This window comes from Martes martes (assembly GCF_963455335.1).
Source record: "Martes martes genome assembly, chromosome: 12".
Classification (NCBI taxonomy): domain Eukaryota; kingdom Metazoa; phylum Chordata; class Mammalia; order Carnivora; family Mustelidae; genus Martes; species Martes martes.
The window spans coordinates 95,441,584-95,505,844 of NC_137900.1; the positions used below are offsets into that span (position 1 = coordinate 95,441,584).

At 67.8% G+C, this 64,261-nt stretch overlaps 7 protein-coding genes across 14 annotated transcripts in view; 2 read left to right on the top strand and 5 right to left on the bottom strand.

Moving 5' to 3' along the window:
* Positions 1 to 8,841: 8,841 nt before the first annotated feature.
* On the top strand, positions 8,842 to 12,209 carry PTGDS (prostaglandin D2 synthase). Its single transcript, XM_080820492.1, has 7 exons — positions 8,842 to 9,025; positions 9,854 to 9,993; positions 10,088 to 10,164; positions 10,836 to 10,952; positions 11,085 to 11,186; positions 11,738 to 11,763; positions 12,054 to 12,209. The coding sequence occupies exons 1-6, from the start codon at positions 8,912 to 8,914 to the stop codon at positions 11,761 to 11,763; spliced, it is 576 nt and encodes a 191-aa protein (XP_080676618.1). The 5' UTR covers positions 8,842 to 8,911; the 3' UTR covers positions 12,054 to 12,209.
* Positions 12,210 to 19,570: 7,361 nt separating this feature from the next.
* PAXX (PAXX non-homologous end joining factor) lies at positions 19,571 to 21,522 on the top strand. 7 transcript variants are annotated; one of them, XM_080820645.1, is made up of 6 exons: positions 19,571 to 20,134; positions 20,212 to 20,326; positions 20,525 to 20,574; positions 20,654 to 20,982; positions 21,127 to 21,211; positions 21,322 to 21,522. In XM_080820645.1, exons 1-6 carry the CDS (start codon positions 20,007 to 20,009, stop codon positions 21,359 to 21,361), a joined length of 747 nt encoding a protein of 248 aa, XP_080676771.1. In that variant the 5' UTR covers positions 19,571 to 20,006; the 3' UTR covers positions 21,362 to 21,522. The 7 variants fall into 7 exon arrangements, with proteins under 7 accessions (XP_080676771.1, XP_080676766.1, XP_080676765.1 ...); XM_080820640.1 differs by having other exon boundaries at positions 19,876 to 20,134; positions 20,212 to 20,272; XM_080820639.1 differs by having other exon boundaries at positions 19,876 to 20,134; positions 21,326 to 21,521.
* Positions 21,523 to 22,206: 684 nt separating this feature from the next.
* On the bottom strand, positions 22,207 to 24,537 carry CLIC3 (chloride intracellular channel 3). The gene is made up of 6 exons (XM_080820685.1): positions 24,088 to 24,537; positions 23,219 to 23,328; positions 23,009 to 23,134; positions 22,767 to 22,873; positions 22,513 to 22,688; positions 22,207 to 22,434 (listed from the first exon to the last, which is right to left on the bottom strand). Exons 1-6 carry the CDS (start codon positions 24,232 to 24,234, stop codon positions 22,276 to 22,278), a joined length of 825 nt encoding a protein of 274 aa, XP_080676811.1. The 5' UTR covers positions 24,235 to 24,537; the 3' UTR covers positions 22,207 to 22,275.
* Positions 24,538 to 27,140: 2,603 nt separating this feature from the next.
* ABCA2 (ATP binding cassette subfamily A member 2) lies at positions 27,141 to 47,323 on the bottom strand (the record flags this gene model as incomplete). Its single annotated transcript, XM_080819914.1, is given in 49 exon segments — positions 27,141 to 27,943; positions 28,370 to 28,576; positions 28,665 to 28,802; positions 28,870 to 28,972; positions 29,103 to 29,195; positions 29,278 to 29,381; positions 29,497 to 29,631; positions 29,701 to 29,842; positions 29,914 to 30,092; positions 30,313 to 30,430; positions 30,513 to 30,645; positions 30,755 to 30,878; positions 30,997 to 31,144; positions 31,227 to 31,342; positions 31,534 to 31,708; positions 31,787 to 31,847; positions 31,936 to 32,047; positions 32,143 to 32,248; positions 32,343 to 32,556; positions 32,640 to 32,959; positions 33,062 to 33,164; positions 33,435 to 33,641; positions 33,725 to 33,964; positions 34,239 to 34,359; positions 34,520 to 34,704; positions 34,940 to 35,122; positions 35,209 to 35,405; positions 35,505 to 35,717; positions 35,807 to 35,987; positions 36,075 to 36,239; positions 36,350 to 36,554; positions 36,634 to 36,784; positions 36,970 to 37,160; positions 37,383 to 37,497; positions 37,571 to 37,673; positions 37,753 to 37,926; positions 38,316 to 38,412; positions 38,482 to 38,649; positions 38,727 to 38,855; positions 39,652 to 39,811; positions 40,105 to 40,472; positions 40,829 to 41,047; positions 41,387 to 41,497; positions 41,662 to 41,789; positions 42,077 to 42,240; positions 42,317 to 42,428; positions 43,465 to 43,558; positions 47,170 to 47,271; positions 47,273 to 47,323. Coding segments are annotated over 49 exon segments (7,401 nt in total). The 3' UTR covers positions 27,141 to 27,907.
* A 1,726-nt stretch (positions 47,324 to 49,049) lies between these two features.
* Positions 49,050 to 50,875, bottom strand: FUT7 (fucosyltransferase 7). The gene is made up of 2 exons (XM_080820796.1): positions 50,737 to 50,875; positions 49,050 to 50,643 (listed from the first exon to the last, which is right to left on the bottom strand). The coding sequence occupies exons 1-2, from the start codon at positions 50,747 to 50,749 to the stop codon at positions 49,628 to 49,630; spliced, it is 1,029 nt and encodes a 342-aa protein (XP_080676922.1). The 5' UTR covers positions 50,750 to 50,875; the 3' UTR covers positions 49,050 to 49,627.
* A 5,113-nt stretch (positions 50,876 to 55,988) lies between these two features.
* On the bottom strand, positions 55,989 to 61,720 carry NPDC1 (neural proliferation, differentiation and control 1). 2 transcript variants are annotated; one of them, XM_080820494.1, is made up of 9 exons: positions 61,439 to 61,720; positions 58,725 to 58,871; positions 57,495 to 57,629; positions 57,227 to 57,400; positions 57,073 to 57,139; positions 56,903 to 56,987; positions 56,745 to 56,824; positions 56,498 to 56,553; positions 55,989 to 56,364 (listed from the first exon to the last, which is right to left on the bottom strand). In XM_080820494.1, exons 1-8 carry the CDS (start codon positions 61,548 to 61,550, stop codon positions 56,532 to 56,534), a joined length of 822 nt encoding a protein of 273 aa, XP_080676620.1. In that variant the 5' UTR covers positions 61,551 to 61,720; the 3' UTR covers positions 55,989 to 56,364; positions 56,498 to 56,531. The 2 variants fall into 2 exon arrangements, with proteins under 2 accessions (XP_080676620.1, XP_080676619.1); XM_080820493.1 differs by having other exon boundaries at positions 56,498 to 56,594; positions 61,439 to 61,716.
* A 1,583-nt stretch (positions 61,721 to 63,303) lies between these two features.
* The window catches only part of ENTPD2 (ectonucleoside triphosphate diphosphohydrolase 2), a 5,312-nt gene continuing 4,354 nt past the window's right edge, over positions 63,304 to 64,261 (bottom strand). Inside the window, exons 8-9 of the mRNA XM_080820495.1 lie at positions 63,961 to 64,095; positions 63,304 to 63,876 (exon numbers count right to left, since the gene is read on the bottom strand). Of these exons, the coding sequence (XP_080676621.1) occupies positions 63,673 to 63,876; positions 63,961 to 64,095 (339 nt within the window). The 3' untranslated portion in view covers positions 63,304 to 63,672. The remainder of the gene's footprint in view (positions 63,877 to 63,960; positions 64,096 to 64,261) is intronic.

Below are 64,261 nucleotides of genomic sequence, written 5' to 3' on the forward strand. Positions count from 1 at the left end.
GATGTCCCCCCGGCAGACTGGAAACGGGAGTGGGGCTTGGGGAAGGGAAGCTGTTGGTTCTGCCACCATGGGACCATCCTGGGTACAGACAGGCCTGGGCACCGGGACCCGAGGAACATAAGGGGGGGTCTGACCGCACACCCCCCTTCCCTGGTGAGCTAACTAAGGTTCCTAGGCTATGGGGGGGCACTGAAACACCGTCTCTACCGCATGTAGGCACACATGCACACGTGCACACATGGGCACACACATGCACACACACAAGCACACGGGCACATACACAATCATACACAGGCACACGGGCACCCACATGCACATGTGCGTACACACGCAACGCATCTATACATGTTACACACGTGTGCACATGCACATGGATACACACATGCATACACACGTGCACATAGGCCCACACAGGCGCCTTATACAGGCACACACACAGGCACACATGAGCACACACAGGCACGCACATGCAGAGTTGCACAGGCACACATGTACACATGGGCACATATACACATAAGCATATACAGGCACACATGTACACAGGGCACCCACACGCACACATGCACGCACACACAGGGAGGCGCACATGCACGCGCGGGCACACGCACGTGCACACGGGCACACACATGCACACACGCACAGGTGCACATTCCATCCCTCTGTTCTGAAACGTCTCTTCGGTGTCTCCTCGGAAAGCTCTCCCCGTGGGCCGGACAGCCTGTATCAAGCAGGAACGCTCTGGCAGGAAGCTGTTTTGTTTTGAAGGAAGTTATTTTATTTCTTGGGTTTGTGTGGATTAACTGGGAGTTGGGTTTTTTCCACTCTCTCAGCTGCCAGCCCTCTGAGACCCTGGGCAGCAGATGTCCCTGGAGCATCTGTGCACGTCAGCAGGGTCCCCTGGCTCTGTCCCCACTGGAGAGGGCCATAAGCTGCTCCTGGGGCCCGTGGCTGGGGAACTGGGGGGAGGCCCGGGGCTGTTCCTGGGAGCGGACCGCACTCCTGGGGTTCAGTGTGGAGGACGCGGCGCCCCGCCCTCTCGTCTCCCACAAATACAGCTTGGCCCGCATCTCTGGGGCCTGCTTTGGGCCTCACCTCCCAGAAAGCCCTCTGGGACTGAGAGGCAGCTCGTGAATGGGGCCCTCGAGCACGGCGTCCACCACTCCCTGGTCCCCACTGGCCTGGCGGGGCCAGCCCCAGGCAGACTCGGCAGGGCTGCCCTGGGTGCTGGGAGCTGCCCTACTGTGGGGCCGCGGGCGCCCAGGAGGCCCCCACCTGGAGCCATCTGGGGATGGCCGAGTCTGTGCGCTCTCAGGGCCGCAGGGAGGGGCGGAGAGGGGCCAGGACAGAGCATGGGCAGGGGCACGGGAGGGGAGGGTGCAGCCGTCTCCCTCACCCCGGGTGCTGGTTTGCAGGGCTCAGAGCCCTGACCCCGCAGACCTCTTTACTTCCGGGGGTGGGGTGTGCGCCCAGTGAGGCAGGGGAACGGCACCCCCCACACCTACGTAGAGGCTGGGGACTGAGCCCGGGAGGAGGGAAGGAGGGACCCTGTCCAGGCAGAGATGAAGGTCTCCCTCCACCTGGGCTGGGAGAGATGCCAGCCCTGCCGTCCTCATACGGGGACCGTGACCTTGAAGCCACGGTCCGCGGTCGCCCCCCAAGTGCTGGACATCGCGGCCTTCCCGCTTGCCTTCCCATGGGTGCTGGGGGTGGGCAGAGCCCACCCTGCCCTGGGAAGCCTGGGCCCGGGAGCCCCTCCCCCAGCAGCACTGACGACCCAGCGAGAGCTGGAGGCTGGGGAGGTTGCCCTGGGCCCGACACTGACAGGCGACCTTGGCTGTGGCTGGCCTCTTTCCGTAGCATCCACCCTGGACTGCAGAAACAGTGGGAGACCGTTCAAGGGCTTGGCACGAGCCCCGGCCTGGGCCTGCAGAGCCTCACCCGCAAGGCACCCATCCCCCGGCCTGCGGGGGCACGTGAGTCTGCCGCCTTCCAGAACCCTCGCCTTAGGAGCCCCTCAGCAGCTGCCCACCCAGCGTGATGTGATTCGCCCCTTCCCAAATCCAAGGAGAAGCCCAATGTCTCCCCCTCCTCCCCACCCGGCAAAGCTCTTCCCCTGCGTCTGGCCAGGCTCGGGCAGGACGGCTGCCCCACACGAGCCCCCCCAGGGTGTCCACACCCCTCTTCCCAGATCCTTCCAGCCCGAAACCCCAACAGTCAGTGGCCTGACAAAGCACGGCACTGCCCGAGGCCTAGGGGACCTGGGAGCAGAGCCCGCAGGCCCAGATCTCAGCCCCGCAAACCGAGCCCCGCGTGGGGTCCCGGGCCCAGTCCGGGCAGGTCGGCCCCTACTCCCACTTGCCTCCCAGCCTCACCCCTCCCAACCCATCCCAACCGCTCTTCTGGCTCTGGGCTCATCTAAGGCTGAACCTCCCTGCCCCGTGGCCAGGCGAAGTCCCAGGCACAGCTGTCCCGGCCACTCTGGGACAGCTGGGCTCCGTGACTGGTGCTCCCACACAGGAAATGACAAGCCTCTGTCTGGGAGTGGGCACAGCATGTACCCTCCTAGTCCAGAAGCCAGACTCCAGGCCATGGCACCTGTGACCTCCCTTGGCCTCTGTCCCCAGTGGCCAGCCTCCCCTGGGCCCCACCATGGTCCCAGTCGCCCCTTCCCTGTCCTCATTTTTTCACCAACTGTGACCTCAGCCCTCCTGGCTCCAGGCCCAGGGGGCACAGCCACCCGTGGGGCCCCGCCCCGTGCAGCCACAGCCCCGCTGCCTCCTTTCCACCTCGCGCTCCCTTCCTGCGTCTGCTCAGCCAAGACAGCGGACATTCCCAGCCTCCGGACCCCCAGCCCCTGCAGACCCACTACCGGCCCTCTCTAACTCTGGGGGTGGGGGGCCCCCCAGTGTCCCTTCTCTTTGCTACTAGAGCAGGCCCGACCTGGGTCCCTTGGGCCCACGGTCACCCCTTCCCACGTGCCCTCCAGGAGAGCCAGTCCTAGCCCCAGGCCCACCTCTGCCCCGGGGTGGGAGCCCAGCTGGCCCCTGGACAGGGTGGGGGTGTGCAGACGCGAGATCTCCAGCAGGACCTGGCCAGAGGCCGGGGCACCCCCTTGGGAGGGCAGGTGCGTGGAAGGGGAGGCAGGGTCATCCCTGGCGAAGGCCGGGCCCCACTCGCCCGCCGGAGACCGCGGCCAGAGTAACTTCCAGGCCCGAGACCGGCGGCTGTCGGACTGGGCTGCTGCTTTCCCTCTAGCGAGACCGTTCCCACTGCCCATCAAGGCCTTGCTGTGCCCTGTCCCCCGAGGCGCTTCTGTCCACCACACTCCTCCCCCAACAGAAATGAACACTTGGTGCCAGGAGGAGCTAGCACGACCGCCCGATGACCCGCGGGGTGGGTGAGGGCAGCAGGCCAGGCTGCAGCCGGCTCCCAGGGCACAGGTTCTAGCGCAGGTGGGAGTGGGGCGTCCTCTCCCCTCACTTAACCCCGAGGCCCCTCACCAGAGGGCCGGCCGCGGTCCTGGGCTCTCAGGACCAACAGAGCCACCGTGGACGGCATCTAGCAGAGGCCAGCCAGGAGCCCGGGGAGCAGGGTCATGCAGGCCCCTGGAGGGCCTCCCCGGGTGCCATGATGGGGGCCCGTGCCAGGGTGCCCGCTGCCCGGCCCCACAGGGCCCAGAGCCCCCCGGCCCTTCCAGGTGACCACCCTGTTGCTGGGCCTGCTCGGAACTGTGGTCCCCTCCCCTTGGAGTCACCTTGGGCCCCCAGGGAAAGGCAGGAGCACCCACCTCAGGGGCAGGCTTGAGCCAAGGACCAAGGACTCGGACCCTGGGCCCCAGTAGCAGCCTTGCTTTCCTCTGTTGGGACCAGGAACTCCTGTGGACGCCTGGACCAGCCTGATGTGGCCCCGTCATAGAGTCAAGAAATCTTCCAGAATCAGGAGACTCCACTGGGGCCCTGAGTAAGCAAGGCTCTGCCCAAAACTGTCCTTCAGGCTTCCGGGCCTCTGGGACGAGGGATGCCCAGGTGAGCTGATGGGGACCCAGGAGGGCCGATCTGTTAACCTGCCCAAAGCCCTCTCCCCCAGCCCTCAAGCAGGTGACGGGCAGGCTCTGGCACCCACCACCACTGCCTGGCTGGACCCTTCTGGAAGCCATCTGCCCTGGTCACCCTGAGTGTCACAGCTATGGGGGGAGGGGGGTGTGCGGGAGCACGGTGGGGGCCGGACCCCTTCCCGGGGCAGCCCCCAGCCCTGGCTTCCTGCTGGCCAGGAGTGGCCTCGGCTTACCCTGACCATCTTTTGGCGGGGTCTGGAAACGAGGCACAGCCTCACCCAGGGCCCCCACGGGAAAGCCGCCCTTCCACGTAAGGTCTCGACGGGACTCAGGGGCCCCCGCATGAGGTCGACTCTGGATTTCTGCCCAGACCATGCAGGCCGCACTTCCCCTGCACGGCTCCTGTCTCTGTCCTCTCTCTGCGGACACCTGGCAACCTGGCAGCTCTCTCTCCCAGCGTGGCCGTGGAGGCTGGGCTGGCCTGGGAGTCAGGGAGAGGAGGGACAGAGAGCATTCCTGGCCGGGGCGGAGCTCTGAGCTCTGAGCTGGACCTGGCACCCCCCCTTCCTCTTTGGGTCCCAGTGCCCGACCCAGAGGCACTAACCACGCTACCCCCAGCTCTCTGCTTTAGGCAAGTGCTGGCTCCTGGCCACCTGCCCAAGGCGGCCTTTGGTCCCAGTACAGCCCAGAGATGCTACTGACCGCGTCTGGGGAGGGCTCGGGGGAAGGGGATAAGGCCTTCAGGGATTTTCTCTAGCAGCTTCTCCTTGAGCCAGGGCACGGCCTCTTCCAGACTTAAATCCTCTGAGGACTCACCAGCCAGCCTCCTCGACACTTCCCAAAGCAAGAGCATCCAGGCGGGGGTGAGCCCCGGGGCAGTGTGGCAGGGTGGGTCCAGCTGTCCGGGGGCCACCCCTGCCCAGCAGCTCAGGGCCCCCTCAAGGTCCCTTCTCACAGACTGGGGGGAGCTGACTGCCAAGAAGGTGGGTGGGGTCCACAGGTCCCTGTGAGTCCCTCGTTTGAGGCCAGAGGACACTGTCAGCAGCAGGTCAGTGAGAAGTCATCAGGGCACCTGGACAGCCTCAGCCCTGGAGAGCCATCTGCGGGGGACGCTGCCGTCCCGCCTCCCCCCCCCCACCGCTCTGCCATCAGAGCGCCCTCCTGCCCCAGCTGTCCTCAGGCCAGGTGCCCGTCCTCAGCCCCGCGCCTGGGCTGCAGGGCCCTGGGGCGCTCAGCCTCCTCTCTGTGGCCTGAGCGAGCTGGGTGCTGCGGGAGAGGCCGGCCCCCGTGCCACGGGCTCACGGGTCAGGAACGCGCACCGTCAGCCACCCCCACCCTGTCCCTGAGACCTGCCAAGCCACACACGGTCTCCAGGAGGGGCCTCCCCAGCGCCAGCATCCGGCACGGACGAACCCCCCATCCCCCAGCCGCACGTCAGCTGAGCAGGGGCCCCCGTGCAGCAGAGACGGCCCAGCTCGGAGCTGCTGACCGCACAGGGCTCAGCTCGGAGCACAGTGACTGGGGGCAGGGGGACGCAGAGTGCAGGGGGAGTCCCGTGACTGGAGGAGGCACGGAGGGCCGGCTCAGCGGGCTCCGGGCGCCCCTCCCGCCTCCCAGGTCTCCGTCACACGCCCGGACCCTGCAGCCCAGGAGTCACGCTCCCGCTGCCCCCTCTACCTGCCAGCCCCACAGACCCTGTGGCACCTGTTCCCTGAGCCCCGAAACTGTCCCTCAGGCCCTCGGGCTGGGCCAGGCCCAGGCCTCTACCGTCCCCGCTCTGCTCAGGGTCCCCTTGAGGAAAGAACGGGTGAGGGCCCGGAGGGGCCCCTGGGGGAGCGCCTGAGAGGGTCCGGAGCAGAGGGGAGGGAGGGGCCTGAGGCCCTCCGCACAGATGGGGAAGCTGAGGCTCAGGAAGGCGGCCACAAGCCAGGCTCCCCCCGTCCCTGCCCAACCAGGTCAGCCGGGTCAGAGGGAGCTGCTCCTTTAGCCGTCGGCTGGGCTGCCCCAGCAGGAGCTGCTGGGTGGCCTGGAGGGTCTCCTGGGGGAGACCAGTCCCTCCCGGAGTCCTGACCCCACTCTCAGAGGCCCCAGACGAGAGCGGCCACCCTGCCCTGCCCCGGGGGCCTCCATGAGAGGGGGTGTGAGGTCAGGCCCCGTACCCCACCGTATTTACAGAAGGCCACCTGGGCCATAGGGGGACCGAGCAGCCGAGTCCCAGACTCTGGCCTCTGGACCACCCCCACCACCGCAGCATTCCCCGCCCCACTGCTCACGGCCACCTGGGGGAGAAGGGACATGGGGGGGACAGCAGGCCTGGGCTAACCACCAGGGAAATGGCGGAGGAGGGCGCGGTCCCTGACGCTAGGTCTGAGGACGGGACACTGGGGCTCCCGGGAGCCACTCTGTCCTCAGGAAAACCTCATCCCACCAGGATGTGTGGGACCCCCGGGGGTCTGGTCACAAGGGCCCCTCCCGGCAGGCTAGCCCAGCCTTCCCAGATGAGAGCCGCTCAGGGCCATAGCTCCAGGATCCTGCTGTCCTGGGTCGCCTCTTCCCCCTGACTCTGGGTCCCACCACCCTGGGTCAACTTACTGCCTCACCCCAGGCGTATGCTCACCACTGGCGGAGGTGTCCTTGTCTCAGGGCAGCCTGGGCTGCTAAGGGACCTGCGGCCCGGCCACACAGAGAGCCACGGAGCCTCCCTAAGGCCAAAGGGCTGCCAGCCCAGTGCCCACCTGGGGGTGCAGCCTTGTCCCCCAGGTCTTCCTCGGCGTTCCTCTTCCTGCCCCTGTCCCATCCTGGAGGGAACTCCCAGACCGATTCCCAGGACAGCCCAGGGGCACTGCAGAGTCTTGGGGTCAGCACCCCAAATCCTGCCTGTTCTGACGGACTGTTGTCCCACAGCCCAGGCCATGGATGGCACCCAAGGAGCCAGGGTGGAGGTGGGAGTCTCAGGCCAGCCTCCGCCCCCTCCCCTGCACCGCCGCCCCCCTCCCCTGCACCGCCGCCCCCCCCACTCCCATTTCCCTCTCAGGTGTCTCCTGTCTCTCCACCCCACCCCCTCCCACTGACCTCTGCCTGAGAGGCCAAGAGCCCCCTGCCAGCTCAGGAACCCACTTGGCTGTCCCCCCAGGCCGCCCAGCTGAGGGGCCCAGGGTGTTCCCGTCTGCACTCCCCTACCCCCCCCCCCGGGCCACTGGAGGGAGGGTGCTTCATGTCCCTGTCCCTGGCCTGGATGTCAGGGCTGCAGCGCGAAGGTGCAGGGAGGGGGGAGGAAGAAGCTCCAGACCCGCGGCTGCGCGGCCCCCTCCACCCGGCAGCCCACTCTCCACACTTCCACAGAACCGCCACGCTTGTTTTCCCAGGATTTCTGAGATCCCAGCTTCCCAAGGGGAGACTAGGCCAGTCCCACCAGGACAGGCTCAGCGCCCCCCGCCTCCCCCCGGGCAATGGCCCCAGGGCAAGGGGCTAGCCAGGGCCAGGAAGTGGGGGGGGACTGCGGTGCAGATGTCCCCACCCTGCCGGGACCCCTGGGCCTGGTACCTGCCCTCCTGCCCTCACAAGGTGGGTGGCCATGCTCACGCTGGTCCCATTCAGGGAGCTGACCTGACCCCACGCCTCCCCCTTGATCATTTCTGAACAGCCTTGGGGCCTGTCCAAAGCCAGAGGCCAGGGCTGCCAAGAATCCAGCTTCTGGGCAGAAGCCGCAGAGGGGGGTCTGCACCCCCCGAATGGGCTAGGCCTGTGTCTGCAGATGACCAGCCCCTGTCCCCGCACTAACCACAGCTACCACCCCTCTGTGTCTGCGCCCCACACACAGGAACTCTTTCCCCTGCCCCCCTTCCCCTCCCAGGGCCAGGGCCCAGCCTCCTCGCCTCCCCCAAGACCCTCACACCTCTCCTGCTCACAGTGGTCAGAGCTGCCCTGCGCTGAGCCCCCGCCGGCCTGGGACGACCTGGGGCTGAAGCAGAAGGACAGGGTCACCTGCGAGGGCTCAACAGGGCGCAGGACCTCAGAGACAGCCTGTCCACCCAAGGAGGCCTCTGCGGGCAGGGAGACACCATCTCTGTGTGCAGCCGCTAACGGCCCGAGTCCCCCATGGCGCTCCCGGGCCAGACTGCCGGGCAGGGGCAGGACCAGTGTAACTGAAAGCTCACACAAAGGGTGGGCTTGTGCCCAAGGCTGGGGTGCCCCAGGCTGAGAAGGGTACCCAGGGGGACTCCAACCACAGCTCCAGCAGCTGGCTTGGGGGAAGCTGTGCCCAGCACGCCTGGCCTTCGGGCCCCGCTTGGTTACCTTGGTTACTGCGGCCCAACTGGGCTGTCACCATCCAGCCCACTGGGCCTTTCAGAACCAAACTCATACAATGCAAGTCCGCACCCCCCAGGGTCCCTGGGCAGTGAGAGAGAATGATGGGAGGGCTTGTGGGAGGGGGTCCCAGCCCCAGATGAGACATGCTCAGAGGTCCCAGGCAAGGCAGTGCCAAGACACGTGCTCCCTACCCCCATCCGGGCCGCTGGGCGGCATCTCTGGGACTGGAGAGAGGACCAGCCTCGCAGGAGCCTCTGCCCTCACTCAGCGGCAGGTGGCAGGGCCCAGGCCGTGGTCAGAGCCTCTTACATAAGCAGCCCTGCGGGGGGCGAGGCTACAGCTGGCCTCCAGCGCCCTGTCCTCCCCCAGCATCACGGCATCAGGCATCACGAGCCTCCAGTGGGCTGTCCTTGGGCTCTGGGTGGAGGCCAAGCCAGGCCCATATATAGGGTCTCTCCAGTGGCCTCTGCTCGTCCTGCCGCCTCCCCTCCCTCTGCCTGCGCCGCTGGCATCACAGGCCCTGGTCACACACTCAGCTCCAGGACGATGGCCGCTCTGCACACGCTGCGGATGGGACTGGTCCTGCTGGGGGTCCTGGGGGTTCTGCAGACGCGGGCTCAGCCCCAGGTCTCTCTGCAGCCCAACTTCCAACAGGACAAGGTGAGGGGCACCCCTGCCCAGACCCCAGGCGGCACAGGGCCCTGTCAGGGGACGGGGGCGCTCTCTGGAGCCGAGCCGTCTTCCTGGGAAGGGAGCTGAGTAGAAGGAGGCTGACCAGAAGGGCCCCGGTCCCCCCGCCTGCGGCCACCCGCCAACCCAGAGAGCAGAGCCGCGACTCCCCGGCCGGCAGGGAAGCACGCGCGTCCGTGAGCGCGCACACGCCACGTGCGGACACGCGCGCCCGCACCATCCCGGCGCGTCCCCCTCTCCGCCAAGCTCACGACGCCCGAGGGAACGGGCGCACGTTCCACACCCGGGTCCCGGGTCACACGGTGCGAGCGCGCGACGGGGACGGCCACCCGGACGGCCGCGCAAACCCGAGCGTCGCGCGCGCCCCGCGGCCGGCCCCGGGCAGCACGGCCCGCCCCAGTCCCTCTAGGGACGCCCCGGCGGCCTCTGTCGCCCCCTCCCGCCCCGCTACCAGCCCGGCCGGACCCGGGGCGGGCCGGGGCGGGGCCGGGGGCGGGGCCCGGCTGGAGGCCGACGGGGAGGGGACGGGAGGGGAGGGGCGGGGGCGGGGCGGGGCCGGGGCGGGGGGGGGGGGCAGGCCCGACTGGAGGCCGTCGGGGAGGAGAGGGGAGGGGACGGGAGGGGGGCGGGGGCGGGGCGGGGCCGGGGGGCAGGGCCCGACTGGAGGGGCGGGGCGGGGCGGGGGCGGGGGCGGGCTCCCCCACGCCCCACGCCCCACGCCCCACGCCCCACTCCCCGCCGCCCGCCAGGCCCGCCCGCGAGGGTCCTGGCCGACCCGGGCGGGTCCGTTCGCCGCAGTTCCTGGGGCGCTGGTTCACCTCGGGCCTCGCCTCCAACTCGAGCTGGTTCCGGGAGAAGAAGAGCGCGCTGTCCATGTGCATGTCCGTGGTGGCCCCGACTGCAGATGGAGGCCTCAACCTCACCTCCACCTTCCTCAGGTGGGGCGGCGGGCCGGGCGCTCCCCGCCCCGGGGCCACGGTCTAGGGACAGCCCCTGGCCTGACCCCTGACCCCTTCGGTGGCCTGCCCCCAGGAAAGAGCAGTGTGAGACGAGGACCCTACTGCTGCGGCCGGCAGGAGCCCCGGGCTGCTACAGCTACACCAGCCCCCGTGAGTGGGGCTCCCTCTAGGGCCCCCTGGGTCCAGCTCAGGCCGGGAGACCCGCCGGCGCCAGCAGTACAGGGGGCGGGCTCGTGGCCCCTCCACAGGGGTCTGCTAGCCCACGGTCTGGCCTGGACCCGCCCAGGCTCGGGCGGGGGGTCCACGAACCCTCTCTCCGCACTGGCACTGCGTCCTCCTTGGGGCTGACCTCCAGGCCCCTCCCTGCCCCCATAATGGTATTTCCTCAGGTGAAGCACACACAAGTAGCCCCCAACCCTCCCACTCCTCGCCACGGTCTCCCAGCCCAGGAGCGGGGCCAGGGGCCTCTTCACTCCCCAGCCCACCATTTACCCCTTCCTTGGGGATGGCTCCCCCCTGGGAAATCTTTCCTCTTCTTCCCAGTTCTGGCCGAGGGGTTTGTGGGTGCACCGTGACCCCTAATGTTCTGATCCTGTGTGTCTGCTGACCCCCTGGATTTCTGGCTGGAGGGCCCTGGACCTGCAGAGTTCAGGGTTGTCTGGGCAGGAAGCTGGGGGCTGGCCACCTGTCTCTCTCGGAGGGGGGTCCTCCCCGGCTCCTTCCCACGGCCGGCCCAGGGAGAGAGCACCCCTTCCCGGACAGAGGTGGGCTGGAGGTCTGCGATCAGGGTTCCCAACCCGGCTTCCCTCCCGGCTTCCCAGACTGGGGCAGCACCCACGACGTGTGGGTGGTGACGACAGACTATGACGAGTTTGCGCTTCTCTACACCGCGGGCACCAAAGGCCTTGGCCGGGACTTCCACATGGCCACCCTCTACAGTACGCACCCCACATGGGGACTCACAGTCCGGCCTGAGATGGCTGCCTGCAGGGGGGCTCCCCAGGCCGAGGGGGTGGGGCCGCCTGGGTCCTCCCCCACCAGAGGCCAGCGGCTTCTCCTTCCCACCGCAGGCCGCACCCAGACCCCAAGGGCCGAGATAAAGGAGAAATTTAGCACCTTTGCCAAGACCCAGGGCTTCACAGAGGACACCATTGTCTTCCTGCCGCAGACCGGTGAGGGGGGTTGCTAATCTGATGGGGAGGGGATTAAGGTCAGATCTGAGGCAGACAGTGTCCTGATCCTGGGGGTGTGGTGCATCCGGCCAGACCGCCCACGGACCGTGATCTCACACTGTGGCCTCTGGACTGGGGGCAGCCTGTCCTCACCCCAGACCTTGGCCTGCAGCCCCTGGGCGGGACACGGGAAGGTACTCCTTCTGCAGGAAAACTCCCCTCCCACCTCCCCAGTTTCACCAAGCAGCTGGCGTTCCAGGCCCCTGGACAGCCCTCGGGACACAGGGTCCCCAGCATGGTGGGAGGCGGGCACTAGAATCAGAACCGGTGGAGGGGGGGATGTTGCAGGAGCACACGGGGGCTCAGGGCCCAGGGCTTCCCTGAGGCAGGCAGCCTGCTCCGGCCCAGGTGGGGGCAGGACTCCTCCCACCTTGGAGGAGTGTGATGGACTCAGGACTTCTGGACCAGCTCTCCAGGGCTGCCAGAGGGGGCGGGGAAAGTGGCCCTGACCTGGGGCACTGACCACAGTCCCGGGGGGTCTTTCTTGGCAGATAAATGCATGGGGGAGCACGAGTAGGTGAGTGTGGCCGGCTGGGGGCCGGCTTCACCCCGCAGTCCCCGCTCACACCTGCCAGCGCACGCGCCCCCACCGACCCCCATGCAAGGGTGGCCCCAGGCACATGGGGCTGCCCAAGGGGGGGGGCTCCACCGGGTTCACGAGATTCCTGGGGGTTAGAGGAGCTGGAGGCTGGGATAGGAACTGGCAGGGTCGGCGGGAAGGGGGTTCCTGGAGAGGGTTGCTCCCCTGTGGCCCGGGAGGGGGGCGGTATTGCCTGCCCCACCCACTGGTCCCCCTCTCTCTGCCAGGTGACCCCGGCCCTCAGGACCTGGCCATCCTGCCCTGCTCTGCTCTTTCCTCCAAGACCCCCAAGCTCCCAGCCCTGGCTCCTCCCTGCCCCCACCTCTGCCCCCTCAGGCTTTCTCCTGGCTCTGAGAATAAACTCCCGAAGCAAATCAGCATCGAGTTCTTGCCCATCTGTCTTGCGGTCCTCGCTGCCCACGGCCTGGCTCTGGCCCTCTCTCTGCGGCCTGACCACACCCCACTCACTTTGGGTCTCAGTTTCCCTCCCACCCCCGAAAGTCTCTGAGGTTGTCTCTTCATGACGCCCCCGAGCGGTGGGCAAGGGGCCGCTAGTGTTTGTTCCCGGTGGGCCGGGTCCGAAGCCGGGAGCAGCCCCATCGAGGCCCTCCCCCAATTTACCGCGGCTCTGACCTCGCCACAGCCCCTCCAGCCAGCTGCTTCTGGGCTGGGGCCCATCACCTCCTACACCCTGGACAGCTGCCCCCTCACTCCGAGTCTGGAGAGGCCCGAGGCCATGGGGAGCTTGCGTTCGCTGGGTTTTTGAAGGCGTGGGGTCAGTACCTCAGACTGGGCGGAGGTCAGGGACCCAGAGGACAGAGAGGAAGGTGGCCACCCTGTCCGCACCTCCCACACTGGGACAGACTGACTGAGCAGGCTGATGACTGGACACCCTCACATCCCCTCCAGCCACATGGTGCCTCCGTCCTCTGTTCTCCAGCCCTGCACTTTCACCAGACCCCTGGCCCAAAGCCACCCCTGCGCCCTCAAGCACGGCCTCCCTGACCAGCCCTGCCCTGCCCTGCGCCCTCCTGGTTCACAGTGGGCAGCACCCCCCGCATCCCGCCCCCAGCGCCCCCCACCCCACCAGACTTCAGCCAGGCCCTACAGAGGCGCCAAGAGTTGTGAAGCCCAGAGATGAGAGTGAGAGCTTCTTGGCAGGCTTCCTGGAGGAGGGGGGCTGGGGTGTGTGTCTGAGTGGAGAGCGGGGGGCAGACATCTCAGAAAACCTGTCTGAAGATCTCCCCCGGCCTGGCCGGCTCTGAAGTCTCAGCAGGAAAGGCCACCGGGGGTGGGCGGGGCTCTGAGCGCCCCACTGGGCCAGGGCGCTGCGGGGGACAACCAGATCCCAGCCTAATCTCAGTGGGCTTGGTCCTGGGCCAGCAGGCCGGCCCCCCAGGGCATTCAGGGCTCATAAAGCCTGGGCTGGAAAGGCCACCTCAGCTGTCCCGCTAAGAACCATCGTCCACGATGCTGCACCTGCTGGTGGCCGGCTGGGTCTTCGCCCTGCTCGGGGTGTCACCAGGCCAGGCCGAGGTCCCCATCCAGCCCAACTTTGACGCCAGCCAGGTGGGCCCAGGCACCCCCATGCCAGACCCACCCCCTTTTCCTCAGGGTTGGCCACCCAGGCTTCTCCATCCAGGTCCAGGGGCCGGCATTTTCCCCAGAGAGGCTGGAGGCCTGAGGAGCCCAAGCCTGCCCCCCACTCTCTGGCCCAGGCTCAGCTCAAACTGGGGGGGGGCAGGGGAGGAAGCCCCACCCAACGGCCCCATCAGCTGGGGGTGGGCCGGGCAGGGGAGGACAGCAGCCCCTCAGGCCGGTCTGTGGTTCGGTCTGTGGCTCGTGCCCACCGCCACTCCCGAGGCCTCACATGCTGGGTCAGAGTTGAGGTGGGCGCAGGCCCTGTCCCCCAGCTCTCCCTGCGCCCTCCCTGTAGTTCCAGGGCACCTGGTATGTGGTCGGGGTGGCATCAGATGACCAGGGCTTCCTAGACTCCAAGGACAACCTGAAGATGCCCGTGGTCTTGGTGACCCCCTTGGCGAACGGTGACCTGGCCCTCAAGTTTGGGTACTCTACGTAAGTGACCCCATGAGCCCCACCTCAGCCTGGGCCTTAGACCTGGCCACTGTGAGGCCAGAGGTGAGCCGCCTGGGACCAGACGCGTCCCCGACACCACAGAACTCGGACCCGGCCCCCCCCCCGCTGCGCAGTCCGGCAGCTCAGAGTCCTGTGCCCGTGTCCCAGCCATGGAGGTGTCCCGTCCCTGCGTCTGCGCGCGGGAGTCTTCTGGGGAGACCCCACGTCTCCTGGCAGTCTGTCCGGCCCCCAGCCCCTGAGAGGGTCTCTCACCTCGGAGCACAGGGTGAGGGGGGCCTCGGGGTGCCGGGCGGCCTGAGCAGCGGCTTACCCTGCGTGGTCAGCAGTGCCCGAGGTGTGGCCCTTCGCGATGCCTTCGGGGAGCATCTTCAGGACGCTCAGGTGCCGTGGCTCCTCCCCCCGCAGGCCTGATGGCGGGTGCCAGAAGGTGGACACGACCTTCACTAAGGGTGCTGTGGATGGGCAGTTCAGCAACAAGGGTGAGAGGGGGTGAGGCCCGGGAGGGCTCGGGGGCCAGGGCATGGGGGCGGGAACCCCCCCCAGGCGGCAGGCTCAGCCGGCTCTTGCCCTCCAGCCTTGGCGCAGACGGACATCCGCGTGGTGTCCACCGACTACGAGCATTTCGCGGTGCTGTACGTGGAGACGCAGAAGGACGGCGTCAGGAGTGTCTGGCTGCAGCTCTACGGTGGGCGGCCCAGCCCGGGGGTGCTCCCAGCACCCCTCGCCCCCACTGGTCCCCAGGCACAGGCCTCTCCTCTAGGAGCCCTACACCCAAGGCTGGTCGGGACTGTTGTCCACATTCCAGCAAGTTCCAACTCCACGCAGGGGGACCTGCTGTCCTCCAGTGTCTCCTTGGGCCCGGACCCCTCCCCACCCAGCCCCTCCTCCCTGCCACCCCCACCCCCGCCCATCCTCCTCCAGACCAGCCCCCACCCCCGCCTGACCCCTCTGCTCACTGATGCTCTCTGCCCTCAGCCCGCGCCCCGGAGCTGTTTCCCGAGGGTGCCCAGAAGATGCAGCAGCTGGCACCCCAAGTAGGCCTGAACCCCAGCCAGGGCGCCCTGCTGCCCTCATCAGGTGAGAGCCACCCCCAGGCCGGCTCAGGGCTGCGGGAGACCCCAGACTCCGACGGGGAGGGCCAGATGGCGCCCTCCAGACGGTGCTCTCGCACAGGCTGCGAGGCTTGGTCATTCAGGGAGGGTTGGGGGCCTCCTCCCCGGGGCAGGGGCCCTGGCTGGTTCCTCAGGCCCCACTCTCTCCCACAGACCAGTGTGCTGGCGCCTTCTCCTAGGTGAGTACCCAGGGCCAGGCCTGGACACCCCTCCCCAGACCGTGCAGTGCCCTGCACCCCATGCCCCAGGGTCCCTCCTGGCCAAAAGGCTGCACAGTGGGGGTCCTCATCCTGGGAACAAGGTGGAGACCGTCCCATGGAATCAAGGGGGGACAGCAGGCAGCAGTGGGGAGGAACAGAGTGGGGCCCTCGGCCTGGGCCCAGGCAGGGCAGGAGGAGGCAAGAAGGTGGTGCTCACCCCACTCTGCCTGCTCTCTTGTTTGCAAGGAAGGATCCGGCCCGGGAGTGCCCACCGTGGGGGGCCCACGCTCCGCACGCTAGGCCTTCCCCAGAGCGCGCACACCACCTCTCTCTGCCATCCCTTCCCCAGCACAATAAATCATCTCAAGCCCACGGCTGTGCATTTCTTCCACGGGGTTCTGGGACCAGGGAGGGACGCCCTGCTCCGCCGGCGTGGGCTGGCGCTTAGCCCCGGGAGGAGCTTGGGCTCTGCCGTGAGGAAAGCTTACGCGGACGCACAGGGACGCCGCGGGGCCTTCCCTGCCACTCGCCAACCCCCGACCCTGGACTGGGGTGTGGCCCTTGCTCAGCGGCCCAGAGCTCCCACGGGCGCAGTCGTTAAGGATCTGCCTCTGGCTCAGGTCAGGATCCCAGGGTGCTGGGATCGGGCCCCGCGTCGGGCTCCCTGCACCGCAGGAAGCCTGCTCCTCCTTCTCCGGCGCCCCTGCTTGTGTTCCTGCTTTCACTGTCTCTTTCTCTGACAAATACATAAATAACATCTTAAAAAAAATAAAATAAAACCTCAGCCCTGTCCTGCCAGATTTGTTGCCTTAATTGGGGTCCTTCTGGGCTAGGATGTCACAGGCATAAAGAGCCCCCACACCCTGAGAGCCCCTAACAGCCTCCTCCACGCCTGCACCCGGCACCTGGCCCCGGCCCGTGCCTTTGCTGCCCTGACCCACGCGCCAGCCTCTGACCCCCTGTGGACGCTTCGAGGCAGGGGCCTGCCCCCATCTCCTCCCGACCCAGCTTGACCCCAGTCTGTCTGAAGCCCTGGGGGTCAGGAGGAGTGTGCGGAGGGTCCAGAGACGCAGCCCCCGCCCACACGTGTGACCTGTGAGCTCACCCACCCACCCACCCCTCCTCCCGACTCTTGGGCAAGGTGCCATCTGGCCACCTAGAGGAACATCTGCTGGGAGATGCTGTCGGAGCTCCAGGCGGCCCATCAGCGGGTCGGTGGGCCGGTCAGTTGTCATTCGGCTTCCATGGGGACAGGAGAAGAAGGGCTGGTGGACGCTAGGGCAGCGACACAAGGGTTTGAAGCGGAGAGGCGGGGGTGCTCCTCCCCTGGGGAGTAGTGTGGGACATCTCACCCCCAGCCTGTGCACTCCCAGAGGCTCTGGCCCCCTCTCCTCCCCCACTGATCCCTCCTGGGAAGGATCTGGAGTGGGGAGAGGCAAATTGCCCCTCATGGCCCTTCTGGACACCCTTTCCTCGGAGAGAGGCTCCGCTCTGGGGTGGGGAGCCCCACGGGGCCTCTGGATCCCAGGAGGGCTGTCCCCTCCAGGCACCTGCAGACCCGCCTGGGGCTCATGGTCGCGTCCTGCACCACCCCGCTCACACCGCACGGGGGCAGCCCTCAGCCGGTTCTCTGCCCAGAAGCCAGGGATCTCACCGATAGGAAAGGCCTTAGAAAGTCCTTAGCTGGCCAAGAAGGCCACCCCAGACCGGCCCTCCTCTGACCCCACCACCCACCCTCTTTCCTTCAGCCCTGCTGGTCAGCTTGTGTCCCTTGAACAAGTTGGCCCCGAGTGGGCCACAGAGCCGAGATGCATGTGGCTCCTGCCTGGGGCGTCTCCTCCCAGCTCTCTGCTTGGTCGGCTCGCTCTGCTCTGTGGAAATCTTTTGTTCAAATGCCACCCTGTGCGCCCCTCCTTAGGCCTCTGGGACCCCAAGCCCTGGCTGCCCTGCCCGCGGCACTGTGGCTGGAGCCTTCCTTAGCCTCGTCCCTTGCCCGCCTACCTTGGGCCCACACCCACGGTCAGTCAGCCCTGCAGGAGGGCTGAGGGGCTGAAGACCCCGCTATCCGGCACGTTGTCCAGATAGTTGTGTAATTTTTTAAACTTGGATTTTTCGGTTTTCTTTTCACGTTTTGCAACGAATCCCTGCTTCCGGTCTTAAACGAGTTCCCTGGGGCTCCTGTGACAAATTATCACAAACTTGGTGGCTTAAAACCGAGCATTTACCTTCTCGTACTTCTGGAGGCCAGAATCAGGTTTCCTAGGCCGAGGTCGCAGGGCACCCCACTAAGGCTGGTGCGGGGGGTGCGGGTGGGGGGAGCGTTCTTGCCTGTTCTACCTCTAGGTGGCGGCCACCGGCCCCGACGGGTAGCTGCGTCCCCCGGGCCTCTGGCCCCCTGACCACACTGCCTTCTCCTCTTCTTGGTGAAACCTCCCTGGGCCTCTCTCTTAAGGACACCTGGGACGGCATTCAGATGCGCCGGGAAACCCTCCCATCTCACGATCCCTACCCACAACTGCACAAGCCCCATCGCCATACAAGCTGATGCCGACGGGTCGTCATTCAGCCTGCCCCGTTCTTCCTGGAAACATCGTCCAGGCCCCAAGCACTGTGCCTGGAGGGGCTGATGTTTCAAGCGGTCCTCGGGGCTGGGGACTCCACGCTCACATCCCTGGGGAGGGTCCCCCGCTAGAGGCTGGGCACACAGCAGCCTCCGCCATCTCCAACCCAGCTCATATAGCAAAGCAGCGGTCCCTCCCCAAAACTGCCCCCGCCCAGCGGTCTCAGGGAACGCTGTTTCCACACTCACCACCTGCAGCTTTCAGCCGTGATCCCTCCTTCCCTCGCCCCGGGCTCTCTCCCCCTGCTCTCTGAGCCCCTGGCCCCGCGCCCATCAGCTCTGCCCAGTTTTTCCTGTCCCCCCAGCCTCCTCCCCTACAGCCCTCAGCGGCCTCTCATGGCGCTCAACGCAGGCTCTGTGCACGTAAATCCATTGTAGCACTCCCCACCCCACCCCTGCGTACACCCTCCTGCAGCTCCCCACTCTGCACTCCTTCCTCCACAATATTTACTGAATATCTCTGTGCCAAGCCGTGTCTGAGCTCTGGTAATGCTGTGGCAAGTGAAACAGACAGAAAGGCCTGCCCTGTGGACCTCTGGGGGAACTGGCCAATAGACAGGAGAGATAAATGCATTCGTGGCCTACTGCTGAATAACAAATTGCCCCCAAATTCAGTGGCCTAAAAAACACAAGCATATATCATCCCCCCAGTTTCTGAGGGTCGGGAACCTGGTCCTGGTGTTCTGGGGCCTCTGGCCCACGATTTCGCGGGATGCTGCTGTCCAGCCATCGGCGGGGGCTGCGTGCCCCTCGGAAGGCTCCCCTGGGAGGGGGTCTGCGTGGCAGCTCCTTCACGAACCCTGGCCAGGCCTTGGTCCTTTGCCACGTGGGCGTGTCCCCAGAGCCGCCGCACGTCGTGGTGAGCAACGCAGAGACGGACAGCCCACCACTTCTGGCGCATTCTACTGGCTGGAAGCAAGTTACTGAACGCAGCCCACACTCAGGGGCCGATCGGTGAAAGCTGGAACATGGGAGGGGGGATGGTTGGGGCCGCCTTAGAGGCCGCCGCACAGCGCGGAAACCAGAATAGACTGTATATGGGGCCAAGTCTGGAAAACGAGCACATAAAACAGGAGAGAGCACAGGAGACGCTGGGCGGGCTGTGGACCTCGATGTAAGGGGACTAGGGAAGGCCTCTGAGAAGGCGACCTTGGCTGAAGACCCGAAGGAAGCACGTAGTCTGGGGGAGGGTGTGCCAGGCAAAGGTCCTGAAGCAGGAGCCGGAGCGTGTCAGCCAGGGCAAGGTCAGGGCGGGCCCAGGCTGGGCTGCAGGCGGGCGGGGGACGCACCGGCATGGCCTGAACACCCCCCAGCCGCCTCCCAGTGGCCACCAGGGTGCGCCCTCGCCCTCGCCCTCTTGCAGAGCCTGGAGCAGCCCTGTGCGGTGCCAGCTCCGGGCCTCCCTCCATGCGGGCTCCCTCCGCCGCGATCCCCTCTCCTGGCGCGCACGGCCCGCTCTCGTCCAGGTCACAGGTCAAACGGCTCAAACGGCTACCGAGAGCTTCGCGTTTCCTGTGTTTATTTTTGTCGTCCCGTTAGATCTCACAAGCCCCAGGCGACCGGAGACCTTGTCCCCGGGTGAAGGTGTGCCCGAGGCCGAGGACGCCGGGCACAAGAGAGGGGCCGGGCGAAGGCGGGGAACGGACGGGTCGCGTACTTCATTCCCTTTGCACCGGGCCGGGGTGCGGCTTGGCGGATCTGAAGGCGACGTGAGAAACATCTCGCGGACGGCGGGGGCCGGTGTGGACGGCGGGAGGAGGCCGCTGGCACCGCCGGGGGCGAAGCGCAAAACCGGGGAACCCCGGACTCGGCGGGGCGGCGGGCGCGCAGCTGCGGGGGGCGGGGAGGCGGGGAGGCGGGCAGAGACCCCCACGCGGGCCTGGGGACCCCGCCCCGCCCGTAGAGCCCCGCCCCAGGCTCGCAGGGCCCGCCCCGCGCCCTACGCTCGGTCGGCCGCGCGCTTCGGCCGCGCGCTCCGGCCCCGCGCGGTTCCGGGGCTCGGGGCGGGGACGCGGCCGTCAGCCCCGCCCCGCGCAGGCCCCGTGGGCCCGGCTCGCGCCCCGCCCCCCGTTCCGGAGCTGGGCTCCCGCGCCGCGCCCTAGGCCTGCAGGCGCGCGGGCCGGCGGGTGGCCCTCCGCTCGCCGTGGTGCCATGATGCCGCCGCCGCCGCCGCTGTCACCGCCTCTTTGCACGCTGCCGCCGGGCCCCGGGCCCCCGCGCTTCGTGTGCTTTTGCGAGGGGGAGGGAGAGGACGGAGGCCCCGGCGGCTTCAACCTCTAGTGAGTGGCGGCGCGCGGGACGCTGGGGGCGCGGACAGCTCCGGGGCGGGCCGGTCTGACAGCCGCTCTCCCCGCAGTGTGACGGACGCCGCGGAGCTATGGAGCACCTGCTTCACGGCGGACAGCCTGGCGGCCCTCGTGGGTAGCGGGGCTCCCGGGCGGGCCCGGAAGCCCGCAGCACCCCCGACTGCAGTGCGGACCACCTATGAGATGGAGGGGGCGGTCTGGGATCCCCCCGGGGTGGGGGGAGGCGGGTCTGGACACCCTTCCCCGGGCTTTGGAGCTGTAGGCCCAAGATTGGCCCGGCGTCCCGGGGTAGCTCTGGGTCAGGCAGCTTTGGGGTGGTTCCAGGGTCTCGGGCAGCTGGTGACCAGCCCCTGTGCCCTGTAGAAAGCCCGTTTTGGCCTGAGCGCGGCTGAGGATATCACTTCCCGGTTCAGGTGAGCCCCCGCGCAGGGAGGAAGGGCGGGTGTGGGGCAAGGGGTCTGGACTCAGCACTCAGCACCGCTCCTTTCCTAGGGCAGCGTGCGAGCAGCGAGCTCTGACTTTCGTCCTGCAGGAGGACCGAGCATCCCTCACCCTTTCAGGGGGGCCCTCAGCACTGGACTTTGACCTCTGCAAGGTGCCGGGCCCAGAGGCAGCCCCCAGGTTGCAAGCGCTGACACTGAGGCTGGCCGACCAAGTGTGCACCTTGACCAGCCTGCAGGCAGGTGCGGTGCGGGGCTGTGCCCAGAGTCTTCACCGCGCCCCGCCCCCGCCCTCTTGGCTTTCTTCCCCAGCTGCCGAGGTGACAGCTGCCAGCCCCAGAAAGAGCCCTTGTCTGGTGGGGCCTCAGCTCTTCTTACCAGGTAAGGCCTGTCACCCGTGACTTTGGCTGGGGCTGTGTCTTCCCCAGAACAAGAGTCCCGCTCCAGAGAATGTGTGTGGTGAAGGGGTTGTTGCCCTGGAACTGGACCACACTCAGGACCCCCCTCCTGTCCTGTTTCCCTCAGACCCAGATCCTCAGAGAGGCGGCCCTGGGCTCGGGGTCAGGAGGCGGTGTCCAGGAGAGTCCCTCATCAACCCCGGCTTCAAGAGGTACTCAGCCACTCGGCCACCTGTCCCTCCCTCCTGTGCCGGGGGTGCTGCTGTACCCCCCCGCACCCCCACTCCACAACACCACAGCGTCACTTCCCCTTCTCTCCTAGTAAGAAACCAGCCGGTGGTGTAGACTTTGAGAGCCCCTGAGGGAGCAGCCGAGTGTGATCCTGCGAGCAATCTGCCTGTGAGGTGGGGACAGCCTCTGAGAGCCGTCTGCGCGCGCCCGTCCCGCCGGAGGGTGGGCACACCTGCTCCTCACACCCCTTCTCCGTCGAATAAATGCTTCCTCGCAGGGAGGAACCGGCCACACTCCGGCTCCTGGGGGCTGGCAGGGGGAGAGGGGTCAGAGATCCCCCTGGGACCTGGGACCTGGGACCTGGCACGTGGCGGGGCAGCAGTAAGCTGTAAGCTGTTGCAGCAGCCTTCACACTCCCTGGGGCAGGGGAGGGGCGGGGGTCCCTAGCTCTCCAGGCTCACCCGCTGCCCCCTGCCTGGTCTGCATAGGAGCCAAGGGCCTGGAAGGCAGGGCAGGGCTCCTCAAGGCTGGAACCCGGTTGCCAATACTCCAGGCACACACTTCTCCCAGACCCCACCCGATAGGACCCGGCCTCGGGTATCCCACACTGCATGCACACTAGGCCCTATGGAAGTTGGGGGGTGGGGTGGGGGCGGCCTGCTCCCTGGGGCAGGGCTGAGGAATGTGGGCTGGCCCCACCCACTGGCCTGGAGCCCCTAGGTGCCCAGGCTGGGCTCCTGGTCCCCACCCTCCTTGGCCATCCTGCTGCCCCACCCTGGCCTGACTGGTTTGGGAGCCCAATCCAGTCCCCCGCCACCCCTGATAGGGTGAGTGGAGGGCTGGGCAGAACCACCCACTGGGTTCTCTGCCCCTGTCCTTCTGGGCTATCAGGTGGAGCTGTGGGGTCGTGGTGGGGGTTTGGGGGTGGCAGAAATCGAGGGCCCTCTGGTCCCTCGGAGGTCAGGACACGTTCCCTGGGGCACAGGTGCCTTTATGGGGCTGTAGGAGAGGGGGCGGGTGGTGGCCGGAGACGGCGGGGGAGGGGTTAGCGGGGGCGCACGGCCGTCCGGTAGGCCGCCAGGATCTCAGCACTGGATGGGCACGTGTACTTGAACTCCTTCACTTGCCGCGCGCTGTCCAGGTAGCGGCGGACGCCGCGCAGCTCGGCCGGTATGGGCGCTCGGCGGAAGTGCGTGCACACCGTCTGCGGGCGAGGGGCACAGCGAGGTCGGGGCCTTGTGGAGCGCGCCCCCCGTGCCCCGCGCCCCGCGTGGCCACTCACGTCCACGATGTGCAGCTTGGGCAGCAGGCTGCAGTCAGCCAGCGTGAGCTCGTCGCCGTCCAGGAAGCGGCGGCGCGACTCGCGGAGCTGGGGTTCCCGCGCGCGCTCGTGCCCCAGGGGCGTGCGCAGGTAGCCGTCCAGCCTGGTGAGCGCTCGCAGCAGCATCTGGTACAGGGCTGGGGGGGTGCGGCGCAGTGAGGCCCCGGCCTGAGCCAGCTCCCCCCACCCTCGCCGGGCCTCCAGAGCCGCCTCACCATCGTCCTGCGTGGGCACCGGGTTCTTGATGAAGGCCGAGAACCTGTGAAAGACGTCGTTGCCCGCCGTGGACGACTCTCCGTAGCGGGGCGCCAGGCTGGGGAATCTACGGGGAAGTAGGGGGTCTCTGGTCAGACCCTCGTGCTGCACCCCCTTCCCCGCGAGGCCCGGGACCCGCGGCGTTCTTCCTGGGCTTCTCCTTGGGGGGACCCGTACCCCCCCCCAGGCCCGGAGCCCTCACTCAGGGGGCCCCAACGTCTCCTCCAGAAACTCCTCGATCTGCAGTGTGTCTGTTTTGGCGTCGCCGTTGTAGAGAAGGATGGGCAGCTGCGAGCCAGGGGCAAAGTCCTTAAGCACATCCAGGGACCTGTGGGCATGAGGCAGCGGGAGAAGCGGGTGGTCAGGAGGGCCAGAGACCAGGGAGCGGACCCCGTGGAGGCGGGGGGCTCACCTGCGAGTGTCCACAGTGGTCAGGGTGAAGGGCACGCCCTTGAGAAGCAGGAGCATGAAGAGCCGCTGGCAGGAAGGACAGGGTCCCACACTCTCGCCGTCTTCGCTGGCCTGGGGTGTGGGCAGTAGAGGAGCAGGGCAGAGAGCAGACCTAAGAATTCCGCCAGAGAGGGCCCTACCTCCCACCGCCAAGAGCCTGAAATGATCCGGGGCTCCAGCTTGGTTGGGCACAGCCTGGACAAGTGGTGGCTGAGAGCCCTTGACTGGGTCCCTGGGAGGTGGCAAGGGGCACGGGGACCCGGGGGTGGGACCCAAGCTCTGGAGCTCGGCCCCTCCGCCCTTATCTTCAGCACCTGGGGCTCTGGCCCTGCAGGCGGCTCACAGGGGTGGGGTGGGCCGAGTGAGCTGTTTTCTGAGTGATTCACCTGCCAAACTGGACACTGGCTGTAGGCCGGTAGGCCTGTCCTCTACCCCGACGGTGGGGAGGAGGCCAGGCTCTGGCAGCCCCTGTACAGGGATCCACAGATCTGGGCAGTGATGTGAGCATCCGGGGCTCAGCTGGCCCAGACCCCTCCCGCTGCGCTGGCCTCCAGTGGCCTGATGGGCCCGATCGTTACCTCCCCACCGAGGAGCTTTTTCTCCAGAAGGGTTGGGCTGGGTCCAGGAGCTAAAGCTGGGAGTTGGCGCCCCCATGCCCTTGGGGACAGCTCACTGGGCTCTCCCCCCGTCCTGGTCCCTCTTTCTAAGTCTCTGTAGAGCTACGCGAGCCCACTCCCAGGGAGAGGGTGCAGGCCCTCTGCCTGCCCCAGAAAGCAGAGCCCCCCACAGAGCACACTCATCCCAGAGGCCGCCCTCCCAGCCCAGGGGCACCTTGACAAACAGCTGGAGCTTGGCAGTCTCCGCCATGGCTGGGAGCAGCGCCGGCAGCAGGGGCAGGGGTGGGGGCCTGGAGAATCCTTTAAGACTCGGGGTGCCCCGCCCTCCCCTGTCCAGGGCCCGCCCTGACGAGTCACCCATGCAGGTGGTTGGTGCTCGTGTCCAAGCATGAGGGTGTGACTGTGGGGTGCTGAGTGCGCAGGGCTGTGTGGGATGGAGGCGGAGGCCACGGCCTCGGAGGCAGGGAGAGAAGGTGCCAGTCTGGGAGGAGGGCGGCTCGGGATCAGGCTCACTCCTGCCGTGAACTCCGCAGCCCTCCTGGTGTCTGCCGGGCTTCCCTCCAGAAAGGTGGGGAGCGCGTCGGAGAAACAAATGAACAGCCGGGCCCCAGCCTCAGTTTCCCAGTCTGCCTACCTCCCGGAAAGGGACGCCCCTCCCATCACTGGGTTGGGTCTGGCAGGGCCCCGCCCCCCAGGCCAGCCCACATTCCCGGAGAGCTGCGGGCCTGCTCAGGTGTCCCAGGTCAGCCAACCCCACACCTCCTGCCCTCCCAGTGGGGTTCCAGGCAGGCTTTCCCCTTCCCCCTCCCCTTCCTCCTCCTTTCTTCTTCAAGATTTTATTTGACAGAGAGCGCGCGAGCACAAGCAGGGGGAGCAGCAGGGGGAGAGGGAGAAGCAGGCTCCCCGCTGAGCAGGGAGCCCTACCCGGGGCTCGATCCCAGGACCCGGGGTCCACGACTGGAGCCAAAGGCAGAGCCAAGCGACTGAGCCACCCCGGCGCCCCAGCTCGTCCCTTTCTTGACTTCTCAACGGAAGCGCCAGGAGGTTTAGAAGCCACAACCTCCCGACTGCCCCCGCCGTTGGCTGGAAGGAACCCACGAGGACACGTTGTGTGCGCACACCCCGACCCCGCTCCGCCGGAGTCGCGCCCCCCCGCCCCCGCCGCAGCCTGGGGTGGGGCGCGTCCCGAGGGAGGGGCCTGAGAAGGCTCCGCCCCCAGGTGGCGGCGCTGGGGATCTGCCCGCCCCTTTGGCTCCTCCCCCAGGGCCTCTCCGGGACCCCGCGGGGTTCGGGGCTCCCAGACGCAGCCTGGTGCTGACCCCGCGGACGAGCTGGGCACTGGCTCCCTTCGGGGCACCAGCATGTCTGCTGTCGGCCTGCTCATCGGCTTCCCCGGGGCACGCGCCACAGCCCCAGGGAAGGGCCCAAGACCCCCCACGGCCGCAGGTGCTCCCCCGCCGCCCCCGGCCGCGGGGGCTCACCGGCCTTCCCATGGGTATTTCTGTGTGTATAAAAATACCCTTAGGCGTCTGTAGAAACAGTCGTGGAACGGACCAGTGACCAGGTGGTTCAGAGAAAAGATCTGCCAACACAGGATGTGTGGGAGCGCGTCTCACTTCACACTTATTTCGAGAGACAAAGTAGGACAAGCCTGGGTTCGGGCCTGCAGTGGGCAGGTGCGCGGAGCGAGGGTGTGAGCGCGCATCGCTCAGGCCGCCGTTGGCTGGCAAAACTGTCCAGACGGCACAGCCCCCCGGGGAATCAGCCCATAAGTGTCCCTGTAAATGCACTCGGGACATATAAACAGATCCAAGCGGGGTGCCTGGGTGGCTCAGTGGGTTAAGCCTCTGCCTTCGGCTCAGGTCATGATCCCGGGGTCCTGGGTTGGAGCCCCGCCTCACGTCGGGCTCCCTGCTCCGCAGGGGGTCTGCTTCTCCCTCTCCCTCTGCCCCTCACTCGTGCTCTAACACAAACAAGTAAATAAAATCCTAAAAGAAAAATCTTTAAGATGACAGCAATGAATGGCATGTTGATTTTTTAAAAACCGGTGAATCCACAGTGATATATTTCTAAAAGGGGAGATGTTTGAACAAAATGTCAGCTAACGAGCACGGAAAGGATGAAATAATCAGAAAACTACCATTTGGGGGGTACCTGCGAGCTCAGTGGGCTAAGCTTCAGGCTCTGGGTTTCCGCTCGGGTGCTCAGGTCACGATCTCAGGGTGGTGGAATCAAGTCCCAATTAGGGCTCCGTGCTCAGTGGGGAGTTCGCCTAGAAATTCTCTCCCTCTGCCCCTCCCCCCATTCACTCTCTGAAAATAAATAAATCTTTTTTTAAAAAGATTTTATTTATTTATTTGACAGAGATCACAAGTAGGCCGGGGGTGGGGGGAAGCAGGCTGAGCAGAGAGCCCGATGCGGGGCTTGATCCCAGGACCCTGGGATCGTGACCTGAGCCAAAAGCAAAGGCTTTAACCCACTGAGCCACCCAGGTGCCCCTCAAATAAATAAATCTTAAAAAAAAAAAAAACAAAAACAAAACACCAAGAAAGAAAAAAAGGGAACTCGCCAGCACCACCCACCCCAACCAGGGTGAAAGGGTTTTGAGAAACATGACCCTTCATCTTCCTGGGATGTCTTGTGTCCCTTCCAGTCCCCTGGAAGGGGTCTCTTCTGGGACACTGACCATGGCCAAGCTCAAGGAACACAGATTCTGGGACCCTTCCTTGTGGCCGGTCTCCAGGCTCCACTGGTGCCGGGCCCGAGCCCCCTACCCCCACCCTGTTCCTGGGAGCCTCCACACTGCCTCCAACCTTCGCACATGTTCCCTCCTGGACTCCCAGCCTAGAAGTCACCTCCTGCAAGCCCCCCGTCCCGGATGAGATTGACACAGCCCAGCCAACGCTGCCGGCCTATGGGCCCTACGTGGGCCCTGGGCCCTGGGCTCCAGGGCGGGGAGAAGGTGGCACGGAGAGCACGCCCGACCAGTTGGCGACAAGGCACAAAGAAGCCCACTCAGGACCCGGCTCCTGGCAGGGGGTCTAGGCTGTATGTGTGCGGCAGGGGAGGGGAGTGGTGGCAGCCGCGCCTCCGAAGTCTCCGGGCTCCAGCCGCTGTTCAGAGGGGGGCGGCCCCTTGTCCTCCCCCCGGCTGACCCAGCCGCCTTCCCGCTACCCCGGCCTCAGTGCTCGGGGACATGGCATCCGTGCCTGTGAGGATGAGCTCGCGCCACGGGGGCCATCTTCACCCCAACACCCGGCTCCACACGAGTAGGCCTGCACGGGCATTTTTATTTATTTATTTTAAAACAAACATCTGTGCGCTATGTACAGGTCCGGCTCCCGGGTGGGTGGGTGTGCAGGGGGCCAAGCTGGGTGGGAGAGCAGTGGCGGCTGGAGGGGATGGGGAGGGGATCTGGCCCTTGTCGGCCAGTGGGGCCAGCTTCTCCACTCCTGCCGCCCGGCCCGCCGCCCGGAGGCGTCCCCTCCCAGGCCCAGGCCCACGGCTTCCCTCAGGTGGGGGCTGCCGTGCAGGACGGCAAGAGGAGGAAGGCCTCTTCCTAAAGCAAAAATAAATAAGGGCCTGGGGACGGGACCAACCCAGTCCTGGCCTCAGCCCCCGACCAGCCCATCAGTCCTGGGGTCAGAGCAAAGCCCGTTCAGGACATCAGGCCGGGCCAGCAGAGTCTGCTGGCACCCGGTGGCCTGTGTCACCCCAGTGGCCCGAGGGGTGGCAGACAGAGCCGGACAGGGGCAGAGACTAGGGGCCGGCCCGACCCCAAGGCTTTAAGGCAGAGCAGGGTGAGGGTGTGCGCAGCCCAGGGCCAGGCCGACCTTTGGCACAATCAGGGGAGGGCAGCGCAGTGGCCTCAGGCAGGGCTGAGGACAGGTGAGGGGCTGGAGAGGGCAGGAAGCCCTTGGTCCAGGACCTCCCGTTCCAGGGCCTTGTGGGCGGGCACTGGGGGCATGGGGTGGGGCCTCGGCCACCGCCTGACTTCTGTCCCCACAGCACGTCCTTGAGCCAGCACCTGGCGGTCAGCAGAGTGTGTCCGTGTTGAAGGAGAGCTGGGCCTGGTGGACAGAGAGCAGGCAGGCCGGGCTTGGGGAGGCGTCCACAAACCCCCACACCCCCCGCCGGGCCTGGGACGGGGCACCCCTCCTCCATCTCCCTGGAGTCCTCCCTCAGTGGTGAAGCCTCCTGTGGTCTCTGTCCGCAGAGCCTGGGGGCGGCCACGTTTCCCGCTCTCTCGTGGCCCTGGCTCTGCTCCGTTACCCGGCTCTGCCCATCCCTGAAATCCCGCAAGGTTCCCAGGCAGCCACGGGGTCTGCGGTGAGTCTGTATCTGCCCGTGCGGGGGTCTCCCGTGTCCGCCCCTAGCCCTCAGTCTCAGACAGCTCCCTCTATGCCCTGGAGCTCAGGACCCCAAACGTCCCCAGGTGACCCCTCCCTCACACCACTCCTCAGGCCGAGCCCGAGCCCTCCGGCCACGTGGCTCACCCGCTCCTCCTCGAAGCTGATGAGGCCCTCGTCCTCCGTGTCCAGGTCCTCGGGCTCATCAGCCACCAGGGCCCTTAACTCCGTGGGGGCGGGCCGCGGCCGGAAGAGGCTGAGCAGGCGGCCCAGGGGCGACCGCAGGGCGGAGGGCGGCTCAGTCTCCTGCTGCTCCAGGTTGTCACTCTGCTTCTTGGCAAAGTTCACGAACACCTGGCGGGTGGGGGCGGTGGTGAGCCCGCAGCCGGCCCTGGCCGCCCCCTCCCCCGCGCGCCCCCCCCCCCGCCCCGGGCCCGCTCACGTTGTCCAGCGTGGTCTGGCTGACGGAGTAGTCCTCGATGCCCAGCGCGCCCGCCACCTGCTCCACCTTGCTGAACACCTGAGCCAGCGAGATGTGCTCCGACTGGAGCTGGTACTGCACCTTCGTGTGGTGACGCTCCTGGGGGGATGTGGGGTCAGAGGCCGCTCAACAGGCCCCCGAGCCCCACCCCCGGGGCCACGCCCACCTTGAGCACCGCCTCTGGAAAGTTCCGGTTGAAGAAGCGCACCACGTCCTTCACGTTCTGGCTGCTCTTGGTCCTCACGGTGATCATGTAGCCGTCCCCAAACCTGCGGGACAGGCCTGTGGCCCCGAGCGCCCGGCCCGCGCAGCCGCCCCCCCCCCCGCGGCCACGGGTCGTGTCCCCGCCGCCCGCCACACACGCCACGGCCTGCCACCCCCACGGCGGGCGCGGCTCACCTGTTCTTCAGGTGCTGGATGCTGCCCAGACAGCGCAGGCGCCCGTTCACCATGATGGCCAGACGCGTGCACAGCGCCTCGCACTCCTCCATGCTGCGGGCAGAGGCACAGGCTGGCGGGGGGGCGCGGCACCGGGGGCGGGGCAGCGGGCGGGGCGGCGAGGGTGGGGACACACCTGTGCGACGTCAGCACCACCGAGCGCCCCGTCTTGATGAGGTCCAGAATGAGGTTCCAGAGGAAGCGCCGGGCCTTGGGGTCCATGCCCGTGGTGGGCTCGTCCTGCGGGGCCGCCAGGCTCAGCCGCTGCGGCCGGCCGCGCGCGCTGCCTCCCCACCCCCGCCCCGCGCCCCGCTCACCAGAGGGCTGCGGGCGCGCCGACCCCGCCCCGGCTCACCAGGAAGATGAAGGCGGGGTACCCGATGAGGGCGATGGCCGTGGACAGCTTGCGCTTGTTGCCGCCGCTGTAGGTGCCCGCGGGCTTGTCCGCGTACTTGCTCAGCTCCAGCTTCTCCAGGGCCCACTTCACCACCTGGGGGCGAGAACCCGCATCAGGGCCCGCCCCTCCCGTGGGCCCCTCCCCTGCGCGCGCGCCCCTCACCCGCGCCTCGTCCTTCCAGGGGATGCCGCGGAGCCGCGTGTACAGCTGCAGGTGCTCCCGGGCCGTGAGCTCGTCGAACAGCGCGTCGAACTGCGGGCAGTACCCCAGACTCTGCTGCACCTGGAGCAGCTCCTTGAGCACGCTGGGGACACCGAGCCGTCAGCACCGGCGGCCGCAGCCGCCCCACCCGCCCAGGCGCGCGCCCGCCTGCACCTGTGCCCGTTGACAAAGGCCTCGCCGCCCGTTGTGCTCTCGTCACCCGTCAGCATCTTGAAGGTGCTGGTCTTGCCGGCGCCGTTCACGCCCAGGAGGCCAAAGCACTCGCCAGGACGCACGCCCAGGCACAGGCGATCCACGGCCAGGATGCGGCCGGTCTTCCGCGACTTGTACACCTGGCGCCCGGGAGCGGTCGGCCGGCTCAGCAGGGGCGCAACCTGGCTAGCCCGCCTCGAGCCGCACCCCCACCTGGGCCCCGCCCCTGCCCGGAAACACGCCCCCACCGAGGCTCCACCCCCACCTGGGCCCGTCCCCACCAGGAAACACGCCTCCGCCTGGGCCCCGCCCCCACTGGGGCTGGCCCGACCCAGCCCCTCTCACAAGCCCAGGGCCCACCTTGGTCAGGTTCTCGATCTTGACCATGTCATTGTCAGCATCCCCCCGCAGCACTCGCTGCCGCTCGCTGGCCACGTCCACATCGTCCTCCACGGGCTTGGTGGACACTGGCATACGCCTGCGGGGACAGCATGGGCAGTGCCATCGCCCAGTGCTCCCCAACTTGCTATGGCCCCATCCCCCGGCACTCCCCGACTCACTGTGGCTGCCGCAGGAAGTTGTACTGGCACATGATGGTGAGGAAGAAGCCGACGAAGCCTTCGACCGTCATGGCCACCAGCCCCCTGGTGACAATGTCCCACTCGAACGGGGACTTCATCTTGTCAAACTGGCCTGTGGGGCAGCCGGCTCAGGGCCTGTGCCTGGGGGCTCCACCCACGCCTGCAAGTCCCCATCTCCGGGCCAGGCGTGACCCGGCCGGCAGCCCGCCCACCCTGCTCACCGATCTTGGCGTAGTACTCGTTGATGTACTCGTTGTAGGCCATCTCCATGAGCCCGTGGCCCAGGTTGTAGTTGGGAAAGATGAGGAAGCAACTTTTCAGGTAACTACTGACCACCTTCAAGTCCTGGAGAGTCACAGGGGGTCACAGGCACAGCCTAGGCCCTGCCGCCCACTGTGCCCAGCCGCCCGCTGTGGCCCCCTCCCCGCCCCACCGCCCGCTGTGCACCCCCCCACTGCCCCACCTTGTCATGCTCAAAGAGCTGCAGCAGGAAGGTGGCCACCGTGGCCGTGATGCCAATGAAGAGATTGATGACAATGAGAAACACGTACGCTGAGCTGGGTACCTCGAACCAGAAGGAGGCTGGGTACATGATAGGGGTGATAGACCACCTGTGGGCGGGCGGGTGCAGGGGGTCAAACCAGATGGTCCGCCCCCGCCCCCAGTCCCACGCCCCCACCTGCTCCCCCTTACCCGTAGAGCAGGAAGAGAGACAGCACGGCAGGGAAGTTGGTGGGTGACGTGTACGCTGGCAAGTCAAACACGAACAGGATGATGACGCAGCAGGTGGCCGGGACCAGGTAGTTAAGCTACCAGAGCAAGAGTGGCAGGTGAGGGGTCCAGGAGCAGGGGGAGGGGTTCCAGGGCAGGGGTGAGGGCGCTGGGGACAGGGCTGGGGGTCTGGGGCCAGAACTGGCAGGCCTGGCAGGAGACAGGGTCATGGGATAGCAGGGGTCTAGGGGTGACGGGAAACCCCTTGGCCACGCGGGGAGGGGCACACCATGTCCCACACGTAGTTGGCGAGCCAGTAGATGACGGGGTTACAGCCGCTGACAAACTGCAGGTGCTTGGCCTTGGTGGACTTCTCGGCCACCAGAAAGACCACAAAGCTGGCTGGCACAAAGGACATGGCCACGATGATGAAGATGGCAATGACTACGTCCGTGCCCTGCAGCCTGGGGGCAAGGCAGCCATCAGCCCCTGCCTGGCCCCCCGTCCCACAGCTGCAACCCCATGCCCCGTCCCATACACACAGGTAATCCAGGGAGAGGCTGGCGCTCGTCTTGTTCATGGGGTGGTTGGTGACAGTGATGCCTGTGGCATAGGGGAAGGCAGCCTCAGGGACCTGCTCCGCCCCGCCCCGCCCGCCCCCGCCCCGCCCTGCTCCGGCCCACAGGCTCACCGTAGGCCGCCGGGTTGCCCTTGCTCTTGGGCAGGTTGGCCCGCAGGATAGCGTTGTTGAGGCTGTTGAGGTAGGTGGGCATGCTGTGGTAACCCTTGTTGTTGTAGAAAACCTGGGGGGACCCGGAAGTGCCCTAAGAGCGCTGCGGGCTCCGGCCCACCTCTCGCCGGAGCTGGGCGCCGCAGGGCCTGGGGCTGCGTTGCTCACCTGGGCTGCCCGGCGCACCGCGATCTTCCGCACCATGGCTGGGGCCCGGGCGCCAAACGACGCCGGGACGGACTTCTGGACGTTGCCAAAGGTGATGGCCCCGTACCTGGGCGGGCCGGTTGAGGGGCAGTGAGGCCCGACGCGCAGCGGGTGGGCCGCCCCCTCGCCCACAACCGGCCGGCGGCTCCCACACCACTCACCGGTGCAGCCGGAAGCGGTCAGAGGTGAAGAGCAGGTACTCGGAGACATTGTGGCCGGTGACGTCGGTCAGGATGTCTCCGGTGACCACCCGCATCTGGGGTGGATGCCCACCCACACCTCCCGGGCAGGAGAAGCCAGTGCCCTGTGCAGAACAGGTGCAGCGGACGGGCTCCCGCACCAGGCGTGGCAAGGAGGGCGCCGACGTCCAGTTGTCTGTGGGCACAGCGGGTAGCGTCAGCTCAGGCCTGTGCCGAGCCCCGCCCCCCCAGCCCCCGGCAGCCCGGGGGGACCGATACCTGGCCCAGAGGTGGGGGGCAGCGAAGCATTCCAGGCCTGCAGCGGGTCCTCCTCTGGGGACACAGGGGAGTCAGACGGAGCGGGGGAGGGCGGGGGAGGCACGAAGTTGGACAGCGGCAGCCCCTGTGAGAAGGACTCCAGGCACATGCTGTCAAAGAACTCGGCGGCCAGCAGGCGGGACTCGCCGCTGCTCAGGTTCAGCACGGGCCCCAGGGAGCCGTTGGCCGGAGACTTGAGCACACAGGTGGCACCCACACCTGACGGCAGCCGGAACGTGCTCACGAGCTGCTGGGGGCTGGCGTCCGGCGACAGTCGCAATCTGGGGGAACCCGTGGTGTGAGTCTGGGTGGGGAGAGGCCCGCCCGTCTCCGCGCCCTCAGCCAGCCCTTGCCCGCCACAGCTGCCCGGCGGGTCGCCTCACCGGTCCTCCTGGCGCTCCTCGTTGGCGTAGGGGATGAAGTTGCCTCGGGGCTGGGTATAGTTGTGGTACTGGGAGGGTGACAGGACCAGCGGGGGCAGGTCACCTGGAGGGGTGCACGTGCAAGCCTGAGCACGCTCCGACTGCCTACCAGCGGCCCCCGGGCCTAGGTTTCTCCTTCCCAAAACCCGTATTGTCCAAGCTTGGGGTCTGGGTCCCAAGGAGGCACGAGTCCCAGACAAAGCCCACAGAGGGCCTGCGGGCTCGGATATAGGGCCCAGGCCCAGCACGGGTGGTCAGGAGTGGGGAAGAATCACAGTCCCGCTAGAGAGGGACGCTGGCCCCCCAGTCCCCCTGCCTGGCCCAGCAGCCCTACCGATCTCAGGGACGGAGAGGGCCACGGTCATGGCCACGCAGACGAAGAAAGCGGGGAGCAGGATCTGGGAGGACAGCGCCTTGGAGTTGCGGCGGGCGCAGTGGAAGCGCTTCACCAGCAGCCCGTGGAACTGACGCACCTTCAGCCACCAGCCCTCCAGCTTGCGGCAGCCCTGGCCGGCCTGCGCGAGGGCCTCGGCCTCCGCTCCTGCATGGGCAGCAGGGGCTGAGCGGGCGGCCCCCAGCCTCCCCACCCGAGGACCCCGCCCGCCCCACCCAGCCGCCCCCCACCTTGCAGGCTGACGTCGTCGGGGTCCTGTAGGTTGTCAAGGAGCGGGCGGTAGTCGCCATAGACATCCGCGTAGGGGGCTCCCTCGTCGCCGCGGGCAGAGCCCACGGAGGACGCAGATTGCAGGGATACCTGGGACTGCGCCAGCTCTGCGCACCGGGCCAGGCCGCCCGCGCGCGCCTCCCCCAGCGAGGCCGGACCCTCTGCCCCGGGGAGAGCGTCTTTCCTGGACTCCTTCATGTCTGCCGCCGCAGAGGGGCCAGGGCGGGGAGAAGCGGGGCTCAGTCCCCATGCGCACCCACCTGCCCCGGGGAGCCCGTGGTCCCGTGGCCGCCTCCCTGCCCGGGCTCCTCGGCCCCAGCCAGCCCGGCAGAGACTGCTGGCAGCTTGTTCCCACCCAGGGCCCTTGGACCCCAGAGCCAGGGGAAGAGTGAGCCACCCCGGCCCAAGGTCAGGCCCCCGGGGGTGGGGGTGTGTGTGTGTGCAGGACTGCGGAGCCGCTCCGGGACTGCTCACCGGCCTCGCTGTTCTCCAGAGACTGGTCCTCCTCCGACACCTTGAGGAACACCTCCTCCAACGTGGTGTCCGTCAGCCCGAAGCTGCTCAGGTGCAACGCGTCCAGACTCTGCTCCAGGTGCTGCGAGGGGCTGCGTGTGACCCAGCGCGGCCCGGGACCCAGCGGGGACGCCCCCGGCCCGGAGCCTGCTGCAGCCCACAGCTGGAAGGGACCCCGGCCCTGACCCGCTGCACCCCACAGCTGGAAGGGGCCCCGCCCCTGAGCCCGCTGCAGCCCACACCTGGAAGAGACGCTCGAAGGCCCCCTTCCTGGCGGCCTCGCTAGGCAGCATGTAGGAGAGCTCTGTGCTCGTGTCGGAGACCAGAAGACAGGAGGCCACGTGCTTGCGGATGAACTGGGAGACCCGGGGCTCCGAGCAGCTGCTCAGCTGGGTGCGGCCGGGGGGGCTGGCTGGCAGTCCTGGCTCTGGGAAGAGAAGAAATACAGAGGAGCCGCACTCGGGGGCTGGTGGAGGACGATTCTCTACGGGGGCACAGCCAGGTCAAGAGCGGACGTGAGAAGAGGGAGCCCCAGGCCGAACCAGGCATGCTAGGCTCATCGGGGCAACGGCAGGGGCCCAGCCCTGAAGCTCACGGGGCTGGGAGAAGGGGTCCTGGGGTAGGCGGGGCCCCAAGCCGGCTCAGGCCGCCTCTGCACAGACCTTGGGGGTCCCCGGGCTCAGCAGGTCGCTTGACCAGAGTGAGACGGTAGCCGTCCCCGTAGGCGCCCTTGAGGAAGAGCGGGGAGCCACAGCACTTGAGCTTCCCGTGGGAGATGATGGCGATGCGGTCCCCGAGCAGGTCGGCCTCGTCCATGTGGTGGGTGGACAGCAGGATGGTGCGGCCTGGGGGAGCCCAGGGTCAGGGTCAGGGCGCCGGGGTGGGCAGGGCCAGGTGGGGGCCGCCCACAGCCGCCCCACGCCCTGCTCACCTGGCTTATACTTGAGGATGAGGTCCCAGATGGCTCGGCGTGCGTAAGGGTCCACGCCTGCGGTGGGCTCGTCTAGGATGATGGCGCGCGAGCCGCCCACGAAGGCAATGGCCACGGAGAGTTTGCGCTTCATGCCACCCGACAGCGTCTGCACCAGCGAGTGCCGCTTGTTGGACAACTCCAGGTCCTCGATCATCCTGAGGCCGGGACAGGGTGGGGGCGGGCGTGTGGGCCTGGGCCCTGGGGGCCGGGATGCAGGGGTCCCCCCCGGCCGGGCCCCTCCCTGCCCCACCCACTTGTCCATCTCCTTGCGGATCTCCTCCTGCGCCATGCTCTTGAGCCTCGAGTAGAACCAGAGATGCTCCTCCACCGTGAGCCGGTCGAAGAGCACGTTGTGCTGCGGACACATGCCCAGATTCTTGCGGATCTCGTCCATCTCCGTGCGGATGTCGTGCCCATAGATGGTGGCCGACCCCGAGGTCGGTGGGAACAAGCCAGTGAGGATGGACCTGGGCGGGCAGGCAGGGTCAGGACCCCCACCTCCCGCAGGGGGCCCACCCGGCTGCCCACCCGGTAAGGGCTCTGTCCCAACGCTCACATGGTAGTCGTCTTGCCGGCCCCGTTGTGCCCCAGGAAGGACACCACCTGGTTCTCGTAGAGGTTCAAGCTCAGCCTGTTAAGAGCCAGCTTCTTGTCGTTCTTGTAGACCTTAGTGAGCTTGTCCACGCAGACCACCAGCGGCAGGTGGGTGGGCTCCTCCTCCATGCCCCGCATCTCCTCTGCACCAGGGCAGGGGGTCAGCTCAGGCTGCCCGGGGCCCCCCAAACCCTGGAGCGCCCCGGCCGCCACCCCGGCACCCGCCTCACCCAAGCGTCGGGTCTCCATAGCACAGGCTTGGTCCTCCTCCATGACACTGAGTCGCGGGGCGCGCGCCCACGGCCAGCTCCACTCCCAGGCCTCCGTGCGCCCGCTGCCCAGCCAGTAGGACTTCTGCAGCGGGAAGTACCAAGGCCGGGGCAGCCCATACATGCCTGGGGGGAGGGAGGGAGTGGAAGAGGGGCTGACCCGGGGCTTGGGGTGACTGTCCCCCCCGGGGAGCCACACACACTTTCCTTCCCCGCTCCGAAGAGTTGGCGGGTACCTGGGTGCACAGCCTCAATGTACCACGTGAGCACGCCATAGACGGCGGCGTCCACCATCAGCATGGTGACAGCCAGGAGCAGGTTGAAGTCATCGCCTTCCACGGGCGACTGGCTGAACGTGTGCCACTGGATGCCCACGCCCGCCACCTCGTACAGTGCAAAGTACTTGGAGCCCAGGCCGAAGGCTGTTGTGGACATCAGGGACTGAGGGGTGGGGCGGGGGGTTGTCAGCGAGGGCAGGAGGCCAGACCCCACCCCCACCCTGCCCAGCCGAGACCCTCACCGCAATGCACTTCTCAAAGGCAGTAATCTTGTCATGGGCCACCTCCTCGCGGATTGCCACATACATGTAGGGCACGTAGCTCAGGAAATAGATGATGCCGCCGCAGGCCGAGGCCAGCTTGGCCTTGGAGTACAGCACGGACACCAGGAAGCTAGAGCAGGGCAGGCCACGGGCAACCCTTAGCGCAGGGCCCCGAGCCCTCCCAGCACGTCCCTCCCAGGGTACAGAGCCGCTCCAAGAGGGGTGTGTCTGGGCTCCTGGGTGAATGCGAGGGGTACCCTGCCAGGGCCCAAGCACGGCTCCCTCCCGGCCTGCGGCCAGCCACTCGGAGCTCACCAGAACATGATGGTGGCCACGGCATAGACGGCCAGGAAGAGCCAGATGATGAGCACATGACTGTGCATGAGCACCTGGCCGTACTTGAGGATGGCCGTGAGAGCCGTCACGGAGATGGAGAGCTGCACGAAGCCGGTGATGAACCAGGCCACCCAGTGCACCGCGTTGTTCAGGCCCATGGTCTTCATCACCTGCGGACGGGCGGGCAGCAGGCTGGGGCAGGAGGCCTCGGCCCACGGGACAGAACGCCAGGAAGGACTGACCTGCCTCTACCCCTCCGTCCCCCTCCACCTCTGCCCCCACCCCCAGCCCTCCGTCCCCCTCCACCTCTGCCCCCACCCCCAGCCCTCCGTCCCCCCCCACCTCTGCCCCCCACCCCCACCCCTCCGTCCCACGACCCCCAGCCCCCCCACCTCTTTCAGCCGGTGCTCCTTCTCTGCTACAATGTGCTGGATGGTCATGGCCACCGAGTAGACCCAGGAAATCACCATGCAGAGCGGCATCATGTGCTCGATGACGAAGAGGAAGCTGGGGTGGGGCAGGGGCGTGAGGGGAGGGGCTCAGCCTGAGCCGGGGGCCCCCAGCCTCCCCCCACACTCACTCGTCTCGCGTGTAGCAGGGGTAGGGAAACATCTGCACATAGTTGCCGGGTTCCACCACGTCGTGCCCCACGAAGGTGTTGATGATGGCGCGCTCCATCATGTCTGCGGGCAGAAGGGTCAGCCGTGGGGCTGGGAGCCGCCGGGCCCTCCCCGCCGCCCCGGCCCCAGGAGCGCGCCTCACCCTGGATCCAGACGAAGCCGTACAGGAAGTAGAAGCGGCCGCCGGTGTTGGGCCCCGGCCGCCAGTAGGCCCGGCGGATCTCATTGGTTTTCTCGGTGAAGCTGGAGTTTTGGCGGATCTTGTAGTGCACGTGGGGCGGCAGGGAGCCGTCCTTGCGGGTCTGGAAGATCACACCTGGGGACCGGAGGGGCAGGTGGAGGGACAAAGCCGCGGCCGGCTGGGGGGGGCGGGGACACGAAGGGGGCGGGTCCTGGCTAAGGCGGAGCCGGGATTGGCTTAGGGGAGTGAGGGGCGGGGCCAGGAGGAGGTGGGGCCAGGGTTGGGGAGCCGGCAGGGAGTGGGTTGAAGGGCCTCCACTCCCCCCACCCGCAGGGAGGGGGCGGGGCGTGGAGGGGGCAGGGCTGGGGCGTGAGGGGCGGGGCCGGGGAGCAGATGGGGCCAAGGTGGGGTGAAGCTGGAGAAGGGAACCGGGCACAGGGGAGCAGGTAAAGTGGGAGAGAGACTGGGGGTTGGGGCTGGAGCGGGGAGAGGCAGAAGAGCAGGGCTCAGGGGGACCAGCTCACTGGCGAACACGGTGACATTGTCCTGGTAGGCCTGGTTGAGGGTATAGTTGACGATGCTCTCCTCGTCGGGAAAACCCTTGAAGATGTCCACACTCACCTGCGGGGAGGGGCAGTGTTGGAGCCGGCCCTGGGCGCCAGCGGAGCCCGCGCGGCTCGCTCACCCCACCTTGGACATGAACTGGATCCAGCCGCAGGCCGCGTTGTCAATGGTGTCCAGCTGCTGCAGGAGGGCCGAGCCGTTGGGCAGCGAGAAGTTGTCCTGACGCAGGGCGGGCGGCAGCTCCTCGAGGGACAGGTTCAGGGCCTCGGGGTGCAGCCGCAGCTCTGCCACATACTGGGGTGGGGAAGGACTGGCTCAGGGGGTGGCCCGGGACACAGAGGGGCCCCGCCCCTGCCCAGCACCCCCAGCACCTCCTGAAGCCAGCGGAGGTGCCGCTGCAGCCTGCCCTGCTCCAGGAAGCTTCGGATCTCGGCGGAGATGTTGAGCCACACTTGGGCATAGTGGGTCACGTTGCCTACAAAGGCAAAGGTCTCGTTGGCCTGCAGAGGGTGAGGGCATGGGTCATGGGGCTCACGGGAAAAGCCCAGCCAGCAAGGGGGTCCTCCACTCCTTTGTCTCCCCCAAGGCCAGTCCTTTGCCGACAGCCACTCCTGCTCTGGCCAGACTCGCACCTGGGTGCTGGAAACCCTCCCCTCCCCACCTGCCTGCGACCACCCAGAGTGCTGGCGAGGCCCCGCTCCCAGGGCAGCCTGGCTTCCAGCTTTCCCAGTTCACCCACTGCGCCTTCCCAGCTCCTCTGCGGGGCCCTTCTCCACGTGTCCCTTCAACAGCCCTGACACCGGCCCTCCTCACCCCCACAGTTGTCCTAGAAGCCCCTCCACGGGCTCCCCCCTTCCTGGGTCATTTCCAGCCCAAGTTTCTACTTCTCTCCGACAGGACTTCTCCCCTGGAGTGGGCCCTGGCAGACCACCCGGCTGCCCCACCCAAATCTGGCCCACCAGAGGCTGCCCTGGGAAGTCTCTGCAAGTGGCCCTCCTCTATCCAAACCAGCACTGCCCACCCTGGCCATCCCCAGCCAGGCCAGAACCTGCACTCACTAGCCGGCCCAGGGCACCCCCACAGCAGCCCCACCATACACCCTGCATCTTGAACGCACCCCCCCCCGTCAGTCCTCCAGTCCCTGTCCCCCAGCCAAGTCAGAGCTCAGGCTCTGCAACCCCTCCCAGGTCAGTTCTGCGGACCCCAGTCTGCACAGGGGTCCCCGAGGCCCCTGCTCAGCTCCTTCAGCTTCTGCCCCAGGAGGCAGAAGGCCCCCAACGAGCCAGACTCGCGAACCTTGAGGATGACGCGGTCCGCCTCGGAGCCCGCTGGCGCATACAGGATCTTGGGATTGCTGGTCATAAGGTGCACGAGGAGCCCCAAGTTCCGCTGCTCCTTGCTCGTGAAGCCCAGGGAGCTCATGTTGCCCCGCCGCAGCGCCTCCGGCTCGATGGTGCTAGCGCGGGGGGGCGGGACGTCAGGGGCGGAGGGGGGGGCGTGTCGGCAGAGCGGGAGGGGCGGGGTGGCCGGGGGCTGGAGGCGGGGATCCCAGGGGGGCGGGGCAGAGCCTCAGGGTGGGAGGGGTGCATCGGGAGGGGAGGGGAGGGGAGTGGAGCGGGGAGGGGAGTGGAGCGGGGCGGGGGTCCCGAGTGGGAGCCGGCTGTGCGGGCTCAGAGCCTGGCCTCCGAGCCAGGCCCCGCCCCATCCGCCTTCCCGTCCGCTCTCCCCGCTCGTCCGCCGCCCACCTACCGGTTGTTGCCGCACAGGATGGGCTGCAGGCCGGCCCAGAGCTGCACGAAGGCGGAGCACTGACCCTGCGGCGCGTCTGAGGAGGCGGGGGCTGCCGCGGCCCGGGCGCCCTCCTCGGCGGAGGAGTTGGAGCTCGTGCCCCCTGCAGCCCCGGTGCCGTTCGCTGTCCTCCCAGGGCCGCTGGCTGGGGGCCCCGGGGCACGGCGGGCGCAGGCGCCCTGGGGCAGCAGCAGGGCCAGGGCCGAGAGGACGTCCACATCCTGCAGAACTTTCTGGGCGTCCAGCAGGTCCTCCAGCAGCGCCTGCAGCCGCTGCGGGGGTGCTGGCTGCTCCTGGGGAGCGGAGGCGTTGGGGGCGTCCAGGCCCAGCTGATGGGAAAGGGGAAGGTGGGGAGATGCAGGCCCAGGAGGGAGAGGGAGCAGGGCCCGGGGCTGATGTGAAGGTGGGAGACTGAGGTCGGGTGGAGGACACCGGACACAGGCTGGGATGACAGAGGCTGAGGGAGAGTCTGCCTCTGGGAGGTGGGGGGGGGGGAGGGGCAGATAGGGAGCACTGGCTAGGGGCTGGGAAACAGACTGGGGGAGGACATGGGGCATGGCTCACTAGGGGTGCATGGGACACCCAACCACAGGCACACCCCCTGGCGGCCGTGGGCCCAAGGAGCCCCAGCATCTCCTCCAGCGGGGACCATGGCCTGGGGGCCGGCAGGCAGGCAGGCCCTCACCTGCTGGGCAATCTTGGCCACATCCAGCTGGTTGTGGAGCTCAGCAGCCAGCCTAGAAAAGCGCTGGGCACGGGCGGCAGCCTGCCCACTGCAGACAGCGTCCCGGTAGCTCTGCAGCGCTGTCTGCTGACCCTGGGGCACCGTGAGGATCCGGCCCAGCTCCCCGGAGCCCTGCGCACACGTCAGTTGCTCCAGGAGGGCGGGGGCCAACAGCAGCTCCTGGGGTCAGGGGCCAGGGGGACAGCCAGGAAGGAACCTCAACCAAGAGGGAACCAAGGCCCTAGCCCAAGACGGCCTCGGGTCTCCCCCTGCCTCCCACCCTGGCCCGAGCCAGGTCTGAGAGAGCCCAGGTGCTGTGATGGGAGGGGGGTGGGGGGAGTGGACACACATCACTTTCCTGCTTTCCACCCCCATGCTAGCCACAGACTCCCAGGGACCGACCTCATCCCCAGAAGAAGCTCGCAATTATCAAGGGGGCCCCTTTCTTCACCCTCTCAGGCGGAAACCCTCGACCAGAGGCTGGCGGTGTGTTCCCATCCCGCTAACGGGTCCTCTTACCTCCATCCGGAATAGGGGATTGCTACCCAGGCGGCTCCAGGGCTCCCGACCCCTGGGGAGTCCTGACTCCACATCCAGGGCAGGGGAAGGGCCAAAAAGCAGGTGATAGACCTGGAGGAGAGAGGGGGTGTGGCTCAGGCCAGGGCGTCCCAGAGCCCCATATCCCCTCTCCTTGCTCTCCACCCCTGTAAGCAGGGGAGGGCAGAGAGAACAGCGAGGCCAGGAGCCGTCCCAAGAGAAGACCCGTGCTCCCTGCGGACGCTCGCGCCCCTCACCTCCGGCAGGTCCACCCGGGCGGCCAGGAGTGCCTGGGCTGTGCTATTGGGGAGCGACAGATTCTGCATCAGGAAACGCCAGAGCTCCCGTGGGTCCCTGGCCACCGAGCCCAGAGAGAAGGACGACACTGGACAGGCAGAAGGACGGTGCTGAGGGCAAGCTGGGCCCGGGGTAAAGGAACCCCGAACAGACGCAGAGCCCAGGTGCCCGCACCAGATTTGGCCATGGAGAGGGCAGCTCAGCGGGGTCCGCCCGAGCTCCTTTGCCCCAGGAACCCAGAGCGACGGCCCAGACGGACACGCCGACGCCGGCCCGCGGCCAGGAGAGACCAAGCTGGGATTTGAACGCAGCTGACACTGCGGCCTGGGCCCCGAGCCCCCAGCAGAGGCACAGCCTGAGCTGCCCCGGGCGTACCTGTAGGTCTGTCCAGGTGGCTCTCCCAGAGGTCCGGGCCAGAGCGGAGGGCCTCCAGGTGCTGGCGCAGGGCCTCGAGCTCCGAGCCCAAGCTGGGCCGCGCCGGGTCAAACAGGTTGCCCTCCTCCACCACACGGTTGAGGCTCTCCAGCAGCTGAGTGACCCTGCACCGCCATCGGAGGTCACCCACTGGCCTCTGTGTGGGGGCGGGGGACGGGGGAGGGGGCGGGGGGCACTCACGTGGAGTTGGCGTACTGCAGGAACCCAAACTCGTCTCGCTGGCCGTCCGGGCACAGAGACTGCATGACAGGCAGGATGCCTGCAGAGGTGAGCGGCGCTGCCGTGTAGAAAGCTGTGGGGGAGGGGGGTGGTCGGGGCAGGTGAGAGGGCCGAGGGGCAAGGGGCAGAGACAGGAGAGGACCAGGGAAGGAGTCAAGAAAGGGGAGGGGGATGAAGGCCAAATGGAGAAAGTCAGAGAAAATCCGGGAGGAAAAGCAGCTGCAGACAGCAGACGGGGGGCAGGGGGCCAAGAGTTCTGGTGCAGATGACCCCAGCAGGTCAGAGGTCAAAGGGTGTCTGGCCATCCCTTCCCCGTAACTCCCAGGGTGTCCCTCTTCCCTCAGCCACCCAAGGCCAAAATGCCTGACACCTTCCCTAAGAATTCAGGTGTGGCACTGCCCACAGGGCCCAGGGGAGCATGTGGGGCCCCCACTGGGCAGTGACCTCTGACCTCGCTGGCCAGTTGATTAGCAGGGAGAACGCAGGAGCCCATGGGGGTCTGAGGGAAGAGCAGCCAGGTGACCCAGCCCCAGCCCTGCAAGGCGGGGCCAGGTGACCCCACAGAGAGATGGACATCCCCAACCCCAGAAGCTTGACCTGGGAGCCACCATGGTCCAGGCCTCCTTCAGCACCCCCGCCCCCCATTCCCCAGTGTGCCAGCTGCCCCCGACAGTGGGCAAGGGGTTCGGCAGGACCCGGCCAGGCCAGGAAAGGCGGTTAATGCAAGCGGGGGGGGGGGGCAGGGCACGCTCAGGCCGCACCAGGAGGGCCGCTCGCTCACTTACAGACTGCATGCAGGCCCAGGAGGAGGACAAGAGACCATGCGGGGGAGGGGCAAAACAGAACAGAGGAGAACAGTGAGGAGCAGCCGCCGACCCTGTCCTCCAGCCCGGCCAGGAGGCACGGCCAGGGACCACACAGGGGAGCAGGCGCACAGACTGCACCAGGACAGCACGGGAGCTGGGACACGTGTGGGGTCACGTGCGCCCAGGACACCACGTGGGACACAGTGAAAACTGCCTGCCCCACCCTGCCCGCCCAGCTGTGCCCTGGGCCCCCCCCCCGCCACTCCCCGCACCCTGCCACCCACCCCCCCCAAGAACACTCACCTTCTTTCACAGAGATGGTTGGTTTCTTCTGCCGAAGCCCCAGCAGGATGAAGAAGAGAACCAGAGGGATGAAGATCTCAAAGGCCAAGACCCACTGGAAAGGGCGGGCTGAGTCAGGCCACCTGCCCGGGGCCCACACCACCTGCCCGGGGCTGGACAGGACAGACCCGAGCCCTCCTCTCCCCAGACAGATAGATGTCTTCCTGGCAGGCAGGGCCAGCCCCGCCCAGCCTGGACCCCACACCACCCCACACAGCGACCACAAAAGGTCAACCCAGGCCCTTCAGAGCCAAGAGTTTGCCTCCCCTTTCTTCGAGGCCCTTTTCGATGGGTGAGGGCGTGAGTGTTGTCTGGCCCAAGCAAATCCGCCCTCTTGCACACCCAACCCGAGTTCTGCTGCCGCGGGGATTCACCAGCAGGGACAAGCCAGTCAGCTTGTGGTCCGCTAGGACCCATGAATCTGCCCAGCTCAGCTTCTCCTTCCCCACCTTCTCCTGGCTAGGATCTTGGAGGTGGTCTTGGGTTCCAAGACCCACAGCTACAGCTACAGCTACAGCTCCCACACTCCCGCAGGGCCAGCCCTCCTCACTGTGACAGCGCCATCACACCCCAAGGCCTGGATAACCGGAGGCATGGCTCCAGCCCAGGCCTCTGAGCCTCCAGGAAAACCTGCGCAGAAGTCTGACAGCCCCGAGTTCCCTCTTCTGGCCGGGCCCCTCTCCCTCACCCCATGTAGCTCCGATGGGCTCAACAGCCCTGCCTGTGCTCCCCAGAACTCTCCTCTATTCCCGGGACTGCTCCTGGCACCCCTGGCTGGGCACCGAGGAGAGCCCTGGCGGAGCCTGCTGGGGTGGGAAAGGAACGTCAGAGGCCCCCAGGCCCCGGGCTTCCCTGTGTCTCGCCTGGAAAACGGAAGGACTTCTCACTGTCTGTGACCCTGTCCCCTCTCCTAGCTCAGGGAGGGAAGATGGAAAGAGGACCTCGGGCCCACTGCTCTGTGGGGGAGCCTGAGCCCCGCTCAGCCCCAAGACGCATCCTGACCCTCACCCCATCAGCGCTTCTCGGAGGACCAGGTTTCCTTCATCCTCGCCCCCGCCACGAAACAGACTCCACGGCCCCCACCCCGGTGGCATGCCATCTGGCCCGGGGCCCGGGCTCCCGCGGTTGTTTACCCGCTCTGACAATAGTGCTCTGTGGTCTGGAACACCCCACTGTGGTCCGCACCCCACGCCCGCCCCAGTCCGTGCCAGCCTCCACCCCCTCCCCGAGCCAGGAGCCAGGCTAGGACTAGCCAAGGAGGCAACATGGGCACCCACAGGGCTGGGGACAGGCACCTGTGCCACACACACGTACACAGAGCCAGGGTGGCTGCATGCGTCGCAGGTGGCCAGGGTCACGGCCAAGGTACCAGCCCCACCCACACCCGCCCTACCACGGGGCACCTCCACAGTGTAACTGCAGCAACAGGCCAGGGCTACCTCCTCGTTGCTATAGCAACGGCCGCAGGAGCTGCTGGGAGGAGGGAGGCCTGCTGGGCAGGCGGCCAGAGGGGCATCTGGTTACGGGTGGGCACAGGTTCAGCCTCACCTGGGAGCCCCACTAGAGCGCCCCACCAGGGGCCCACAAGGGAGTCAAACCCCGGTCCCTTGAGATGAGCCTGGGGCCCCCATGCTGTTCCCGGGGCCTAGGTGCCCCCTCTGGGCCTGAGCCACCTCCGGCTGTGTCAAAGGGAGAACAGAGGAGAGCTCAAGATGGAGCGGCCTGACTCTGCCCAGTGGTGAGGCCACGGCAGCCCGGGCTAAGAGGGGGCAGGCGGCATTCCCAGATGGAGAAGCCCTGGGACAGAGCCCCTTGGTTCCTACCCTTCAAACCAAGCTTTCCAGGGATGCCCCCACCCTCCAGAGAAGCCCACAGCTTAAAGAGCAAAACTCTGCTCGCTGAGCCTGCAGGTCCGACCCTGAAGCCCCAGACCCTCCCCAGGAAGTGGGGGGCCAACAGGAGTGTGCCAGATACCTGGCCCACCCAAGCCCCCCGCTCAAGCCCAGCGAGGCCTTAGCCCCCCCCCGGAGGAAAAATTTCTGATTTGCTGTGGCCTCAGGCCAAGGACCTCCATGTGGCCTGACCAGCCCCTGGTGGTGCTCCTGGGCAGGGGTGCAGGAAAATTCCAGGGAAGGCCTGACCTAGCAAGTGCGGGCCGCTCCTGGCTGGAGGGCCGTGGACACCTCCCACCTGCTTGCCAGTCCCCCCAGGCCACTGCTCCCTTCCCTGAGCCTTGAGATCTCTAGCGGCTACAGGGGCCATCGTTCCAGCCTCTGCCTCCAGCCCTTGGGGTGCCCCTACTGCCAAGAACCCTGGGGCTAATGCATGCCCACATCCTGCTCCCCTTTCTCCTCTGAGCCCTGCCCTGCTGTCGCCAGCAACCCAAAATCTGAAGCAGGGACAGCTGCACGAGAGGCTGCAGGCCTGATCCACGGGACTCAGGGCCGGCCAGCCACAGGCACGTGGGCAGGGAGTGTACTCAGCCCTGGTTCTCCGCCAGGCTCAGGTGCCCAGGGGACCCCTGCCAGGCCGTGCTGATGATGGCCACCCTGCCCTGTCTGTGGTCCCAGGGTTCGTACTATGCACTTCAAAGCCCTTCTCAAGGAGGATCCCTGGTGGGAGCTCATCAGCCCCAGGAGACTCCAAGTCAGGTGGGAGAGGGTGAGGATGAGAGGCTGCTTCGTCCTCAAGACCCCACTCGGGACCCCAGGCTGCTCTGGGCTCCTTGTGGAAAATCCCCAGGGCCCGTTCAGAAATCCGAGCTGCCCGGGCCTCTCTGGTGCCTGTGCTGCTGTGGGCTAGGCAGCGCGACAGGAGGGGCCCCTGCCTTTCGCAGGGCAGGGGTGCTGAGTGAGGGCCAGCGTGATGGCATCCCTACGGCCTGAGGCTGGTGGCTCACCAGGACTTCTGTCCCTGACAGCAGCTGCGTCCCGTGCGCTCAGGCCCCTGGCTGCCCCAGACACAGGGCAGGGGGCTGGGGTGCTTGGGGGTCCCAGCTCCAATCAGCAGGACCAGGCCCCCAGAGGGGGCTGGGGTTGGGGAGATGGGAGGGTGGATCAGCTTCAGGGAGGACTGCCCCAGAGGACAAAAGGGTGCAGGGATGCAGACTGCTCGGTGCTGGCCCAGCAAGGACACTCCCGTCCGTGAGAGAGCAGGAGCAAGGGCTAGCGGACTTGGGGGAAGGGCGGGGGGGGGCGGGTGTCTGTCCAAGGGCAGGGAGGTGGTGCTGCAGGGAGGGAAAGGGCAGGGTCCCTGCAGGGGGTCCAGAGGAAGCTGGGCCCAGAAACCAAGGGCCTTCTGGGCTGGAGAGAGTCTCCCAGGCCAGCCCTCCGTCCCGGGAACGAGGGCCTCCCGCGACCCCAGCGTCCTGGGGCCGCTCGCCCCCGACCCGAGCCGCTCGCCCCGAAGAGCGCACCGCGAGGGGCGCCCATCCCGTGACTCAGCCGCGCACAGCGAATGTCAGCGGCCGCGGGCGGCGGGCTGGGCACGGCCGAGTCCCCTTCCCGGAGGCCGGGGCCCGCAAGGGCGCGCGGGGTCCCGGCGGGGAGGGGGGCTGGGGCCCGCCGCCCCCGGGGGCCCTCCCGGGGTCTGCGCGCGCCCGGCCCGGCCCCCCGTGCGCGCGCCCTCCGGCTCGGGGCCGGCCCGGAGGCGCGCGGGGCGGCTCACCGGGCTCCGGCGCTTCAGCGTCACGTTCTTCCAGAGCAGCAGCTGCAGCTGGTGCAGGAAGCCCATGGCGGGGCCGCGCTCCGGCCGCCCTCGCGCCGCGGCCCGCTCCTCTGCGCGCCCCGCCGGCCCCGCCGCCCGCCGCGCCGCTCGGCATCGCCCGCGCGGGGCGGGGTCTGGGGCGTCGGGGACCGGCTCCGCGCTGGCTCCGCCCCGGCCGCCGCGCCGCCCGCCGCCCGCGCCCGCCCCCCGCCCGCGCCGCCCCCGCTTAAAGGAGCCGCGCGCCGCCCGCCGCCGCCCGCCGCGTCCCGAGCCCCCGCCGCCCTGCGGGGCGGGTCCCGGAGCTCCGCCCCGCGCGCTAAGCCCCCGAGCCCCAGCCCCGCCGCCGGCGCGCTCTTCTCCCGGGGGCGTCTGTCCGGCACGCGGAACGCCCGCTGGAATCTGCAGAAGCGCCCCAAGGTGGCCACTGGCCCCAGGGCGCCCTGAGGGGATGTGGGGGGCGGGAGTGCGCCCCCACCCCCGCTTGGAGGTGCTGGGGGCAGGAATGTCGCCTGGACGTCAGAGCCAGGTCCCGGTGCCCGGGTCACCGCCAGGCTGGAACGGGGTAGCCGCCCCGCGGGGGGAGGGGACAGCTCAGCGCCGGCGGGAGATCCCACCTGCGCGCGGCGGCCAGTGTCTGCCGTCCAGCCTTCAAGCAGCAGCGCTCCGGCCCCGCCAGCGGCTTCCTGACCCAGGCCGCTTACGGCAGGGGTGGGCGCTTGTGAGGGGGTGCAGGGGGCTGTCCCGCCGCTGTGGGAATCCCCGGGTCCCTTGGGAATGAACCCCTTGGCGAGCAAGTGGAGGGATGGGCCTGGCCGGACTCTGGCCCGGGGACCGGTTCCCTGCAGACGGGGCGCCCAGGGTGCTTGAGGAGACGGAGGCCGCGCCCTCGGCGAGGGGCTCCTTTCTCGGCCGAACCCGAGAGCCAGCCCCGCGGCCGCAGGTGGGACTCGGAGTGGAGCGGACGGCGCAGGGGCTGCAGCGGCCCAGGGTGGCCAGCAGAGCGCAGCAGAGGGCAGGGAACCCGGCCCGAGCCGGGACGCCTCCTCCCTCCCCAATCTCAGTTTCCCCACTTGCCAACCGGAGGGGCAGGCCACGGGATGTCCAGGGTCGGGGGTGCACATAGGGGATGCACATAGACGGTTCCCCTAAGCTGATGGCAGGCTTTGGGGGACCACAGCTACATGCCCCTCCCCAGCTCCTTCTTTACAATGGAGCAGGGCAGAGGGGGCCCAATCCCCCGTCCTTATCCCTGGTCAGCATGTGGGGCTAGGTCAGGCCAGGAAGTGACTGGCAGGCCCTTCCCACAAGCCACTGTCAACGGGGAGGGCAGCTTCCTGCCTGCACCTGCCACCCACCCCCATCTGGGGCAGGGACAAATCCTGACCTCTGCCCCAGGGGAGCAGCCTGCTGGGGCCCCATCTGCAGTTCCAGCTTCTCTTCCCCGCCCCCACAGGCTGCCTGCCACAGGGGTTCCGTACCCCGTGCTGCCCGTGTGGTCACCCACCACCTGGCGGCGGAGTGAGCCGGATCCTGCCACTCCCCAGACACCCCTGCAGCAGAGCCTTCAGGACCAGGCTCCTTTGACCCCCCTGCCCCCGTCCAGGTTTCAGACCTCAGCACCCCCCTACTCTCCACCCATCTTGGCCTTTTGGGGGTCAGGGAAAGCTCCCTGGTGCCATGCCAGTCAGTTAGCAGGGGGTGAAGGAAGCCGGCAGGCACAGGCAGAGAGTGTGGGGGAGGGACCCTATCCGGACAGGGAGGCCTGTGTGGCGGGGGTGCGGTGGGCTGGGTGAACCGGCGGGGGAGGGTACACATGACAAGACTCAGCACGCGCCATTCTTGTCCTCCCATTCTTTACTGACCGCTGTCCCTCCCAGAGATGCAGGCAGGCTGGTTTGTCCTGGCGTCCCCAGGACCCGGCTCCAGCACAGTGCAGGGTGTGGGTGATGTACCTGCACGGCCCAAGCCAAGGGACCTCGGTGACAGAGGAGGTTTGGGGGCTCAGAGTTTTCCCCTCCAGACTGCAGGAGGGCCCAACCCCTGGCCTCTCCCAGCTGGTGTCTGGGACAGACGATCCCACCGGGGGTTTTATCAAGGTGGGGAGGGAGGTCCTCGGAGGTCCTTGGGAGCCTGTATCTTAGATCAACTCGCCACATGCACCTCCACTAACTCTCTCCCACTCTCACCTTCGCCCCCGAATGCCTGCTCCAGTGCCCGCCAGCCTCCTCCTCCAGGCAGTCTGCCCGGACCAGCCCACTCCCACCTGACCTCTGCTTTCCAGTTTCTAACCGGGCCTCTGCACTCTCCTGATGGCCTGTGGGGGCCGGATGCCCAGCGGTTTGATTTCAACACCCAGCCCTTCCACCCCCACCACCGCCGCCAGCCACCCTCCTCAGCCTCCTCCTCGTCGGGCCAGAGCTCAGGCCTGGAACCAGGCCTTGAGGTCCCAGTACACCTGGCCTCGAGGCAAGCGGGGGTACTGGGCGCAGACGGCGCAGAAGCGCTCGCTCCAGTCCTCGCACAGCCGCACGCGGAGCCGGTCTCGCCAGGCCAGGTAGCGCCGGTAACCGCTCGCGTTCATGCCAGCCAGGAAGGAGGCCAGCTCCTGGGCCGAGCCAAAGTCGTCCACGTGCACGAAGGCGTCAGCCGGGACGAAGGCCTCGTAGTTGGCCCTCGGGGGCCCCAGCACCACGGGAACCGTCCCGGCGGCCAGTGCGTTGCGCCAGAACTTCTCGGTGATGTAGTCTCGGTGCTGTGAGTTCTCGAAAGACAGGTAGAAGAGGTACCGGGCCACGGCGGGCAGCAGGCAGCTGGCGCACAGCGGCCTCCCGTTGGCGCGGCCGAACACGTCCACGCGCAGGTGGGGCGCCAGCCGCCGGTACAGCTGCACGCGCCGCTGCCGCGCCTGGAAGTTGCTGACCACCCAGGCCGCCACCCCCTTCTTGGCGGGCAGGGGCGGCGCAGGGCCCTCGTGGGGCTCCAGCCGGCCATAGGGCACGAAGATATCGGAGTCTCGCCGGTAGCTTAGCACCCAGTTGAAGATCCCGCCGAGGCGACCGAGGCCGTGGGTGTGGCTGGGCGACTCCATGGAGGCCCACACCCAGGGCTGCCCCCGCGGCCGGCTGGCCAGGGGCAGGTGGACCCGCCGGGTCTGCAGCTCGCGGTGGTGGAAGACCACGGCATCCGCGCGGGCCAGCAGGCTGTGGTCGGTGCTCAGGTGACAGTGGGCCACGCCGTAGCGGGTGCACGTGTTGCTGGGCAGCTCAGGGGGCTGGTCGGCAAAGGGCCAGTGCCAGACGAGGATGAGGAGCATTCGCGGAGGCGCGGGGACCCTCGCGGGGGCCGGCCCGAGTTGCCACAGGAGCCACAGGGCGAAGAGGAGGGCGGCTCCGGCCAAGGCCCCCAAGGCCCGAAGCCTCTGGGAGGGGCTGCACCCTACAGGGGACACAGGAAGAGACACTGTCTTCCCAGGGTCGCCCGGGGGCCCCATTCCCCCAGCCCACAGCTCCCCGAAGAGCAGACACTCACCGGCTGTCCCCATCCACAGCGCCCAGAGTCAGCCACCCAGGACACCCAGGGATCTCAAATCACAGCAGCCACTGGGCAGAGACGCTCTACAATCACAGCCGCACCCCTGCGCAGCCCGACCGGAGGGAGGCCCTTTCATCTGCGGGGACAGAGACAGCAGGCTATCTTCCTGCCCCTGCCCCGCCCCTGCCCCCGCCCCAGGGGACATCAACCCCCTCCTCACCCCCCCCACTCTGATCCTCTGGCTGCTGCGGGGAGGAGGGGCCCCCTCAGGGCCCAGGATCAGGCCTCCCACCCCTGCCGGGCTCTGGGAGGCCGGGGGATGACCCACCGGGATGGGGTGAGGCCATCGCAGGCGGAGGCGGCCCCCGACACAAGGACCCGCCAAGCCCGCCACCCCGACCCTCGGCAGCGCGGCGCCCCTCCCGTGGTGGCATCACCCACTTCCCGCTCAGCGCCCGCTCGTGCCGCTCCCAGACCCTCCGGCTGCAGATGTGCTGTGCTCGGCTCTCTGCCAAGAGGCTGAGGTTTCTGCCCTGGGTTCCAAGGGGGCTACCCCACCCCCACCTCACCCCTGCCACCTCCAGGACACCTCATCCTAGAGCCCAGATTCGGGGGGGGGGGCGGGTCTCTGTCCCCGGGTCCCAGGAGTGTCAGACCCCATGAGGCCACAGCACAGGCCCACGCGGGGCAGACGCCAGGCTGGGCTTGGCCCCAGGGTTGTGGGGGGGGGGCCTGCGGGACCACTGACCACTGTGCTTTCTTTCCTCACCCGAGGGCACGTGTCCACAGAAGTCCCATGGTCCCGGCCGCCTGGAACGAGCTGCTGACACTGCCGAGCAGGGATGCGGACGGGGGCCCACCCTTGGGGACTCCAGGCCTCCTCCTCCAGGCCCCGCAGCCCAGGATGGGGGTGGGGACAGAGAGGGGCTTTCCAGACTGGAAAGGGAAGGAGTCGCTGTGTCCCTGACGCTGGCAGGTAGGGGCTGGCTCCTGGTCCAGGAAAAAGAGGGCAGGAGTCCAGAGGCTTTCTCCTTTCCCCACCCCTACCCTTGGACCAGCCCTGGGGGCCCAGGCCTGGAGGTCAAGTTCCTTCCCCTTCTGCTCCAGTTCCTCTGAGCTGGGGAGCCAGCAAGTCAGCATGATCCGACTTCCCTTGAGCTCTGACCTGCTCCCCACTCAGCCAAGCTGGTGCCCCACCGGCTTCCTCCCCCAGCTGTCGCTGGACCCCTCTTGGTCCTGGATGTGGCAGGACAAGGACTGGCTCTCAGGTTCTGCATCCGGAGGCCTCAGGCCGCTCACGTTCTTGAGGTCCATGGGATGGGGGTCATGGAAGGAGGCGCGAACCGGAACCACGGCCTGGGTCAGCTGCCCCTCGCCATCCTGGGGGCTTTCCACCACCCCGCGGTCCCCCTCCTGCTTCCCTCTTGGGTGCCTGGGGTTGCTGGCCTCCTCCGGCTCCTGCCTGTCGGTGAGGACCAGACTGGTATCGGGGTGGGGGTGGGGAGCTGGCGTTGCACCCACGGAGGAGATGGGCGAGCGCAGGAGAGGGGGCCGTGGGCATCTCTGAAGCTCCACAGACCCGGCAAAACCTCTGAGCTGCCGTGCAGTGGGGCTTTGCGCAATCCCCCGGGAGGGAGGGGAGGCGGTAGGATCTGGCGGAAACCGTCGGGTGGCCTGTGGTGCACAGGCAACTGCCAGGCCTGACTGCCTGGGGTGGGCACCGGGGCTCGAGCAGAGCCGGCAGCTGTGGCCGGTCTTTGTCCTTTCAGCGGCTCGACGACTAGGGAGATGACCACGGGTGGCCCTGGGCCTTTGGCCGCACCCCGGCCTCTCTGCCCCGGCAGGGGGACCGCAGAGGAGCCACGCCCTGGCTTCCGGCCTTACTCCAGCCCACCTTTCCGTGGGGCGGGCACCGTGCAGTTGGTGAGGTGCGCGAGGAGGAGCTGATCCCGCCTCTGGCTGGCGGCGCCCCTGCCCTTCCTGTTTGCACGGCCAGGCTGGCCGGGGCCCCTGCCACAGGCCTCACCCGTACCCACAGACTGCTCCCTTCCTGGGTGGGAAGCCAAGCAAGTCTCCCACTCTGCCCGACGTCTGCTGCCCCCCGCCCCGCCACACCCCTGCCAGCTCGGGTTGGCAACTACCGGGCCCCTGTCGTGGGAACGTGCTGGCTGGGGAATGGGGCCCCGAGATTTGGTCCAGAAACAGGTCAGAGCGAGAGAGAGCTCTCAGAGCAAAGTGACGAGGGAGAGACCGCACGAGTCAAAGGGAAAGTGGGGGCCTCATCCTTCCGCCTCGCCCCAGGCCCTGTGACTCACTGGGACCCAGGTGGGCACTTCACTCCAGCACCACAGCCTGTGAGCTTCTGGGAGTCAGGGGCGCACTGTCCCTCCCCCAGCCCCGGCCCCGGCCCCACCGCGGGGCCGGCCTCCTGGGGGGCACCCGCTGAAGAAACCGCGAACTGGAGGAGGCCAGGCCACTGGCCTGTGACCACCTCCCCTTGCAGGCAACAGCACCTAGGGCAATGGGGGGCAGACCTGGCTTTAGCCCCAGCCTGGGGGTGCCCCAGGGAGAGAGAACCCACCCGCCCCGAGGGTGAGCTTGAGCAAGGCGGAGGCCATCCGTGTGCCCAGACGGCCCCCTGGCGGCCGAGTTCTGCAGTCAAATGCTCTACCCCTGAGCTCTACCCCGGGCGGCCGAGCTCTGAAGCCATCTGTCCCCAGCAGAGGGAGCGCACACTTTCCGGTCGAGGACAAGATGAACCGAGGGTTCGGGGAACGCCCTCGGAAGGTGGGTGCACAGAGGGGCTCCCAGGCCAGGGGTGTAGCACGAGGGCCGTGCGGGGAGCCAGCCACAGCGGGCGGCGGGAGAGGCGGCTCTCCTGCCTGGAGCCGCTGGGAGCGTGGGTTCAGGCCCCCGCACACGCTCTCCTCCTCCTTCCTTCCCTTCCTGCCCGGGCCAGGGGCCACATCCCTCTCTTTATGCACGAGCCGCTGCAGGATCTCTGTGCCCTGAGCCCGAGCTTGGCTCGGCTCTTCCTCTACCACACGTGCCCTGGTGGGCGGCGCACCTGGCGTGGGGGTGTCGCCGGGGGACTGGGAACACAGGACCAGCCGGCCAGCTACCCCGGCGGACGGGACAGTGAGTCTGACCTGCAGAAGAAGAACGTCACGTCCTGGAGTCTCCAGATGGAGAGGTTACCGCCTCGTAGGGGCATGGCTCAGGGGCCACGGCACCCCACATTCTGTGCCCAGTGTGCTCTGACCCCCAGGGTCTCGCAGGTGTGGGGGCATCTCCGAGCAGAGGAGTGTCATCTCAGGGTCTGTGCTGGCTGTGGGAATGTCACCCTTTGTCCTCCATGCTCAGACAGGGTGCCAAGCCAATTAAGGTTGGCCAAGGGGCTGAAGCACGGTGAGCTCTGAGGGCAGAGACGAGATCAGCCTTTCGCACCAAGAAGGTCGCTCTTGGTATGGCCTTGGGACGGCCGCGGGAGTGCCAGCAGGGGGCACTGAGGCTACAGGTGGTGCGGAGAAAGGTAACGGGCCCCTTGCCCAGGACTGGGGTCTCCAGAGTCCCTGTGGAGATAGGGCTTTCCTGGACCCTAGGCCCCACCTCAGGGCAGCCCACTGCTCTCCGGGGCCTATGGGAGAAAATGTGGTTGTGGAAGTTTAGACAAAAGCAGAGCCTGGCTCTGTCTGAGCTGGCCTGAGGTCGACGGAAGCCAGAGGAAGCACGGGGGGCAGTGGGCTGCTGAGCGGCGCAGCACCCTGTGCCAGGTAAGCTGGCTGAGGGAGACCCCACGGCCCGAGGGGACAAGCCCCTGCCCTCCCTTCCTGGGCCCAAACATTCCCGTCCTGTCTTACTGCAGCTGCCCCGAAAGCGGGGGGCCTCCTGCCTGGGGCCCTGGGACAGGATGGGAACCTCTGAGAAGCTAGAGAAGGCGGGGTGTCCGCTCTCTACCCAGGTCAGGCCCACGGGAAGTGTGAAAGACACCGGGCCCGACCCCAGATATCAAGGGGAATCTCCCGGCCTGGGCATGTGGCCGACAGCTGGCAAGCCGGAGGGCCTGGGCGTTCTGGAGTGAAGCTGGGACTGTCCCATGCCCCATTTTCTCTGTGGCTACTTTCCCTAGTGGCACAGATTAAGTGACAGTGGACAGGTGATCCTTGCCAACCTGTCCTCGCCCCACACAGACTCCCGTCATCTCCGGCACAAAAGGGAAAGCAGGCTCCCAGCTGAGGGCCAGCCCAAGGCCACAGCCCAGGAGTCGGGGTGAAGGGGAGGGACTTCCCAGTCTGGATGGGCCCTGGTACTCTTAGGACAAGCCATTCGCTCCAAGCAGGGGCAAACCCGTGTCCCCCAGCCCAGCCCACCCGTCTCTCCTCAGGAACCCATCTGTCCCAAATGGATGTTGTTTCCCCTCTCAGGACGCCCCCCCAAGACACCACCAAGGGCTTCTGCATCCAATCCCCCCCACCCACGGGGGACAGACCGGTCCCATCCCCGCACTCGTCTGTAGGAGACCCAGCTGCTCCCTGGGCCTCAGAAACTCCTCTCCCCACTCGGCCTCTGTACCGCTGGTCGCACAGGGCAGCCCCCGCTCCGAAGGCCACTCTGCCCTTCCACGGACCTCCTTGCTCCCGGGTGGGTGGCTGGGGTCGGCCACGACCCCCCTCCTGACATTCAGGGTCCCTGCTGCCCCTCTCTCCTGGCCCAGACCGCCCTGCCCTATCAGCCTGTGAGGAGCCTGTGCCCCGCAGAACCCCCTGCCCCACATGGGCTGCAGGGGCCCCGGGGCCTCCGTGGCTCCCATCACAAGCCCACACTCAGAGCCTGCATCCTGTTCTGCCCGCCTTCCGGCCCAGATGGCCAGTAGCGGAACCGGAGGCTGGGTGCCCGCCACCCTCACACCCCTGCTCTTTTCAGCATACGGGGAATGGGACCTTTCAGGGAGGTACCAACTCTAGACCAGCACCCCCCCATACCGCGCTCCTCCCCTACTTGAGACAGAAGTTTCAGTAGGGGTGAGGCCTACAGGAGAAAGAGGGTAGGAGAGATCTTGTGTTGGTAGAAAAACAAAGCCTCCCTTCCCCAGCAGGGGGTGAGACCGCCTTTCCCAGCAGAAGCAGGAGTGCGGAGCTGCACCCGCCATGGGGGGGGGGGCAGGAGGAAGCCCCAGGCCTCCGCTCCAGCGTCCGCCCGCCGTGGCCCTAAACGTTGGGATGGAGGTCAGTCTCCAGCACACCAAGATGACGGGTTTGAAATGTATTTTAATTGTCGCCAGGGCTCCTCATCCACGCCTGGCCTCACGGTTCTCCCTGTCCCCTCATTTGGGGATTCGGACTCAACAGGACAGGTGCAAGAAGAAAGAGAAGGTCCCGGCAGAAGCGGGCTGAGTCTCCTCGTAAGGGGTTCCCGCCCCGCCCCCCTCGTGCCCTGGCCCAGCCACAAGCACGCCCACTGCGAGAACAGGGTCTCTTTAACGGCAACCGCTGCGCTCTGCCCCTCCCCACCCCTGGGCCGTGCAGTCCGGGAGAAGGGAGCGGCCGCCTTCCGGGGTCACTGCGGCAGGGGCGCAGACAGCGAGGAGTGGTCGAACAGCGGGTTCCGGACCTCCATCTCTCCGGTCTGTGGAGGCCGGGGTCAGGCAGGCGGGGCATGGGGCGCACGGGGGAGCCCCCACCCCGCTGATCCCCACCGCCGCCCCCTCTGCGCCGCCCGGCCCCGCCCGGGGGGGGGGGGCTCCCGCCGCGGGACTCACCGGGGCCAGGCCCGGGCACTCGTAAACCGTGAAGTCACCGTCTTCGTTCTCCTCGTCTGAGGACAAGGACTCCAGCTCCTGGGGCGGCTCTTTATGCCTGGGTAGGGGGCGGGATCGCTAGGGCCTCCCACACCCTCCGGGCGCCAGGGGCCCAGACTGCCCCGGGGGGCGCGGCGCCCCTCGGCCGGAGCCGGGGCGGCGCAGGTGGGGGCCCGGGTGCCGGGGGGGCGGGGTGGGGGCCTCTCACCGCTCCAGGCACCGCATCTGCTGCCTCTGGTGCTGGTAGTGGTACATCTCCGCGCTCTGCGCGAGCCTCTGGTCGCCGGGCTGCGCGGGGAGAGGGCGGCGGGGGTCAGGCCGCGGAGCCGGGGGCCGGGGGGCCGGGGCCGGGGCGGGGCCACGCACCGAGATCCCGGGCGCGGCGGGGGAGCCGGGCGCCTGCGGGGCCGCGTAGTCGGCCTTCTGGGTCAGGCGGACGTCTCGCTGCAGCCTGCGGGGAGCGGAGCCTGAGACGCGCGGAGCGGCCGCCCGCCGCCGCCCGCCGCCGCCCACGGCCGGCCGCGCCCCGCGCTCACCTGCACCAGCACAGGGCGGCCAGGGCCAGGGCGGCCGCGCCGGCTACCGAGCACGCCACGACGAGCACTGCGGGGAGGGAGCGCGGTGAGGGCGGCCTTCCGGGCGGGGCCCTGCCTCCTGCCCACCCAGAGACCTACGGACCTCCAGACCTACCGAGGGCGAGTCCGTCACCGCGCCCGCCCCGGGGCTCCAAAGGGGCCACGTGCACGGGCACAGAGGACGCAGGGGAGCCCAAGGAGGTGTGGGGCGTGGGTGCGGGGGCTCCTCGAGTGGAGGGGGGGCCCAAGTCGGGGCCCTGGCGGCGCTCTGAGAGCCCCAGGGTGGCCGCTGCAGAGAGAAGGCAGGTTAGAACACTAGGACCGGCCAGGGGTCTGGCCCCTGCAGGGTGGGGGCGTAGGGGTGGGAAGGGGCTGGGTCTCACCCGGCTCCAGCGGCTGCTGTCCAGCTTCAGGCTGCGGCTGCGCGGTGGGCATGGAGTGCCGGGGCTCCTGCCGGGCCAGCTCGTGGGCCAGGAAGTCAATCTCATCTTCCAGTCTGGGCCTGGGCAGGCTCTCCCCTGGAGACGGTGCGGGCCCATCAGGCAGGTGGAGAGGCCCCCAGCCCCACCCCAGCCACCCCAGCTGTGGGTGGCCCTCCAGAGGAGCTGGGGTCCATCCAGGAGCCAGACCCCTGGCCCAGACCTCCTCCTCCCTCCAGGTTCCTCCCAGGCACGGGTGGTGGCCAGAGGACTAGGTACCAGCCTGCAATCCTGGCCACCCCGAGTTGCTGCCTTGGTGACCGCTGAAAGCAGCCCATGCGCGCAGCAGCTTTCCCAGGCAAGTGGGGGCCGGGGCAAGGGAGTGGAGGTGTCAGGGGAGTGCGCCGAGGCCAGAAGGAGAAGAGAAGAGGTGCCCTCACCCTGCTTGTTACCCACGCATCACCCCACCCCTTCTCTACCAAGACAGGCAGCGACTCCTTAAGAAGAGGGAAGAGACCCCATTCTGTCCCCACCCCCACCAGTTAATGGGTAGGAACTGAGGGCAGATATCGAGATGGGACTGGTGGCCGCCCACCCCCCCGGTCCCAGCCACAGCCCCCACAGTCCAGACAGAGGCTCCAAGGACACAGTCTACGCAGCAGGGAAAGAGCAGAGCGCCTGCCGCCTTCTGAAGCCCGTACGGTCTCCTTCCCCAGCCTGCCTCGCTGCCAGGAACGCGTTCCTCCCCCGGGAAGGTCCTCCGGTCCCAGCAGACTTCTCTCTCTAGTGCCCCATCCCACGTGAACTCACTGCGCAGCTGGCCGTGCAGACCTTCTGGTCTCAGGCTGGCGGGGAGGCCCACGGATCACACAGGGCGAGTAAGCCGTGGAGAAGGAGTGCACATGGGGCAGGGGGCCCGGGCAGCCCGGGCTGGGGGGATGGGGAACTCGGATTCTTCCTCTCCTGCGATCACCCCAGCATTTCACGCCAGACACCCCCTGCCCTGATAGGGGCGAACTGCCCCGCGCCTCAGCCCGCTGCCGGGCTCTGGGCTTGTGCTATCTGGAAAGACCACTGGGCTCCTCGGAGACATAAAGGGCTCCACCCACCAACACAGCTCAGGGGACCCAGGGTCTGAGGCTGACTGACAACCAAATCAGGGCAGGGGAGGGGAGCACATCCTTCCCTCCCTACCCACAAGCCGGCGCGTCCTGGGCACACAGTGTCCCTGCGGGTCTTCCTGGAAGGGCCGAAGGCAGGGCCCACAGACGTGCGCGCCAGGGGGGCACCGCGCCCGCCGCTTCAGGGCGCAGTCCAGGCTCCCAGGACAGGCAGCTGCATCTAGAAAGGAAGCAAAAGGCAGAGCCAGGTCACCGCCCTGCTTGGCCCAGCCCTGGCAGAGGCTGTCCTGCCTGGCAGCCCCTCCCCCCAGAGCTGACCCGTCTGGCCCGGCTCCGGCCATTGTTCTGGGCAGGCGCTTCCTCCCAACAGCCAGAGAGCAGGACCAGGAAGACAAGCAGTGCCCACACTTACCGGAACTCCTCTGCCCCACCCACTGCCGAGAGTCCACTCTCCAGGCCTGAGACAGCCCTGTGCGGAAGCGGTCCTGTCCAGGGCCACGCAGCCCCATAGGTCCTGCCTCCAGTCTCAACATGCCCTCCATCCAGGCTGGGAGCCCTAGAAGGCGGGGCCTGGGTCTCTCTCTGCCTCCAGGGGAGCCGAAGACGCTGTCCACCCTGCTTTCCCACCACCTCGGGCCGCCCTGCAAGTCCCATCCTGTCATCCCACGCCCTACAGCAGAGCTGGAAGGTGGCACAGAACAAGGGAAGACAGGCACTCCTCCCTGTGTCTGATCCCTGGCTTGTCTCCGGAGCACAGAGAAGCTGCTGGTTTGGGGAGACCAAGGATGGGGTCGGCACGTCTCACTTGGTTGAGATACAAAAGCCAGGCCAGGGTCACTCCCGCAGTCATGCTGCCGGGGACTGGAGAGTCCCTGGAGCTTTGGCCCTGGCCCAGTCCCTGACTTTGGGCCCAAACTGTGGTGTCCTGTATAGATAGCCAATGGTTCTCATTCTGATGCCGGGGGATGGAAAACAGTAGCCCTCTATGCCTCAGTTTCTCTTCTGGGATATGGAAGGTGAGTTGCCTCCAAGCTAGGGAATGCCCTGAGGCTGGAACACTGGTCCCAGTTACAGGGCAGCAGAGCCAGAGAACCTAGGAAGACACCCAGCAGGACTGTCAGTCCTGGTTGGGGAGGCTGGACTGGGATGTCTCTGGAGGCCCAGGACTATTCCTCTCAGCATAGCCCTCAGCCCGCACTGCAGGAGGGCCACTGGAGCCCAAGGTACGTGGGGGATCAGGGAGTGCTAGCTCTGTCCTTCTCCAGACCTTGGCTGGCCTGCCCTGGTTTCCTTGGTAACCTGACACTCCCAGCCTCCCAGCCGTAGGCAGGAAGCTCCTGGAGCCCTCGAAGCAGGCAGCAGGCAGGCTGACTCCCATCCAGGGGAGCCCCATCCTGTACTACCTGGCTCAACAGACGACAGCATCAGAGAGCGGGGCTAATGGGCTACTTAGCTGTTCAGCCTGGGCCAGCAGATCAGTCTGGACCCCATCCACGAGCTGGGGTGCTTGGGGAGTCAGGCAGTCCCCGCTCAAGGTGCTGAGAACCCAGAGTGCACAGGCCAGGGGTTGGGACCTAAAGCACCGAGTTGGCTCCAGGCTCTGGGTTCCAGAGGCCTCCCTACACTCCCCCGCCCCAAGCCTAGAAAGACAAGGGTGCCGCCTGGCTAGTCTGCAGAGTGCCCACTCCAGCGTCGGGGTGCAGGAAGAGATCCCAGAACAGCGGCAGCTGGAGGGTGGCTGGCACCACACCTGGCATCTGGGAGAGTCCATAATGCTAATGAGCAGCTGGGAGGGCACCTGTCCACCGCGGGCGCTCAGCACAAAGTCTGCTCTCCCTTTCCTCCGCAGGCCCCGCCCTGCGTGCCCGGGAGCCAGGTTCTCTGCGGGGGGGGGGGGGGGCTCCATTTTCATCTGCCAGCCACGCTCCAGCCTCCCGTCCGGGGTGCTGTGGCCAGGAGGAGGCCACACACACAGAACCACAAGGCCCAGGTTGGCATCCCACTGTGCCACCTACCAGTCACTTCTTGGTACCTGTTTTCTCATCTGTAAAATGGGCTAAGAATAGCCCCTCTCCTATGGCCCTGCCAGAAGTGAATGAGGAGGTGAGCACAGTCTCCCAGTTCAGCCCTGGGGTGGGGGTGCGTTTGGGACCCTGGGTTCCTGCAGACCTTCTGGCCTGGAGCCTCCGTGCCCCTCTGGGAAGCAGGGCGGGTCTCCCAGGACCCTGCGCCCCTCAAGCTCTGCCCCCAGTGCAGAAGAGGGACCTGGAGGGCAGCACCTCCTACCTCCACGGAAGCCCGACAAGCCCCCAGGCCTGGGACAATTCAGACCCTCAGGGTAGCAAAGCAAGGTTCGCGCCCAACACCACCTGAGGCATGGGGACAGGCAGCCCAGTGCCGCGACCCCGACCCCAGGGCACACACCAGCGGCGCGGCCGGCAGGCTCCCAGGGCCGGGTCCGCCCCCGCGAAGCCCAAGAAGCGCCCACGCAGAGACGCGCCCAGGACCGACTCCCCGCGGCGACCCCTCCCCAGACAGGCACACAGCGCAAGCCCCCGGATGCAGAGACAAAGGCGGGACGCGCGTGAACGTCGGGGTCGCCGCCGGGAGCCCAGGAGCAGCCCTCGCCGGCGGAGCCCTCCCGTGGCCGGCGCGCCCTCCAGGCCGGGCCTGTTTACCCCATCCCGGGCGAGGCGGGGCCTGGGCCGGGGCGGGCGACGGCGCCGCGCGGCCCGGCGGTCCCGGCCCCGGCGCGCCCCGCGGCCCGCGCCGGCCGCACTCGCTCACCCGGGCGGCCGGCCGAGGCCCCGCGCAGGGCCGCGCCGAGGACGAGGCCGGAGAGCAGCAGCCGCAGCAGCCGCAGGTGCCGCGGGGAGGGCGGAGGGACGGGCGTCGCCATCCTTCAGCGCCGCCGCCGGGGCAGCATGGCACCGCGCGGCCCGGGGCTCGGCGCGGGCTGCGGGCGCCGCGTCGGGGAGGCGCGGGCGGCGGCGGAGGGCGAGGGGGCGGAGGCGGACGGGAGGCGGCGGCGGCGCTGACGCTGCGGCAGAGGATCCGGGGCCGAGGCGCGGCGGCGGGCGGCCCGCGGGGAGTGCGCCTGCGCGCTCCGTCTGTGGGGGCGGGACGGCGCCTCCGGGCGGCGCCCCTCCCCCTCCCCCTCCCCCTCCCCCTCCCCGGGTTCTGATTCCGCCTCCTCCCTCCCGCCCTCGGGGCGCCTCGGCTCCCGCGGCTCCTGCGGCCCCCGCGGCCCCCGCGGCCCCCGCGGCCCCCGCGGCCCCCGCGGCCCCCGCGGCCGGGGACCTCCGCTGTCCTCTGCGTAGCCGGTGGGCCTGGGGTGGGCTTCCCCGGGATACATTTCCCGCGGGTCCCCTCTCTGTCGCCCGTTCCCCGGCTGGAGCACGGGGGCCTGCCTGGGGCCTGCAGGCCGGGGCCCCGGGAACACCGGGACGCCAGGCGCGCGCAGGTAGAAAGGTGCGTGCAAAGACGCACCTGGGCCCTCGGAGACGCGCGATTAAAGCAAACACACGCCCAGAACGGGGCCGGTGCTGGTGACCGCTTGTGCTTGGAACGGGGCGGCTGGTCTCAGTGAGGCCACCAGGGGGCAACAGTGACCTGGAGCGGCTGATGAGGGACAGCTGGGAGCTGTCCACGGTCCCTAGGTGACAGCCTTCAGCTCCCCGAGGCCTTGCGACAAAGAGCAGCTCACACGGCACCTGCTGCCCCCAGAGAGGACACCCACCCATCCCACCTGGGAAACCACCCCGCGACTCACTGCACTGAGAGGACAGGGGTGAGCCCCCCCCACGCTTCCCCTCAGCCCTCTGTGCCTCAGAACTCCAAAGAGAGGGCTGGCTGCCTCCAGGTTCTGAACGTTCGACACCCCGAAACCCTGCAGAACCGCGGGTGTGCGAGGACAAGCACCGCTGTTCTCCCCCCAGGCCACTGACCCGACAGAAGCAGGGTCTGTGCCCAGTTTCTGGGAAGGTCGGGGGGCAGGAGAGCAGCCCAAAGCTAGCCTCCCCGCCCAGGACAAACCAGTGCTCACAGGAGGAGGCCGCAGGAGCCGTGGCAGCGGGGGAGTGGGGTGGGGGGCTGGTGCCTCCCCTGGACGTGGAAGAGGGCACCAGGCAGGAGGGCAGGTGTGTCCCAGCGCCGCGGCCCCTGGGCTCTGCAGCCAGCCTCCCTGCCACAGGCTGCTGTCTGCGCACTGGGGCCCCGCCTTCCTCCGGGCCCTCATCTCCACTCGCCCCAGCACCACTTCTGGTGGAGGGCCCACCCCCGGCCCCGCCCAGCACAGAGCGGCCAGTCCCACCCCCTTCCACCGCCTCCACCTCCCCACCCTCACCCCAAGCCATTCCCAGGCCCGGGCCCGTCCTCACAGACCTGGAGGAGCTGCGGGGGCCCTGCTGGCCGGATGAGACCCAAGGGACTTGGGGGCTTACTCTTGGCGGGTGGCCCCTGGCTGCTCCGGGCGCAGCTGCGGAGCCGGGGAGCAGGGTCTCCACGGCTCTGTGCCTGCACCCACGAAGGAAGGAAGCAGAAGAGCCTGGGGCCACCCTTGGGACTCGCAGCGGGTCTTCCTGGCCAGCACAGCTGTGGGGAAGAGGGCGGGCAGCGGCAAGGAGGCCCCACCCTATGGATCTCCTCTCCGGGGCTCTGGAAAGAAGCTTTTATTACAAAATTTTCACAAGTAGGTGCTGCGTTCCCAGCCCGCAGGCTCTGACCCTCCCCCTCATACAGAGTCAGACTTTGGGGGGGGTGCTCCGAGTGCCCTAACTCCTCTCCCTACACACCCAGCCCCAGGCTCACGGGCTGAGGGCTGCGGGGTGTCTGAATCCCCCACCCCCAGGAAGAGGAGGCCCAGGGGACCCCGCAGGCTGGAGCGGGCAGGCAGGGTCTGGACCCCGTTCCCCGTGGGCGAGCACGCCAGCGTCCCCCGTCTGGGTCTGGGCATCGCTGGGGGTAGGATGGGGTGGGGGGGAGGGCCGGGGTCCGGGAGGGCCGCGGCCCCCAGCTGGCCCCTAGATGGCGCTGGACGCCTTGGCCGCGCACGCCCGGCGCAGCAGCAGGACAGACGCGGCCAGAAGCAGGACTGCCGAGAGCAGGACCAGGACGACCCAGGCGCCGAAGTCTGTGCCCTTGCGCAGCGCCGGCGGCTCGGCGGGGATCAGGTTGGTCAGGTTCAGCATGTAGCCGAGTGCCCAGCCCACCGCGGCGTCCCCGGCCTGCGGGCGAGGGGCATGGCCTCAGTCTCCGCGTGGTCCGGGGTGGGGGCCGCCCCTCCGCGCCCCGGGACCACCGGCTCCTACCTTCTTCTGGAAGGTCACCCCTCCGAAGGTGCGCTCGTGGAAGCCGTAGCCGCGGCTCAGCAGCTGCTGCACGAACATGGCCCCGGCGCAGTAGTGGGGCAGGTGGGCTCGCTGTCCCGGGGCTCGAGCCTGCAGCTGGGACGCATGGGGGATACTGTTGGGCCGGCGACCAGCTGGAGGTCTTGGCCCACGAGGAGGGGTGGCCAGCTGTACCTGCCGACCCGGCACACACCCATGGGCAAGGAGGGGCCGGAGACGCCTCAGCGGCCAAAGGGGCCTCCACCCCCAGGCAGGACACTTC

Bases quoted from the DNA above. Each gene is read 5' to 3' on its own strand.
- PTGDS (XM_080820492.1), top strand. From the start codon at position 8,912: ATGGCCGCTCTGCACACGCTGCGGATGGGACTGGTCCTGCTGGGGGTC. The intron at 9,026-9,853 runs GTGAGGGGCACC...CGTTCGCCGCAG, and splicing joins CCAACTTCCAACAGGACAAG to TTCCTGGGGCGCTGGTTCAC. The intron at 11,187-11,737 runs GTGAGGGGGGTT...CTTTCTTGGCAG, and splicing joins TGTCTTCCTGCCGCAGACCG to ATAAATGCATGGGGGAGCAC.
- PAXX (XM_080820645.1), top strand. From the start codon at position 20,007: ATGATGCCGCCGCCGCCGCCGCTGTCACCGCCTCTTTGCACGCTGCCG. The intron at 20,575-20,653 runs GTGAGCCCCCGC...CTCCTTTCCTAG, and splicing joins GATATCACTTCCCGGTTCAG to GGCAGCGTGCGAGCAGCGAG. The intron at 21,212-21,321 runs GTACTCAGCCAC...CTTCTCTCCTAG, and splicing joins ATCAACCCCGGCTTCAAGAG to TAAGAAACCAGCCGGTGGTG.
- CLIC3 (XM_080820685.1), bottom strand. From the start codon at position 24,234: ATGGGTGACTCGTCAGGGCGGGCCCTGGACAGGGGAGGGCGGGGCACC. The intron at 23,135-23,218 runs GTGAGCCCCCCG...TCATGCCCACAG, and splicing joins ACCACTGTGGACACTCGCAG to GTCCCTGGATGTGCTTAAGG. The intron at 22,435-22,512 runs GTGAGTGGCCAC...CCTCGCCCGCAG, and splicing joins CCAAGCTGCACATCGTGGAC to ACGGTGTGCACGCACTTCCG.
- NPDC1 (XM_080820493.1), bottom strand. From the start codon at position 61,550: ATGGCGACGCCCGTCCCTCCGCCCTCCCCGCGGCACCTGCGGCTGCTG. The intron at 56,595-56,744 runs GTGAGAGGCCCC...CCCCCTACCCAG, and splicing joins CAGATGCGGTGCCTGGAGCG to GCATAAAGAGCCGCCCCAGG. The intron at 56,365-56,497 runs GTGAGTCCCGCG...CGGCCTCCACAG, and splicing joins AGTGCCCGGGCCTGGCCCCG to ACCGGAGAGATGGAGGTCCG.